The sequence below is a fragment of the Gouania willdenowi genome, unplaced genomic scaffold (assembly GCF_900634775.1).
Source record: "Gouania willdenowi unplaced genomic scaffold, fGouWil2.1 scaffold_7_arrow_ctg1, whole genome shotgun sequence".
NCBI classification, from domain to species: Eukaryota; Metazoa; Chordata; class Actinopteri; order Blenniiformes; family Gobiesocidae; genus Gouania; species Gouania willdenowi.
The window spans coordinates 383,515-449,703 of record NW_021145245.1 but is presented as its reverse complement, the minus strand read 5'-3'; the positions used below and the strand labels follow the sequence as shown (position 1 = coordinate 449,703).

The 66,189-nt window shown below is 38.8% G+C and overlaps 1 protein-coding gene and 1 long non-coding RNA gene across 6 annotated transcripts; both read left to right on the top strand.

Moving 5' to 3' along the window:
- The first annotated feature begins 6,930 nt into the window (after window positions 1-6,930).
- On the top strand, window positions 6,931-45,679 carry LOC114460827 (metal transporter CNNM4-like). 5 transcript variants are annotated; one of them, XM_028442704.1, is made up of 8 exons: window positions 6,931-6,955; window positions 7,042-7,061; window positions 15,380-16,720; window positions 19,291-19,434; window positions 20,088-20,222; window positions 22,700-22,869; window positions 36,735-36,831; window positions 39,513-39,821. In XM_028442704.1, the coding sequence occupies exons 2-8, from the start codon at window positions 7,052-7,054 to the stop codon at window positions 39,614-39,616; spliced, it is 2,001 nt and encodes a 666-aa protein (XP_028298505.1). In that variant the 5' UTR covers window positions 6,931-6,955; window positions 7,042-7,051; the 3' UTR covers window positions 39,617-39,821. The 5 variants fall into 5 exon arrangements, with proteins under 5 accessions (XP_028298505.1, XP_028298504.1, XP_028298506.1 ...); XM_028442703.1 differs by lacking the exon at window positions 6,931-6,955 and having other exon boundaries at window positions 7,007-7,061; XM_028442705.1 differs by lacking the exons at window positions 6,931-6,955; window positions 7,042-7,061; window positions 39,513-39,821 and adding an exon at window positions 45,530-45,679 and having other exon boundaries at window positions 15,298-16,720.
- Window positions 45,680-52,479: 6,800 nt separating this feature from the next.
- On the top strand, window positions 52,480-55,286 carry LOC114460829 (uncharacterized). Its single transcript, XR_003673757.1, has 4 exons — window positions 52,480-52,788; window positions 52,885-52,937; window positions 53,025-53,119; window positions 54,470-55,286. It is a non-coding gene; the product is annotated as an uncharacterized LOC114460829 (long non-coding RNA).
- The last annotated feature ends 10,903 nt before the right edge of the window (window positions 55,287-66,189 follow it).

Genomic DNA, 66,189 nt, shown 5'->3' with positions numbered 1-66,189 from the left:
TTGTTTAATCACGCAACATTTCTGGCTTGGAGGAAGATCGATGGTTGAACAGAATCGTTATGTGCGTGGTGTGTTGTGTTGAAATGATCGGTGCGCACACACACATTCACAGTACCATCAAAACTGTTCTATGCCTAATTTTTTTCATCTTCGTGTGGGGTCTGTAACAGATAAAACATCTATTCAGTCGGTCTGGGCAATATATCAAAATTCCAGATATATCGAGATTTCTATTTTGGCCATATATCAAAAATTACAGTATTGTTTATATTGACATTTTTATTTTCTATCAAAAACTGGTTTTAAGGAGTCGCTGCTTCCGCTACTTCATGAAAAAAAAGCCACACTACAAAACTCACTCACACATGCTGTCCGGTATAAGACAAAAAGCCAAAAGTTAAACATATTTTGGAGCTGTTTGCTGATAAATGTGTCTTTGTGCAGACTGAGTTAAAAAAAAATCCAGATTTATATTGAATATTGCCATATAGAGAAAAAAATATCGAGATATAAGTTTTGGTCCATATCACCCAGCCCTACTATTCGGATTTAGAAAATCCTTCTTGTGAATATCTGCTTAGGATTCAACATATGCCACTAAAAATACAAACACCTTACAGCATGCTGAGCTATATCCAAGCCAGCTAGAGAACCACTGCATACATACATAACAGTGAAATACCACTTCCTCTTCAGCATGGTCTCCAAAAACCAAACCACTTCAGCGAGAAAAGAAAGTCCTGTGACACAATGATGTTGTTCTGTAATTTGAGATAACGCAGACAAAATACAGTCCGTATTAAGTAGGGATGCACCGAAAATGAAAATTTGTGGCCAAAGCCGAAGCAAATATAAACGCTTGATCGAATACCGAATATCAAATGTGGTTGTTAAGTTTTTCACGATTTTTTTATTAGTGCATAAATAACCGAGAATACATTTATATTATATTCTGTATTTCAATTTATGCAGTGTTAGAATGTCAGTGCTAAATAAGTATTTTCTGATATTTTTTTAATTGATTTATTCTTTTGAAGCATTAATATTTGTGTAATTACAATGGCTCGATTTTAGTGAAGTTAGTATATATCTATACATCTATAGCCATAAATGTAATGGTACTAATAATTGGTATAATAAGCCTTTTCATACTCTCGGAAATCTCGCTCTCGTTAAGTTCTCGCACGTGAGTTCAATGAACGAGAAGAATAAACTCGTCTTAGCTGACAACGAGTCTGACAGAGATTTACATTATTTTTACCGTTAAAACATTGGTCCTTGAAAGATTTTTTGTGAAAACGTCATATCGGTCTCCAAGGCAGAAATGCCGAGTTAGCTGCTAACGCTAATGCTGCACATGAGCTGAATATGCAGGTTTTTCCTGGCTTTTTAAACAGTGACCAATCAGCTGATCAGTGCGGTTTCACTTACTGACCTGTTTAGTCTTGCATCTTGTGCACTTCCTTCAAATTTATAAATCTAATTAAAATAATAGCTTAATAAAGAAGTTCAGATGAACTATGGCCGGGTCCGTAGAACCTCTCCGCGCTGAATAGCATGTACCACGTTCCCGGGAATTGAGTCAAATGACTCAATTCCACCGAGTAAAACAAATCAAATTGTGCAACGTAAAATCGTAATCAATGTGCTCTCATCCCAGTGTGTGTGATAAAACGTATGTGCTGCAATAAAGGGAAACTGATCAGAGCGTTTATCATTCCATCCAATGGATTAATATCTTAAATAATTGAATCGGGGCTTACGTCTTTATTGGTCAAATATGTTATTACATATATGAAATTTGTCCTCTACATTTAACCCATCCCTGAGGAGCAGTGGGCAGCCATATTGCGGTGCCTGGGGAGCAGTTAGGGGTTAAGGAGCTTGTTCAACATCCCAAAGCGATGGCCCGGGTGAGATTCAAACCGGCAACCCTCCGATTACAAGCCCAGCGTCCTTAACCACCACTCCCCTCTCACGGTCTGAATTATGGATTTTAATTATTCATCATTTTAAACTTAAGCAACACCTAACCTGGTCCAAGTTATGAAGTGGATCAGATCTGAGTGAGTATAAAAGCTCTGTCTCCTGGTGCGCCTTGCACTAACAGTGTTGCTCTTTGCTGTCATCATGAATTTAAACTCATTTGTTTAGGATGATAAGCTGTTCCTCAAATTGTAAAGACGCTCGCTCTGCCAGTTTTCTCCATTGTAATGATTGGTCAGATGATGCTATCTCCTCCCCTTTTATGTGAACGCGCATGTACTGAGGCTAAATACACTTGGCTTAAATTAGCGTGTTGTTATCGACATTCGTAGGACAGCTCCTCCCTGACAGGGAATGTTTGGTTAGGTGAAGCCCGCTAACGGAGATTAATCCAGGATATAATTATCGAGCTTCGTACCAAAGGCCGTAAAGTTCTCTGGAATAAAATTACAAACGCTGTTAGGTTGGAATTATCAACAGAGGGAACGAGCTTGTTTGCGTTGTCGCGCATGCGCAGTTCCAGAGTGTGTAAAAAGGCTTATAATGTCTTCTTAAATTCCTTGTACTGTTTTTAAACTGCACTTGGCGAATAAAAAAAAACCCTTTCTGATTACCAAACCACGATAATATCAGTATCGTGAACCATGTAACGCATAGAGGTATCCTGTGATTCCCACCCCTAATAAAAAAGCATCGCCCACAAACAAAAACAAACAAGTGTTGAAATAGCTGTAGCGGACCACTTACGTGTTGGTTTGCGGCACATTTTGTAAAGGCAGCAACATGGACACACACAGCAGAAAATGATGAGCAGCAACAAGATAATAAAGGCAACGATCCCAACAATCATTGGCAACGGTGATGAATAGGATTACGTTGAGATATCACTGCTGTAAGGAGGAGGGGGAGGGGAGACATTATAGCACACACATTGCAGAATTACTGGGTTAAAAATCCAATAAGAGACAAAAAAAAAAGTATTACAGTAAGAATCGTCTTGTTTATCATCAGTTAATCTCCAAAAAGTGTCTGAGCAGCAGTAGCGACTGTACCACAGCAGAAGGATCTGCACCTCTTGGAATGGTGATATTTTCCATGGAGATCTGTGTAGGAGTGGCATTCCCTTTCTCCAGCTGAGGAACATGAATGTAATGAAAGCCCTGCTTCGGACAACAAATGTAATAAAGTGCAGAGAACAGGAGCTCATCACAGATCACACACTGGATTTATTTTATATAAACAATGGTTAACTTTGTATATATTGTATATAGCATTGAGTATGACTTCCTATTATTAATACTTATTGTTTTTATAACAATCAACTCTATGCTTTATGTTGAGTTTTCATTTATTTTTTAACTCTAATAAACAAGGGCTTTGAATAATTCAAAAATCCTGTTTTTGAGCTGCAGGAAAAAAGATAATCTGACTCATGATCATACATGATAATATGTCAAATATGGGCAAACCGAACAAAACATAACATCAATCTCTAGGGGTGGATCATTCAGACAAAGTAATCAATAATAGATGCATGTATTTCAAATAATTGTTTATCAAAATGGTAAATTACAAGAAACACTCTATGATAAGGATATTTTAACAGATTGACGGATACTTGAAAATCACCATGGTACTTTAGCTGCTGATTTTGTTTATTACATACAGTATGAATTATAAACCGTATATATATATATATATATCATTTCAAACAGCCCACGCAGTTCTAACTGAGCAGTTTACAGCTGGTTTAATAAAAGGTAAAGAGCTCAATGTGTCACTGTTACCTGTGATGTTTTTGATTTGTTTTTAAAACAGCAATTCGGCAAAAATATTTTGTCAAATGTGGGACTCGAACCCACGTTATGTAGAAAAGCTCCAGAAATGTATCAATAGTCCTGGGGGCTATGGCTACGTTAACGTACCTTTAGACACTTTCAACAAAGAAATGCTGTGAAAACAGTGTATCTAGATGCATCGATAGTCTATATAATCGTAATTGAATCGTGAGGTACCTAAAGATTCCCAGCCCTATTGATCTCTGTTGAAATACAGTAAAAAGGTTAAAAAAAAATCATAGGTTGATAATTTTAATGTCAAGTTTGTTTTTGAGTGTTTATTACACATCCAGGTTCATAATTGCAGAGATTTCACAAGTTTTTGTTTGTTTTTTTTGGCGAACCATTTTGTATTTAATCACCTAAAATGATGATGTTTGGTTTAGTTTATGAAAGATCAAACTAGTGTTTAAAATTCGTCAAGACAGTTTAGCATAAAAGCTGTGTATTATTCACTCAAACAGCCAAACTTAGGTCACAAAACAAAGTATCGGTCAAAAATACAAAACAAAAATATTCTTCGTAACACTTTCGCTAGAAAATGTACATTAGCAATGTTTTTACAATTACTGCATCCTAATAGAGAGAGTCAGTTTGTAATAATGCTGGCCTAAATCCTAAAAGTCTGGTGTTTTTGACTATGACACTTTCGGTTTACTGCAAATGACGTCACTGGCATCACCCTGAGCGTGTGGTGTCTCAACATGACCTCCGCCACGGAGCTCAGTCCACTCGCAGTTAGTCACAGAGAAATGTGGAAATGTCTGAATAACAGATTACACTTACTGGATATAGAGGGGAAATAAATAATGTAAAAAACCAGCACAGCAACACTGGACAGGCCTGACGCCATGGCGGCTCCCTGCGTCCTGGAATCAGACGGAGAAAAAAATCGGTGGATCCTCCAGCGGTGAGGAGGAAGTAGGGCTGAGTTACATTAAAGACAAAACTGTTCCACCAGAGTTGCGACAACGGAAGTCCAAAATGCTCGACCGTCACGTGATTCACGGAAGACAGAATTTGTTCCCGGAAGTTAGTGGCGGGCCATTCGAATCCATTGATTCCTCGTGACATAACTGGGATTTTCGGTCATTTGTCGTCAATAACTGCATTGATTGACAATATTTATACAGTACACCACCATATGTATGTGTAATGTATTCTCTTTGCAGATGACACTACTTTATTTTATTCTGGGGAAAATTTAACACAGGTGTTGGAAGTAGTTAAAAATTAATTTTAAAAAAGAAAAAATTGGTTTGACATTAAACAATTGTCACTAAATTTTGGAAAAACAAACTTTATGGTATTCAGTAACAGAAGGAAAGATATTGCATATTATACACGATATTGAAATAAATAGAGTAAGGGAAACCAATTTTTTGTGTGCTATGGTTGATGAGAATTTGATCTGGAAATCACATATAATTATACAAATATGAAAATATCAAAAACAATAGCTGTACTATATAAAGTAAATGATCTATTGGATAACAAAGCACTGTTCATGTTATATAACTGTCTGATTGTTCCTTATCTGACCTATTGTGTAGAAGTCTGGGAAAATGCCTGTAAGACAAACATCCAGTCAGTCTTTATATTACAGAAAAGAGCCAAACGAATAATAAGCAGAACACAATATAGACATCCAACAAACCCATTATTCCATCAGTTAAAAATGTTGAAGTTCAATGACATTGTAGATTATAGTATTTTGCAAATTATGCATAAAGCACATCAAAAAAATCTTACCTGTAAATCTCCAGGTCAGATTTGTAAAAAGAGTAAGTAAGTATAATTTAAAAGGAAAAGAGATCTTTATGAAACCAAAGTTTAGGACAAAGTTAAAGGAGCGTTGCATTTCTGTAATAGGGGTGTCTTTATGGAACAATCTGAGCAAGGATTTAAAAGAATGTAAAGCAAATATAAGATTTAAACATCTAATTAAGACAAGTATATTATTAAAATGTAATGAACTCCTCTGAAGTACCATAATGTGGTGATGTTGTTATTTACCCTTTATGTTTTTGTTCTATAGTGTTGTTTTCTGGTTTGGTTGTAATAAAAAGTTAAAGCATGTTCATTTTTCCAGGTACTTTAAATACCTTACCTTTTGGCCACACCAGCCTGTCATTGGCTGATCTCATTAGATCTCAGAAGCTAAGCAGGTCTGGTCCTGGTTAGTAGGTGGATGGAGACCACTGAGAATTCCAGGTGCCACAGTGGAGTGGCAGTCACCTCAGTGGTATCTGTCATTGTGTCCTTGGGCAAGGCACTTCACCCATATTGCCTAGTATGAATGTAGTATGTGAGTGAGAGTTGGTGGTGGTCAGAGGGGCCGATGCCCACTATGGCAGCCTCGCCTCCGTCAGTCTGCCCCAGGGCAGCTGTGGCTACAATAGTAGTTTACCACCACTAAGTGTGGAGTGAAAGAATAATCCCTTAATTCTGTAAAGTGACTTTGAGTGTCTATGATAAAGTATATAAAGTATATGAAATTGATGCATTGTTATAATTTTTTTACCGTTTTTTAATTTAAACATTTTTTTATATGTATGTTATTCTGTGCTTTGGCTTTTCCAAACTTGTGTTTTCTCTTGTCATTATTGCATTTGTCATTCATGTGTTCAGGATATGACTAGGTGGTTTCTGTTTCCATTAAAGGAGTTCCTGCTTGTTGCTGTTAATAAATGACCTTGTAATGACAAGTGGGACATATTGTTATAAATGAGCTTAGAATCAAATGCTGCGTCAGCGTTTAGCAAGTCTTTTAGTATGTGAAGCAATTATAGTTTAAGAATCAATAATTTCAGTAAAACAGATGATATTATCAGTTAAACATCTTGTAATAAGTGCAGGTAAATGTAGTATCTATATAGAGCCAGGAGGTGGTGGTAGAGCTACAGTATAGATGTGCTGTTCCACAGGTTGGACCATGTGAATAGATTGTAAACTTTCCATGTGACCAGCAGTGATTAGAACTCAGTGAAGGAGAACCAGCAGAACAACAAGGATGCTTTAAAAGCACAGAGTCAGTTAAACTCAGACACAGAGTAGCTCATCTGGAGGACTGGGACCATTCCTGGGGGACTGGGACCATTCCTGGAGGTGGACTGGGACCATTCCTGGAGGTGGACTGGGACCATTCCTGGAGGACTGGGACCATTCCTGGAGGTGGACTGGGACCATTCCTGGAGGACTGGGACCATTCCTGGAGGACTGGTCTGATGTCAGCTGGTTAGTGATGGAGGATGTGAGGGATTGAAGCACTAGAAATAGAAATAGATAAGTGTTTGTCAGCAATATATAATAACTCTCCTTATGATTGTAACTATATAATTATAACACATACACTTCTTTATGACTGTGTTTACAGTCTCTCTCTCTTTTTATTTACTTGATATTATATGCAGTGCAGAAGTGCTTGTCTTTTAATTCTCCTTTTGCCAAATGTCACAGTACTTTAAATGATTTTTAATGCAAAAACTGAATTTGTTTCAAATGTTTTGTGAAATTAATTTAAATCAGTGGTATGTGTCGTTCTTCACTAATAATATAGCATTAATAATAATAGTAATAACAGCAATACTAAGATAAAAGAATAATATAATCATGATATTGATCTCTGAAGGAAAATTAATTAATAATAATAATACAATGAGAATACCAGTAACTACAATATTAAAGGAGTGTACAAGGGTTCATTAGCATGTTAGCTCAGCTTCTGTAACATCTCACAGCTTCTCCATCAGCTGCTCTGCATTTCATTATGAGGTGCATTCACTTTCCCCAGGAGAGTGTGGGAAAATATAGTCTCTATAGGAAACCCTAACATATGATCCCTGATATCCAGGTTAGAAGAGTGCTTAGATTGATCAGAAAGAGCTGAACTAGTTTGATCTAAAACACTTCTTTATCAAAGTCTCCTCTTTACAGTAGAATATATTCAACCATTAGCAGGAGGCAGAAAAATCCCAGGTTGAGTGAAGGCAGCACAGGTGCAGGTGGTTAATTGTTCACCCTCTCCTCTCTGTGTGACCTGACTCACTTTGACTTTCACACGTCATTGAACACTAACTAAACCAGATACACAGACTCATTGTGACCCTGTATTGACTGTGTTTGGGGCCAATCAGCATCACTTCTAGATTGTGGATATCCATCAGATGGTACTATTGATATGTTCAACAGTGATAAACAGTGAATGAAAGCTGCTTCAACTGTTTACTGTTATTAATAATTAAACTTCACTTCCCTTATTAAGAGATTTTATTAACTCACCTGTTCACTGGTGTTGTGGATTATCCTGCAGCTGCTCCCAGGGTTTTCTCCAGTGCTGTTGAGCGTAGGGGACCCCAATGTTGTAGTGATGGCGCCCCCTACGCTCCGTTTTCAGCAACGTAGGGAGATTTTCTGTTGTTTTTTTAATTTTTTTAATCGGTACCATTGTTGCACACTTGGACACAAAGGGACTTACAGGCGTTCACGGATTGTTTAAACTCATTTTTTAATCTGAATAATCCAGAAAGACATACATCAGCCTCACCATCTATTTAATACAGGCGATCTGGACGGATGCTCCAGTCTTTACCTGAGGACCCCTGCAGCCCTTTACCTGCCCCTGATGCCAAGAGGGTCCAGCTGTAGAACCTCTACGCTCAGCTCATCCACGCTCATCTCCGGAAGTGACGTCAGGAAATGAAGAAAAAATTACAAAATAAAACCGATAGCATATCCATGTTAGCTAGGCACTTCCGGAAGGTTTCTCTGCATTTTAATACCTTTATTAACCAGATTCCTCAGCAGTGTTACATTGAAAAAACAAAATATAATATACCTCGTCAACAACATATAAACTGATCAGCATTTCCGTGAATGATGTTGATCGTCGAGAGACACAATAGTTTTATTTGTGCTGCAGTCCTATCACAACCTCTTTGTTTTAACCTTAAAACGGGGATAAATGTAGGATAAATTCAATGTTTACAAATTCATAGCATTGTTAATACCTTAAAACTTTAAGTGCAACACATGAAGGTAAAATATTTCATCAAGTCCGTTTTATAACTGGCAGTTATGTATAGTATCATATATATATATATAGTTGGGGACCTGTGTAAAAGCTATTCTCCTGTGAAATCTGTGTCCTGTTTATGTGCACAGTTCCACAATAGCGTGCTTGAACAAGCTAGAAAACACGCCTGGAGAGCGACAAATTAAATATTTTTATGTCCAATTGTGTCAATGGCATTTACAAAGCGCTTAAATGGAAGTTAATCTACAGAACTGGAGGAGGGTTTAATTTTATCCTCTAGTGTAGAGAAGTCTTCTAGGCACACAGGATTAAAAGAGGAGCACATTTGGGAGGGAGGTTCAGTTGGAGTTGGGCTTCACAAAGGAAGTGGTTGGATTTTATCTTTCATGTCCCGGGAAAGTCACTGCTGTCTTCCTTACAGAGCACAGGAATAGCCATAGTGGCTTCTTAAGGAACACTTTTATGTACCTTGGCACGGTTCTCTGACACACATTAGTAACATTACACACCACAGACGTACTCACATCATTACTAATGATGTGTTGCGTTAGGTTTGTTAATTTTTATTTTCCTAACGGTAGTTTTCTTTATAACATTGTGGATACAGAGCATTTAGTGAAAGTCACTGAGAGGTTGATCTACATTAAAACATCTACTGACGTCTGTAGTAAAGTTCACTGAATACAAACCTGTGGCAAATGTAAAGGGTAAAAAGTCAATTTAAAAGAATACACATTTATGGCTCAACATTGACTTTACGTTGTTTAATACTGTAATATAGGTGAATGTATAAAAGTAACTCAAGGTTTACATACTCAGGGTTGATTAACCCACTTCATACCAGCTGTAATAGAATCAGATAAACAGAGTTTCCCATCGTGGGGTATGTTGACCCAGAGTTTATGGATAAACTCAGAGTTTGTTAACCCTCCTTTATGGAACACAACCCTGGACATATTGTCAAAGGTTTTCTGAGGACCAATCAGGAGCTATTGGCTGCACCTGTGATGTTCTCCTTCAGCTGACTCCAATCAGTAGCTCAGAGTCTATATAAGGGGGGGCAGAGCCCTCGCTCAGTTTAGTGTGTGCTATCAGAGGGTCAACACATATTATTGCAAGTTACAACCAATTTTACAAGTAATGCCTCGTCAAATGATGTCACTATCAAACTATGACCCCGCCTACATTTTCTTACGGTGGCCAGGATAATTGGATTTACCATTTTAATGCAAACGCCGGAACTTTGAACGGCAGGAGAGGAGAGAAAACAATAGTCTGAACTTTATGTGGAAAAATACGAATACCTCTGGTGAATATGTCAATACAACATAGTAATGTTTAAGTAAAAACAATAAAAAAAAAAAAAACTAAAAAAATCAACATACATAGAAATTAAGGGTAAAAATCGGGGGAAAAAACAAAATTGGGGAACGTAAATGTATTCATGATTACCAACCACACAAGGGGTTACAATTTTTGTTCACATAAGACAGCAAAATTAATCAATTTAAGCTCTAATAAATAAAAATGATGAATGGTGGATCTTGCAATGCAGGGTTTATTTATACCAGGGGTCTGCAACCTGTGGCTCTGGAGCCTCATGTGGCTCAGCATTATCTTGTCTCCTTTGGTAAAGGATGCATCAGTGTTTCTTATGCTGCCTTTACACCAAACGCGCTTTTTGCGGGACCGTTCGCATGTATCGCGCGAAACCTTCCGCAGGATTCGCAGGATCAAAAATGTTTCCCTATTTGCTTCATATTCGGGTCTGAAGCGAAGCTCCGCCCACCAGACTCCCAAAAAGGCGGCAACCAAGCTCTGTTTCTTTTCACACCCAACTATGGAGGACCCCAGGAAAATCACTGCACTTTACCTCTTTTTGAAGAGGAACAGCCGTCAAAACGCACGATGCCGGCGTTCCTGGATTCACCAGGTGTTTCACTGCCTGCTCCAGGAGCTTCGCCTGGATGATGACCGCTTCTAGCGGTACCTGCGACTGACCGTTGCCCAATTCGACGACCTGCTGGGTCGGATTGGCCCACGGATCTCCCGGCAGGACACCAACTACCGGCGTTCTATCTCTGCATCCGCACGGCTGTCCATCTGTAAGTTTCATTAACCGAAGATGCCATTGCCATGATTCATCAGACATATCGCTCAAATACACAATAAAGATAGATACTTCATTAAAATGTTTGTCCTCTTTAGACACCTATTCTGGGAAATAAGGCCTGCCTCATTCATATTATTTATTGTTAGTAATTAATATATTATTTAAGTAATAATTCACAAATCATTATTTATTTACTATTGGTAATTATTTTCGTCTGAAGAAACCTATTCTGGGAGATTAGACCTGCTTCATGAATATTATGTGTTGTTTCTAATTTCTTTAATATGAAGCAATCATAAATCATTATGTACTAATAATTATTGTCCTCTGGCTACACCTATTCTGGGAGATTAGGCCTGCTTCATTAATATTATGTATTGTTTCTAATTTCTTTAATATGAAGCAATCATAAATCATTATGTACTAATAATTATTGTCCTCTGGCTACACCTATTCTGGGAAATAAGGCCTGCCTCATTAATATTGTTTATTGTTGATAATTAATATATTATTTAAGTAATAATTCACAAATCATTATTTATTTACTATTGGTAATTATTTTCCTCTGAAGAAACCTATTCTGGGAGATTAAGCCTGCTTCATTAATAATATTATGTATTGTTTATAATTTATTTAATATGAAGTAATCATAAATCATTATGTACTAATAATTATTGTCCTCTGGAGACACATTGTGGGAGATAAGGCGTGTTCTCTCTCTCTCTCATTTCTTCCTCTTTTATGCACACACCCACATTATGTATATTTGATCATCAATCAATCTAATCTTTTCTGTGTTGTTCACCGTGCAGGTACCTGGCCACAGGTGACTCCTTTAGGATCATAGCAAACAGCTTCCGCGTTGGGGTCTCCACCGTCTCCATCATTGTGCCTGAGGTTGCAGCTGCTATCTGGGACTGCCTAGTGGAGGAGTTCATGGCTGTTCCCACCACAGAGGAGTGGAAGTCCATTGCTGAGACCTTTGAGGCAAAGTGGAATTTCCCTCTCTGCTGTGGAGCACTTGATGGAAAACATGTTGTCCTTAAAGCCGCCCCCCCAAGTCAGGATCCATGTTCTACAACTACAAGGGAACATATTCTTTAGTTCTCCTTGCAGTTGTAGATGCAAATTATTGTTTCCGGGTGATTGATGTCGTGGGCTATGGAAGAACAAGTGATGGAGGGATCCTCGCCAACTCCACGTTTGGTCAGGCTCTCCGGGCCGGCACCCTCCCCTTGCCTGCAGACCAGACACTGCCAGGGGCAGACCACCATGGGCCACAGCCCCACACGTTTGTTGCCGATGAGGCATTTCCACTCAGGAAAAACCTCATGAGGCCATTTCCTGGGTGCAACATCCCAAGAGAGCAGAAAATTTTCAATTACCGTCTGTCCCGGGCTTGTATGGTGGTGGAAGACGCCTTTGGCATCCTCTCCTCTCAGTGGAGAATGTACAGGCGTGCCATGGAGGTGAGGGTAGATGTTGCAGAGAAATGTGTGAAGGCAACCTGTGTTCTGCACAACTTCCTGCGACACACATCTACCACAGCCAGGGTGAACAATCCAACTGCTGAGGTGGAGCCACTGCCAGGACTGGGAAGAGTTGCCGCCAACTACTCTGGACGGGAGGCCATCAGGGTGCGAGAGGTCTTCACGTCATACTTCTCTGCAGAGGGAGCTGTTCCGTGGCAAGACAGCAGGCTGTCATAGTGCACCAGCGCACACAAAACGGCTCTTTTAAGAGCCAACCACATACGTCTATAGAGCATACTTCCTACTGCATTAACATGTGTATAATAAATATGGATAATTGGGGGAGAGACATTTGCCATCTTCATTTTTAACCAGACATAAACAATCCATGAAACCTCACCTCAGAAATTCAGTTAAGGCATTAAAGGTCTCACAGAGACATAAGGAAACTCTAAATTCTTATATGAACATTATATATAACCTTGATGTGGAGTACACATATAGATGTTTAGATGCATTGGTAAAAAATACAAAGAAAGCGAATGTCAACTTGAAAATGTGATTTTACTCAACAATCCTTAAAGAACATTATTTACATGAGCTTTATAATACCTCGATTTTAAACAAACTATTATATTAACTTTATAATACCTCGATTTTAAACAAACTATTATATTAACTTTATAATACCTCAATTTTAAATAAACTATTCACATGAACTTTATAATACCTCAATTTTAAACAAACTATTCACATGAACTTTATAATACCTCAATTTTAAACAAACTATTTACATTAACTTTATAAAACTTCGAAATAAACTATTTACAATGTGATTCCTACCATGCAAAGAGTGCCCCCACCCCACCCCACCCAGCCAAATCTAAAACCTATTCAAAATTTTCTAAATTTAGAGTCACCGGAAGATTGTCAACAAGTACTTTGTACATTTGTAATTTTACAAACTCCCTGTTTTCTGGGGGCACTCTTTGCAGGGTAGGAAGCAGGCTTTTTAAAAACATTTCATCTGCCGACATAGGTGGTGGATGGAGAAGGAGGAGGTCTTCTGAGGGCCTCCATGATGACCAGGTCCATCTCACTTGGGCCTTGGCTGGGTCTCTTCTTTGCCCTCCTTCCTTTAAAGAAACATATATTAATAGCTTATCAAGTCACTGTTACTTAAATACGATCATAGATATATTTTAATTAATCGAGGTAATGATCAACATTGTCATCACTGATATACCAAGCATTTAAAGATACATTGTATTTATAACAGAATGCAAAACAACTTCTGTTATGATCATACCAGATGGTTTGGCTGCACTTGATCCTGCAGGAGATGCTGCTGCAGCATTAGCAGGAACCCTTGCAACAGCAGCAGCACCCCCATCAGCACCTCCAGCCTCCACATCAGCACCACCAGCCTCCACATCAGCACCACCAGCATCCTCTCCTTCGCCCTCACCTTCTGCTTCCTCTCCCTCATTGTTTACCTCTGAGTGACAACAAACATGAGATATGAAATATTACTATACATTTTAAATCATGATACTAGATTTTTATCCCCCCCCCCACCCACACTAGAAGAAGTCCTATTGTGCATAAAGGTCTGATTATGAAGCAGATACATTTTTCTATATGTATATATGTCTGCACTGATAAACAAACCTCCAGTCTCTGATGGATGACCATACTCTGCAGCCCTGTCTTCCTCAACCCCCTGCACCATGTTGCTGCTGGTGTCTCTCGGTGAAATGAAGGGGTCGAGGAAGGACATGACCGCAGAGTATTTCCACCTTTTTGATGGCCCTGCAGCTGACCCACTCCTTTTCTCCTGACACTTTCTTTTCTCCTTTAAGTAAGTGTCTCTCAGGCCCTTCCACCTTTTACGGCAGAGATCCGCTGTTATAAACAGCAGAAAAATAAACAATAATATGTATACAACGGTATAACATATATCAATCCTTACTAAATAAAATAAAATGTTTTTATTAATTTATATATTGCCACTCTAAATTTAATTGATGACGTTTGTTTTATAAATATGAAATAGTGTATCAATATTATGTAATATACATGTACAGACTGTATATATAAAAATTGTGCAGAATTTATATTGAGTGTGTATTGTAAAAATAGTAATATAAGTTAAATATTTTTTGTGTGTGATATTATGTAGATAACCTGGTTTTTTATGTTGTGATGGTGAAATAAGCTTTGCTTCAACCTATACCCTTTCGGCTGAAGAATTGAACTACTGGGTGTTGTTTGTTCTGTACTTGTTTATGAAGACTATAAAACGGCGGTAAAATAACACAGCGGCCATTAGCTGCAAATCCTAGCTCATTGCCGACTTTCAAAGATGAAAACTACAGAGAAAGAAGATTTACCTGCTAGTCCCACCGCTTCGCCGATCGTCCTCCACGCCAGGTCCTTCTTGGTCCGGTCCCGGTACCAATAACTGGCTGTGTTGAACAGCTCAGGGTGGTCACACACCGCTACGATTAGCTTGTCATCCATGTTTGAATAGGTGGGTGGACTGGTTTCCGCGTTGACGGCATGACGTCTTTGCCATCAAGGACTCTGATTGGCGTTCGCGCCTGCGCGTCACGCGAAACTGCCGCTGGAGTTCAATATTTTCAACTCAAGCGAACGGCGAATAACGCGAAATCATCATCTTTTCAGTCCATCTTAAAAGAGAAACAGCTGGTCGACCTTAAATATTACCAGTAGAGGCGCTTGATCCCTCTTTGAAGGTGACGCCAAAGCTTCCCATTGGTCAAAACTCTGCATTTAAACGAGGGGTGTGCTCATGAAAAGCCGTTAATAACGTCAGTTCACCTGTTGGCAGAAAGCGACACAAACATGGCGATAGACTGGAGTGGAGCAGGGTTCACGCTAACTTTATTCATGTTTTCTTGTATTTTTGCGGGCATACGGACCGAAGCGGCGGTTTCAGACACTAGAAATGTCACTCAAATACTCGGCATGAGGCTGGAGAAGAGCGAAAAACCCGCGGAGACCACCGTGAAGGGAGTTATTCAGGTGACCGAGGGAAGCCCCATCCTCGTCAGGTTCTACGGGCTCCACCTGTTCCCTAACAGCTCGGAAATCATCACCTTCGCCGAGCTGTATTCAAGCGAGGAAGAGGACGATGATCTTGGCGCCATAGAAGTGTCACTGAACAGAACCTGTCCCGAACACACTAAGGATATAGTGGTGAATGGCCCCATGGAAGTGAGTAACCAGAAAACAGCCGGAGTAGTCAGTCTCAACGTCAAACAGCTCCGAAAAAGCGAGGCGGTTAAAGTGTTCGGGCTGTGTGTGCTGGACCGGGCCGAGCAGAAGTGGCTGCTGCTGGATGAGAAGGACGGTAGACTGCGGGTGGTGGAGGTGAAGAAGTCCCTGTTGCCCATCTGGCTGCAAGTGATCCTCATCGCCTTCCTGTTGGTGCTGTCCGGGATGTTTAGTGGACTCAACCTGGGTCTGATGGCTCTGGACCCTATGGAGCTCCGTATTGTGCAGAGCTGTGGAACTGAGAAGGAGAAGAAGTATGCTAGAAAGATAGAACCCATCCGCAGGAAAGGGAATTATCTTCTCTGTTCACTACTTCTAGGCAACGTCCTGGTTAACACCACCCTCACCATCCTCCTGGATGACCTGATTGGCTCTGGGTTAGAGGCGGCGGTCGCGTCCACCTGTGGGATCGTCATCTTTGGGGAGATCATCCCCCAGGCCCTGTGCTCTCGGAACGGCCTGGCTATTGGAGCCAACACAATCCTGGTCACCAAGTTACTCATGTTGCTTACCTTCCCTCTGTCCTGGCCCATAAGCAAGATCCTGGACTGCGTGCTGGGCCAGGAGATCGGCACCGTGTACAACCGAGAGAAGCTGGTGGAGATGCTGAAAATCACCGAGCCCTACAACGACCTGATCAAGGAGGAGCTCAACATGATCCAAGGGGCCCTGGAGCTGAGGACCAAAACGGTGGAGGACGTGATGACACCAGTCAGCAACTGCTTCATGATCCACAGCGACGCAGTGCTGGACTTCAACACCATGTCAGAGATCATGAAGAGTGGATACACCAGGATACCCGTGTATGAAGATGAACGCTCCAACATCGTGAACGTCCTCTTTGCCGTGGATCTAACCTTCGTGGACCCAAATGACTGCATCCCCCTGAAGACCATCACCCAGTTCTACAACCACCCAGTCCACTTTGTCTTCCATAACACAAAGCTGGACTCCATGCTGGAGGAGTTCAAGAAAGGTTTGTGGTAATCTTTTCTGCATTGATTGTGACTTTCTCTGCTGATGATGTGAGGAGGTCTCTCTGGTTGCTAGGTAACAGAGGATTGGGATGTGCTTGTTGGAAGCCTCAGGATCAACAATGGAAGATTCAACTTCATTCTCGTGTTTGTTCTTTTGTCGTCCATTTCTCTCTTTCATTTCCCACAAAGGGTCATCACATACATCAATAGAAATAATTTTATAAATTTAGAGAATTTCAACCAATTTATCTCTCAAAAACTCATGACTTCATTGCACAGTATTCAGTGTCAGACTCTGGCTTCAATTTTATAAAGTCATGTTTTTTTTACAGCAAGTCAGCATAGCTCAAAGTGCCGTTACTATAAAAAAATTTAAAAAAAACTTGCTCTAACATGTAATTGCTGTGGTAGCTGTCTTGTTTCTGAGTTAACAACATCTGTCCATGTATTAAAGACATGGGTCCTGAATTTATTTATTTATTTTTTAAAGTGAACATGTTTTAGTGACGTCACAAAAATATCATTAGTTGTGAGATTATTTTTGGTTAAGATTTGAGAAAAACTTAAGTGAGTCCCTGAAAAGCAAAGTTGGAGGTCTTTGTCAAAACAGATGTTATCTATTCACGGAAAACGTAATTACCTCAGTTGTAATTTGAATAATACAAATAATTGTATTTCTAACTCTGCTTTTAAAACATCCTCATGCACCATCGTACTTGGTTATTTATTACCATACTGGTGCGCATTGCTCATTGTCACAGCTCACTGAGCTCAGTGATTATATCAAGAAAAATACCGAGGAAAATGTGTTTTCCTTCTCAACAATTTTATACAGACCCCATCATTCCCGGGCCGTGCTTCAGTTTATTTTCACTCTTTAATAAAAGGTATTTCGTAAAGTTAGAAGCTGTATTTAGTGACCCCATCTTGATGATATCACACAGTAATCTTATTTATTGCTCAACATATCTAGCAAACAACAGTAGATTGCTGCTGCAGTGTGTGTGCAGTGTGCACAGACTTTAACGTGTCAGGATTTCACCAGTGCATCAAACTTAATGTGAATGTGTGCAACCCTTGCTCAAGATCAAGAATTTGCATTATAACAGCAAAGATAGGCCTTTGATATTTCTCCTTTGCTTAACGTCCTCCTCAAAGTGAATGGTTCTACAAATCAACATATCTCTAGGAATTTTAAAACAGAAAAAGTGTGAAATGGTTACAAAGCCACCTGTAAGGGTTTACGATTAAAATAAACCATCTTATAGGCTACAATTAAAGAACCTAGAGTATTTAGGGTTAGAATGAAATCATTTTCATTTTTTAACCTCGGTAATTAAAATCTTTATTCAAAAAGTAAAATTTTCTATGTTTATCACTTCCAAACATCCATAGAGGCGAGTGACGATAATACGCATAAGGGGATGATCTTAAGGTATGTCAACAATGCTACAGTTTTTGGTGACTCTTTTTTTAGCACTTTATAGCTGTGCCCGTCAGGGAGCCCATGCACTTTGCCTCACTTTTCTGTCAGCATTGTTAATAATTCAAAACCATCAAGTCCAGACAGCGTTCATCAGCACTCGTGAAGGCCTAAACAGGGTGTGTTATGTGCACGTGTCTCTTTGTGTCGTACAGTGCAACTCGTGACCAAAGTCCGGACCCAACCTTGGCTATAATGACTTGTACACATTAACAATCTATTTGTGGTGCAAGCAAAGGGTGGGGGCGGATGGGTTCATGTTAGTAGGGAGTTTTTATTATAGTTGCTCATTATGATTGAAGGCTTTGGGGATTGTCTCTAGTTTCTGACGTGTTTACCTGACAATGCCTGCGTATCATAATCAGTGTCCATCATAATGTATGTGATCAAAAACAAGGTAAAAGACGGCTTTTGTTCCAGAGTCGTGATGTAGCAACTGAAAAAGCTTAGTCGCCTTAATGCTTGTACCGTAATCTTGGTACATATGGCAATTATTGGCTTAAGGAATGAAGGGTTTATGATGAGCAGATAACTAGACAAACAAGCTCACAATGCTGTGGTGTAGGTGTTGTAGCCTTACCATCGAAGTTCACGTTACGATACTATAGACGACCGAGCTCGCAATAACGATAACGTGATATTTTTGTGAAGAAAAAAAGTGAGAAATAAACTACTGTTAGAAATAATAAGTGTTGTTATTTGACATTAACTCTGGACAGACATGCATATTTACTCTGGGTATGACCTTTTCAACTCTCGCAATACCACTCATACCCTTAACTATACATCTTGGGATGTATAGTTACCATTCTTCTACTTGTAAGTTGGAAATCCCCCTTCAATTAAACTTTTTTTTGCTTTGCTACTGTGTTTTATACTCTATTTTGGTGCATCTCAGTCTTCCCTTAGTCGTATCCAACTTGTGCAGAATACTGTAGCCTTAGTACTGCCTAAACAAGTAACCCTTCTTGATGTAAACACACAACTCAAATCTCTCGTTTTCTCTACAAGTGTACATCTACTGAATGCAAATCTTTGAATAATAACTGCTATTCCAACTAGTTATCCTTTTGTTTTCCACTTTAGGAAAGTCTCACCTGGCTATTGTCCAAAAGCTGAACAACGAGGGGGAGGGGGATCCTTTCTACAAAGTGTTGGGATTGATCACCTTGATGGATGTTATTGAGAAGATTATCAAGTCGGAGATCTTGGATGAATTCGATCTTTACAGTAAGTTTTTCTGCTGTCTTTTTGGCTTCTCACTCAGTGTGTTTTTAAAGGCACGAAGCTATCGAGCTATGCTAACAAATTATTAAGGAGCTTTCTCGTCTTGTCTGAGAGTACATAAAGGATTAAAAACAAACTTTTGACCAATTTTATCCGACTCTGTCTTTATAATTGCCTCTTTTGCAAAATGATGCCTATTGATGTAGTTCATTTGACTCAACAAGGACAATTACATTGGATCAGAAAATATTTTCAGCGTTTTTCTAAGATGTTCAGCTAATTTACCTCGTGCGTCTCCTGCTTTTCACCCACTGTCAATCTCCTTTTTCTGGGGGACAGTTGCTGGAAAAAACGTTGCGCATGGACAGAATACTTTGTTGGATTTTTATCTAGTTAATGTGCCTACATGCTATATTAGCTCAATTGTCAATCAGATTATCTGGGTTCTGTATTAAAGCTGCGGAAAGTCGAATTCCAGCAGAGCTAACCTGTTTACATGCATATAGGGCAATAGTTCTTTGAAGTCGTAGTTAAAAATTCAATGTTAATGTTAGCACTGTGGGAAACGAAAAGAAACTGGTTCAGATATAAATACCAATAGTCTTTATTCATAGATATTTGATTGTAATCTAAGTTACCTTTGGTGTGTCACTCAGCTGACAACCGCACCAGGAAAAAGGTGGCACCCAATAAGAACAAGAGAGACTTCTCCGCCTTCAAGCACAAGAGTGAATCCAAAGTGAAGATCTCTCCTCAGCTTTTGTTGGCCACCCATCGCTTCCTGGCAACAGGTGAGGAACAAAGCAACACAAACGGAAAATAAAAACACACCTTATGGCCAAGTGATTGTTTTTAAACTGTAGGTCCACGAGGAAACGCACATTAAAAGGCATCACAATTTAGTCCTCTAAGCAATGTAATGTATCATACAGCGAATCAGCTGTTCTGTTGGGAAGAAAAAGAAAAAAAAATGGACGTAGTTCATTTTTGTGTTTATCCTAATTTTGCTAGCATTTGGTAGCATAAATTACCCTAATGCAGCATAGCATAATAAAGTAGAAAGGCATTTGCTATAACATTAGGTTTGTGTAAAATAATGCTGAAGAACACAAAGTGGCAATGTATAGCATGACAAAACATGAGCTAGCTAAAATTAGCACAACCTAATTAATTTGAGATTTGTTTGTAACATAAAGCATGCTAACATTAGCCCAGTGGACCTTTAAATGTAAATGGAAACACTCCTTGATTTGAGTGACTCATATGAACTTGCATGTTTTAGATTTGAACATCCTGTGTCTGCCTCTCCCAACCTCTGCACACAAACACATGCTGGACAAGATGCTGACACTACTTAAATTCATGGTGCAAGTTGTTGAGTTAGCACGCGTTGGCCGGCCTTCCCCTGCCAAAAGCGGTAATGTAAGCTAGCATGATGTAGCACTTCCTCTCCCACATAGTGTGGTATGTACTGTGGGAGTATCGCATCACCGTCTGCTCACTTGATTTGGGTTTGCTTTTTCATAATTTTTCCATCTTGATTCATTATGCAGGAATTGGACTATTTTAGTTTTCCAGAAGGTTTGTTTTCTCTAGATCATGTGTGACGAATCCCATATTTGTTTGCCCTCATTTTAAGTGTCCAAGAATGCATATTTATATTTCCTAGCCAATATTTCACATTAGACAGTTGGCCTCTCAAACTAATTTTGCACAGGGAATGTATTTTTACATCACTTTGGGAACAGACCATCAAGCTTTGCCAGTTTGTTGAGTTTCTGTTTTTGTTTTTTCTTTCTGCTAAAACAACAATGGAAAACAAAGGAAATACTGCAGAAAATCATTTGGTAAAGGTTGTGGAAAGTTTATTATTCTAGTGCAGAGGTTGAACTTGTGACCTAATATGTAAACATGAGTGAATGGACTTTGTTTGTCTTGTGGATGATGATTACCATCGTTGGTTGTATATGCTCACCACTCTCTGTGTGTGCTGCGGTTTAGTTTGCAGGGTGCACCGCTTCTTTGTTTTTAGTTTGGGTGGGGTCCGGGCATTCATAACTGAGCTCTGATTGCAAAAACCAGGCTTAACTTAGTTGAGTAATGAATGTAAAGCCAATATGCCTCAGGACTTCATTTATATACATACGACAAGTCGAATACATCAACTTCTCTCTGTACATGTGCTGATACTCAACTCAAGCAATAGAAGACAACTCAACTGAACGACTCTTATTTGTATCCTTTATTAGTAGGAATGAGAGGCGATTTGGAAGCTGCATGTGCAATAAAAAGCACTTTAAACGCATGCTTTTTTAAGGCTGTTAGTAACTTCTTGCACAACAACGTGAATATGCGGTATAAACAAAATGATGTGTAACCATTACCATTAGGCCTGGGAAATATATTGAACTTAAAGATATATCGAGATTTCTATATTGGCGATATGGAAAATTCCAATATCGCTTAAAATGTTGTATTATAATACTCATTTTAGGAGTTGCTTATTTGACTACTTCTCTGAATAGCTTGAAAAACACAGTTTGATGGATTGCTGAGTGTGTCCTAAACCAGACCTACCCCTAAACAAGCCACACTATAGAACTCACTCACACATGCTGTCCCTTATAGGAGAAAAAGCCAAAAGTGGCACATTATGTACACCTGTTTGTCAATAAATGTCACTGTATGGCATTTTGCATCAACCAAGAATTATCTTTCTGGTAAGACTTTATTGAGTTAAAAATATTGAGATTTATATTGTGTATTGCCATTTTGAAAAAAAAAATATTGAGATATAGATTTTGGTCATTATCGCCCAGCCCTAGCTCCAACACACAGAACTAATCTATGACGTATTTGAGGGATTTCAGAGTAAATTTATCTCTTAAACAGCTCTCAGCAATTTGGCCAGCAGTACTTGAAAATTGTATAAACTATATCATCTTAACTAGCCTTCATGGGTAGAGGTTAGACTAGTTTACAGTGCTACTCAGGAATTGGAGAATCTTGGACTCATCAGACCTTCAACACACACTGAATGTAATGGGTTCTGATTCACACTTTACAATATGTGAGCAACACATTTTGTTTTTAAAGCCCTTGTAAGGTGTGAGGCTGGAGTGTGAAAAGTGTTCTCACCTGCAGTGTGAATGTTTCTGCTGAGAACATTATGTAATCGTCCACATGTTTTCATACAAACAGCCGAGTGAATAGGCAGATCCATTTGTAACATTGGTAAATGATTGTGTATCTTTTCCATGTCCTGCAGAGGTGAGCTTGTTCAACCCTTCATTGATCTCAGAAAAGGCGCTTTTACGAATTCTTCGCCACCCCAACGTGATCCACGAGATCAAGTTCAACAAAAAAGAGAAACACTCTTCCCACCACTACATCTACCAAAGAGGAAAGGCTGTGGACTACTTCATTCTCATCCTGCAGGTATGCAATGAACTGGGGGAGGAGGGCATGGGATGAATGGCTATTAGTGAGACTTACTGGCAGTGTGATAAACTTTTACATTCAATTTTGTTTTTATGTGAGTTTGTCAGCCTATATATATTATATACCCACATATAAGTAAGTCATTTGATTAGGGGCATATTGGGTACAGTACATTTTTTAACCTTCAAACTAACAGCCACACATTACGTCAGGGTATTTCCAACCTTGGGGTCGTGACTCCATGTGGGGTTGCCTGAAATATCTAGTAATTGATTAAAAGAAATTACTGATTAAAATGATATTTTTCACATTTTCTAGATTATTCTTTTTCAAATTAAAACACCAAACAAAATCTCAAACAACTGTATTCTATATTTTCACTTCCTCAAATATGAATCCAGTTAAAACATTATCAAAATATTTGAGCTGCTGCATCTCAAAACTAGTGCTACGAACACTATCACAAACATGATCAAAAATTAATTAAAAAAAGACTTTGTGATATCAAAGTGGGGTCACGACCTAAAAAAGGTTAGGAACCACTGTATTTAGTAGTTGTCGTGCTGTTATGTGATGAAGAGTTTTCTTCTGCTGTATGCTCTTGGCCCAAGTTGACGAGACCTAAAGTAAACCATGTCATTCTTTTTTATTTCTAAGTTGAGTCTATCTATAAGAGCTGTCCAAGCTGTGTCCTAGAGGGCTGCAATCCTGAAGGTTTCAAATGATTCTCTGTACAATCTGACTCTCTTGCACGGCTGTGACCAAGTTTAAACAACTTAAACTTAGACTGTCGCTGTCCATCAGTTTGCATGAACTGTTATAATCTACAAATTTTTCCAGTAATTCAATGATTTTTTTTTTTTCCTCCCTGGTTGATAAAAACGGAATGAAATGGTGAATTTCAGCTGTGCGTGCGGACATATTGAGGATTATAAAAATTCATAAACACAAACTGCTGTAGCTGTTTACTCAGCTTGATCCATACTTGGCTTTCAAAATGTCGGATTCCCGCTGCTTCATCCCAGAATAAAAGATGAGCAACTTGGATAATGAGATCAACCTTTAGGAGAGTGCTCCTCTCCATTCCTTTGACCTTCTACCTTCTGTTGATTCATCAAGGCTCACCTAACAGCACAGCTTGAAAGTTAGGCAGCATCCGTTCATCCCTCTGTCAACCAGTCAATGGTGCCCATATGTTTAATCAACGCAAAGCTCAACAACCTTCAATAAAAGAAACTCTCCTATTTTTTTCCACCTGTAACATAAATAGAACTGCTGTGTTTTTAGCTGCTTTATATTTAACTGTATCTTCTATGCCTCCCACTGAATGGGAAAGTTGCAGCTCCATTGATTTAAACTTGTATTTACTTCACACACTTCATACCCATTTAGTCCACAAACAATCATTTGCCAAGTCCAGTAATCCTGGGAGCTCTAAAAGCTTTTTGTTGTTCTGTGAGGGAGGCTGAACTCAGGTTTCTGTGGACCTCACACGTGGTCGGTGCCTTTTTAATATCATTATTGTCATGTTTTACTCTGAACACCATTAGTTTTTATTATTAACTTGGATGAAGAGAAATCCTGTAATGACACTAAAACACCAAAGACGAGCAATTTGGGGTTTCTTGCCGCGCATTTGCAAAAGTTTGTTGGAAACATCAGAGAATAGTAACTCTATCAATTATATTCTTTGCCTGTAAATATTTAATTCAAACAAGTGCAGAGTCTAGACACAATTATTTATTTTTCAGGCTTGAGGAAGTTTGCCTATGTTTGACACATTGTGGGAAAACGTTTCTAGGCTCATGTCTTTAGTGTTATTTTATTATGCTGTTTAAAATGACAGCTTTGTTGATGATAAATGAGTTGATTTTTTTACTAACATTTTATTAACTTGTTCTTGTTTTCTTATCTCTGTAGTGCGCTAGTATGTTCACATTTCAAAGATGCCTCACAATGCATTTAAAAACAGAGCAAGGAAAATGGTGACGTTTCAACAAATATGAGTTATTGCGCATCTACACACCCTCAGATTAAAATGCTAATAAAGACATCTTAGTATTAGTAGAAAATTAATGTAGTTAAATATGGCAACAATTTAATTGTACATCAAAAGTGGGTAGCAAAATGTAGAATAAAAATCTGGTTTAAATATGTCTTAAGGTCAGGTTATCTATTTGTCTGGGGTATTGAAATATCAAGGGGAGAGCACGGAGATTGAAAATGCAGTCATCCAAGAACAATGTGTTCCTGGTTTTAGATCAACTTTAAAGATGGCGGCACACTCAGTCGCAGTGGCTCAGAGTTCTCCCCTCATCACCAACTACAAAGTACAAACCCACATTCATTGCTGCGGAATGGCGATGCTGCACTTGTGGAGATCTTTATGTAAAAAGGCAGCTCTCTACGCTGCCTTTGGACGTAACCGTGCTATGCTAAATGCTATACGTACGTTCACAGTGCATTAGTAAATTGATACTGCGTGCTACGTTCTCTTGCGAGTGGGCGGGATAACACTACAGGCAGGATGACAGCGCTAGAGACAATAAAGAAACATTCTTTTGAGGAAAAATGACAGCTTTTAAAAGATGGGAAACTAACACCTGAGCTACCAGACCTTCAACAAAGGTAAGGTCAGAAAATTGTTCATACTTTCCACAGTGAATGGTACAAAAGGAAGGATTGGCTTCTGAGTTGTTGTTGTCATTTTCTTCCTGTTTCTGAGTTTCCAACAACATAGGATGTGCTGCCGTGTCATGAGATATATCTTGTTGGGAGAGTATGCAGTCTATATTGAATAATTGTTTGTTTCTTTAATGGTGTTTACGATGTTGATTTTGTTTGATTAACACTTGCCAGCCGAAACATATGAAATTGTCATTGATGTCGACATTGGTGGTCTCGATTTGCAACACCCTGCCTACCCAAACCTAGTGCTCACGGCACGTCACTAATCCTTGAGTACTCATCCCACCCTGCACATCACCTGTTCCAGCTGTTAGCCTCAGGAAGGCAGTATAGGACAAAAAAGCCAAAAACAAATTGACTGAAAAATACCACATACCCCAGGGCCGTTGCAATACTGCACTGTGCAATACTGCACTGTGCATTACTGCTATGAAATACAATCTTTTTTTTTCTACTATCAACTGCACAGCACATCAAATGCTGCTACATTAACAATTTTTATTTATGTTGTCTATATAGCAGATTTCATGATTTATGTATGTAGTAATTAAGATCATCTTTGTCACTCTTTTTCTTAAACTTTCTTTTCTTGTTGAGTTTTTAATTGGGTCACAGGCTATAATATCTCGCTGCTGTTAGACAGAACTGTGTGATGTTACAGTGTAACACATGAGCAGTGATCAACATTTTCTTGTCTTGTGCCAAAGTGTAAATGTTATTAGGCAATGGCAAGAGGTGTGACGGTGAAACATCATAACACGTGCAAATGAACACATACACACATTTAAGACCTAAATAACTTCTGTCTTCTGAAGCAAAGGTTGGGGGTTTAGCTCCAAGATTCCATCTGTTGATGTGACAAAGTGTTTGTGGGCAAGATGCTGAACCCTAAATTGCTCCTAATGACAGATTAACACTTGACATTACAGTTCTGTCATTGTATTTGAGTGAATGGTTGAATGTAGCTATTATTATAAAGCTTGGAATTACTTCAGTAATCATTCTAGCTTTATATCGATCAAGTTTGATAGGTTGTATCTCTAGCAGACTAAATAAGAGGGTAAAGAATTTAAATCAACCTGTCGATCAACTGGCCTATTTCATAGGGCCATTCATTCTGGGTGATGAGTCATAGAACAATATTTTGAATTAAAAAATCAGTTTTCTGCAAAGAAGTTAGCCTTGGAGACAGGTTGAAGAATAAAAGTCAAAACAAAGACATCTCTATGATGTGGATAATCACAGCCGTCACAAGGCTTATATTTCTGTGTTCCCGTGTTTGAGCTTTTCATAAGATCTACAATAAATCTTCAGTCCCACTGCTCTGCTTTTAGAATGAACCTCTTGTACACATCTTATCTGTTGGCAAACAAAAAATTCTAAAACACTTTAGCCCTTTTTTAAAGATTTCAAAACTATTTACTGACTTCCCTTCATTCCATAATCCTACGTCTGCATTTAATGACCTTTTGTTTTGTCACTTGATTTCAAAACTTGCCGTAACCAGTCTTAATCTTTAGTGGTCACACCTACGGTATATATAATAGGACCGCGTCACTTTGCTTTCAAACCTGTTGGAAGGCATCATTCATCAACGCCTTGTGCGACACAAGTTGATGGATTGTTGCCTCAGAGGGGACACAGAGTTCTTTCTCACGTTGATGAGTTGCAGTGCTCTGGTTTGAACTTTGGCCAAGACTTAGTGTAGGTCTCGTGCTCCAAAGCAACAAGTAAAACTCACACACATACACATAGAACCAGTAATGACACATGTTTAAAATTAAGCTGAATCATTCATGAATGTTTGCTACAATATCTTAGCCTTAACTGGTAATTACAAAGTGGCAAGACAAACGCACAAGCTCAGACATCTCATTATCCATTAATCCATTCATTTATTCATTCATCTTCTACACCTGCTTTTCTTGTAACGTAGCAGCAATTACACGTTTCCAACAACTGGGGGCTTATAGTGACTTCCCCCCCTCCATTAACTTCATTTATTGCTTTGTTCATGAAGTGAGTATTGTGCTCTCTGGTTCTAAAAACATGTTTTATTATGTTAAATTAAAAATTACATAAAGGTGTTGTTATGGTCATTTTTATATTCATCATCATATCGTCAAATGTATGTTCATGTGTACAATTTGTCATGTTTTAATACAATCCATTACTCTTTACACTTTTGAACAGCTGAATCATGATTAAACAGTACAGAGCGTACTCAGTGCACAGAGCCAAGGCCAGAGTCTCTGCTCGCATGCAGCACACACTATCAAGGAGATAAGAGTGGCGCACATCTTCTTCATAACATATACGTCTTCATCATCCTCAAATCTTTCCACTATTGGGCATCTGACTCTCCCCTCCTCCTTACCCCAGAGTGGAACTTTGCTCTTATCTGTATAAAAAGCTTAAGCTTTGAAACTGTTAGGGGGCGCGGCACTTCCTTCGGACGTCCGCCTGGACGGACGCTAATTTTGTTTCACTTTGTTCCATCTTGTACCTTTTTTCTTAGTTTTAGAATAAACCCTTTTTTATAAAACCATCAATGCTTCTCCTCGACTCCATCATTCAACCAGAGCAATAAATCATGTCTCCAAATGAGGTCAACCGTAAATTCAGCCGTAACAGTGTCCAAAGCATCGTTTTTTAGGTAAATTTTTTTACCAAGAAGTCCCTCACCCACTTTTTTATCATGATACGCACTGCAGTGATTCCTGCAGAGCCTTCACAAACCATTATGAGGCAACAGAGTTTCTGTGAACAAATTGGTTTGAATGCACAAAACCCTAACCCGGTGTCAATGACTTAGTTTACCTCTGTACTGAGATTGTAACCTGACCCTAACCTAATCCAATAAACAAAAAAATGCCTGTTCACTTTGAAACAAAAAAAAAACAAAACTGAATTTAAAAAAAAAATAAAAAATTTTAGCAAAAATTCATTTTCCGGTAGTGTGCATGCTCATATATGCTCATCATCGATCTCAGTATGAGGTAAACTCAGTCCGTGACACCGGAAAACTTTTTCATGAAAGGGAAAGGCTAAATCCAGTGATGTTCATTGTATGGTGTGGACTTTAAGCTACTAGAAACCAGCGGTGGACTAGCCATCTGGCATACTGGGCATCGTCTCGGTGAGCCGTTGACCTAAAGTGGGCCGGTGTGGTCCGCTAAGTTTTTATTTTTTTGTTTTTTTTTAAATGATTTTTTTCTTACATGACCCGTCTGACGGCTTATGTGGGGCGGTGCAAGTTTCTTCATTTTCTACACTTTCTCCAATGCGAGTCACAAGAATTTATTAACGGGTGGCAAAAACATTGCAAGAAAATTGTGAAAAGTGACTAAATTGGCAAAAACAGGTCAAGAGTGACAAATAATTAGGCAAAAAAAGAGGAAACGGGTGATATGTAATGGCAAAAGGTGGCTTAAATGGGCAAAATGTGACAAACAATAGTGAAAAAGGGCAAAAATATTAAACAAAAAGAGGCAAAGTATTGTGAAAAAGGAAACAAGTGGGATTTATTGGGCAAAAGTTAGTATTTTTGGATGAAAAGTTACAAAAGTATTAAAGAAAGGATCAAAAGTGTCAAAAGGCAATGAAAATGGACAAAAAATAGAAGAAAAAAAGGGGGGGGGATATCTATTTGCAAAAGGTTGCTGAAATCTTGAAAAAAGTTTCAGAAGTTTTTGAAAAGGGGCAAAAATGGGACAAAGGAAGTTGCAAAGTAGCCAAAGAAAATGAAAAAGGGTTAAAAAGTTTGTGTGTGCGTGTCCAAACTGGCCTGGAGGTAATGTGAGCTTCATCTGGGTTTTACGTTGTATGTTTATGTTTGAAATTAGAAACTCGTACTGGTGTTAGGTGTCGGCCTGTACCAGTAAAAAATGATTTCTTGACATAGAGTTAATTTCATATTACCATAATTAAAACAAATACATTTATTTGTATATATGTCATAAAAATATAGCCCACAGTCAGAGCCGTACTGGTGTCTTGTTAACTGTCAACGTAGCGTGCACAGATCTGGGAGAACAAGTCTGACTAGCTGTCCTCCACCTTTCTCAGCGTCTACCCTTTGTCTCCCTGTTTTCCACCCCTCCTTTTAAATTTAACTCCAAACATGCTACTGGGTAGTGTGTGTGCAGCGGGCCAAATATTTGACCTCAGCAGACTCTCTCAGGGTGGACCATGTGTCGAGAGGAGATTAGAATATCCACTCATTTTAATTTGAAGGGAACGACTCTTCATTAAGGATCAAAGTCAAACTGATGGCTTTGAATTCCAGAAAGTTTTTTGCGCCTTTGTTCTAAATGATATGATAAAGTTTCATTTATTCAGACATTCTCATCAAAGCGATTGGCAGACGCTTCTGAAGAAGACTGGCAGTTGAAACATTTCAGGAGATTAAAAGTAAATTTCCTGAAAAACAGTCCCATTAAATGAAGGCAGTGCCTATCCGTACGGTTGCCGCATCAATATACCGACATTCTATCCGTACGCAGAGGCCCATTGGTCAGTTTAGGTCACGTGACTAAGGCTAAACCTTGCCCTAACCCTAAAAATTGTTGCGATATTGGGTTCTAACCTAAACTTGACCCTAAGACGCTACGTACATGTACTTCGGTAACCGTACCAATAGCACCGGGTGTTGTCCATACAGCAACCGTACAAATAGACACTTTCATGAATGAAACCATAACATATGATGGGTTCTGGTTCCTCACTGTGAAATCAACAATGTTTCGGAGTATTTGGTAAACTTTACAAAAGTGAAAGAACACCCCTATCCTAAAAGATCTCTAAAGTGATTATCTCATTTGTGCACCAATGCCCTGCATCAATTTCTTCCTTTGATCAAAAATGCACCATCCATTTTCAGACCCGCTTGTTATTGTTTTTCAGGGTTGCGGGGTCAGAAATACACAATGGATAAATTAGAAAATGTATTAATTAATTAAGTGGGACAAGCCTTGTACGGCGCTATAGGAATCTGTTAATGATAATCTCGTGCAATGCCATCTGTTTTGCATTTTGATAATTTTTCGAGAAGACCATTCATTTGATAAACTGATTACTTGTGTCATGGGTTGTTTAAAAATTCTATTTTGTTGTTGGGGTTTTTTCTGATTAAAATTAATAACAAATGATTAAAGAAAGCTAAGGGTTATTGGACTTAAACAAATAGATTCATAGGTAATTTTTCACTTCTGCAGATAATAGATATAGAAATGCATAATATATAGGAATTGTGAGAATGCTGTATTTGAATTTGTCTGATTATAGAAATTAGGGTATCAAAATGTTTGGAAGAATTGAGGAGATTTGTCTGCTTTGTGTCTTTCCAAGCTTTACACTTTAGATTTTTGTCTCCAAAATCTTTCTATTAATTTTTATTATGCTGAAAGATTCGCTTGATTATTTCAGCCGAGCATTTGGGCTTCTAGCATTTTCACTCAGGTCAGTCATGATGCTGATTAAGAAGAGCAAGGAAATGGCACTGGGCTTTTGACATTGCATTATTGCCCCTTTCTTCTCCTTCACCTCTCCTTGTGGCCAAAAATAGCGTGAGTGATTTCTGATTATATTGTTTGTCTGAAGTCTGAACCACAGAACTGTCTGAGATCTTAAAGAAAAATCGACAGCAACAAAGGGAAAACAAAGATATTTGTCTTGAGCTTGAGTTGAAGGCCGCTGTCTGTTACTAATCTGTGAAAAATAGAAATATTAACCCCTGCTTGCCTGCTGGTTTTACACATCACAAGGCTTTTATCACTTTCTTACTCTATATTTCAGTCCTGTTCCTCACTGGGTTTTTGTTTTGTTGAAGCTTAATGCCTGCTGTTAGGTTATTTCTACATTTTTAAATAGTACATTATCTTTAAAATACTGTGATACTAGTACAGAGCTACCAAATGAGGAGGATAACTATTTCTTTCAGTAAAATAAAGGTTTAATAACTTTTGGTCATCTGCTCAAGGAACTCACTGTCCTGGTCAGAATGGTTTGGTATGCTGGTTCTGACTAGTTTTAGTATTTTATTATTTAAATTTTCTTATAAGTATTTATTTGCTTTTCTTTTTAGGATAACATTTACATTTTTCACAAAGACCCAAATAAAATGTCCAGGAAGCAATTTCTTGACCTAATTCTATGCACTATTCAGCGATATGCAATGTTGACTTGAAATGAAATACACTTGCCTTGCATATTGGCTGATGACATTGAGCACAGCATGAATCAAATCTACTTTAATGACTTATTTTTTAGTGTGGAACGATCAAATGATATTACTCAAATGGAAAACAATAGTCGGCAGCAGTAGGTATGAGAAAAAAACTGGCTCATTTATTGTCAACCAATGAGTTATATAAATTTGAACCTAAACATAAGAATGTTCTGCATATAAATACAATAACAACAAAATAAACAAGACAGTCATCAACATCCCCCGCCAGATTGGTTCTCATTATAACTCACAACCTTTTCCTAAATGTAGCTTAGATGTATACATAAGAAAAAATTATCACATCAGAATATAAAATTACTCACTATCTTAAATGTTTTCTAAGAAAAGCTGTTTCTTTTGAAGAAACCACAGAGTAAAAAAAAAAAAATTACACAAGGGCAATAACTGCGGAAGAAAGAATTGTGCACTTCTCATTTTTGAACTCCATCAAGGTATTGATACCCTGAAGCCACACAGCAAATTTGGTTATCCTATCTCAAATGGTTTCTGAGAAAAGCTGTCCCCTTTGAAGATACCTCGAACAGAGTAAAAAAATAATGGAACTCGAGCAAAAACTCCAGAAAAATTATTGCACGCTTCTCATTTTTGAACTCCATCAAGGTATTGATACCCTGAAGCCACGTACTGAATTTGGTTATCTTATCTTAAACTGTTTTTGAGTAAAGCTGTCCCCTTTGAAGATACCTTGAACAGAGTTAAAAAAAAAATTGAACAAGGGCAATAACTCCGGAAAAAATAAGTGCGCACTTCTCACTTTCGAACTCCATCAAGGTATTGATACCCTGAAGCCACACACCGAATTCAGTTATCCTATCTTAAACGATATCTGAGAAAAGCTGTTCCCTTTAACTCGGATGGATGGAACTCAAACCCCCTTCCACATTTGTGGCGGGGGATAATTAGAAAATGTTCTCAATAAATCCAGTAAAAACAATATACTCTATATCATATTGCGGTGGCAGGCCGATATATTTCGATACTAGTTTTTTGCTCCTTTGGATCTGGACATCTTCTCTAGATTGGTTATGAGAGTAACTGTGACTTTTGTCTGTGTGTAGGTGTTCTATAACAGACTGGCATCATGTCCAGGGTAAAGCAAATCCATATGACATAGCATTGATTAAATAATTATATATTCAAGTATTGTTATTTTTGTGTTTTGTGATGAAAATATATAGAAATATGTTTTTTGTAATACGTGAACAATGAGCTTGGTCATGTTTTTGTTCTAGTTTTTTGACACATTGTATCCAAGAGTGAGCAGTGAACCACAGAGTATTTTATACACAACAGTCCAGTTGTCTTTGTTACCTCAGCATGTGCTAAGCCAGGGGTCTCCAACACGTCGCTCGCGAGCTACCAGTAGCTCGCAAGGACCTATCCAGTGGCTCTTCAACAGCATCACAAGTTTTGATTCGTCACTTGGAAAACTGTCTCGAGATTAAATAAATTATTTGTCAATGAGCTGCCAATCAAAGATCTGCTTGCGCTGCTGCACCTATGTTATTCGAACGGGGTGAGGGGGAGGGATGAAGTGTAGCCAGACCGGGTCAAGTGCCAGGCGGTTGGCAAAAATGGCAGCTGCAGAGTTCAGTCATGCCAGTAAGAGACAAAAAACGTATTATTTCCACGAGGAATGGGAAACGGACTTCTGTTTCACAAACGTGAACGACAAGTGTGTATGTCTGATCTGTGGCGCAAGCTTGGCAGTTGGTAAAAAATGTAACGTGGAGCGGCATTTCACCAAAGTTCACAGCAACTTTTCACGTGATTTTCCAGTGGGAAGCAACCTCCGGAAAGAGAAGGTAAAAGAACTAAAAAACGCACTCCAAAAACAACAATCTCTGTTCAAAAAACCGACGAAAAAGGCTGGCACATCAACCGAGGCATCATTTAAAGTGGCGCACATCCTGACCAAGCACAAAAAGGCCTTCACTGATGGCGGGGTCATTAAAGAGGCTATGACCGCGGCGGCAGAGTCTTTATTCCAGGACTATAAAAATAAGACGGAGATTCTGTCTGCTATTGCCAGCGTTCAACTTGGCGCAAATACTGTGGCACGCAGAGTGTGTGCGCTGTCCGTGGATGCGGTGAAACAGCTTGAGTCGGACCTCAACAGGTGTTCCTGGTTTTCCCTCCAGTGTGACGAGTCCGTGGATACCAGTGACACAGCACAGCTGGCTGTTTTCATACGGATGGTTTTTGGTGATTTTACCACAAAAGAGGAGTTTTTGACATTAATTCCACTGAAAACCACCACCAAGGGAGTGGACATTTACATCGCCGTCAAGGAGTACTTGGTGGAAAAAAAGGTTCCCATTGAAAAACTGGTCTCGATAACAACTGATGGAGCACCAGCTATGATGGGATTTATTGCTCATTGCAAAGCAGACCCGGACTTTCCTAGATTTCTGAACTATCATTGCATCATACACCAGCAGGCTATTTGTGGAAAGGTTCTGGGGTTTGATCATGTCATGATGCCTGTTGTTAAAATCATCAACTCCATTCGTGCAAAGGCCAAGCAACACCGGTGCTTCAAGCTTTTCCTGGAGGAATGTTCTGCGGAATATGGAGACCTCCTTCTTCACACCGAAGTCAGATGGCTGAGCAGAGGTAAGATACTACAACGCTTTGTTTCCTTGCTCAGTGACATCAAGGCTTTCATGGAAATGAGAGGAGAGGATACCACATTACTAAGTGATCCTGAGTGGCTGTTGGATCTGGCCTTCCTGGCAGATATAACTGACAAAATGAACCAACTAAATCAGCAGTTGCAAGGTAAAGACAAAAATGTATGTGACATGATCAGTGCTGTGTAGGCATTCAGTGCAAAACTCTCCTTTTACATCCAGCAAATAAAAAACAAAAGATATCAACACTTTCCATCTTTTGTGAAAATGCTGGAAAGCAACTTGGGGGCAGAAAAAGTGTTTAAGGTTCACAGATACTGTGATCTGTTGTCCAGGCTGGGACAGGAATTTACAGATAGATTCTCTGACTTTGAGAAACTGGAACCCTGTGTCACCTTTATTGCAAATCCTTTCCTGGATGTTGACATTAGTGAGTTGTCAGGACAGATGGCTGAGCTTTTCAGTGTTGATCCTGTGGAGATGGAGATGGAGGTCTTGAACCTCCAAAATAATGTCCAGCTAAAATCCCAGCAGCATTCCCAGCATCTCTGGAGTTTGGTGGAGCCAGAGGATTACAAAAATCTTCACCAGGTTGCTCTGAAAATAAGTGCTTTGTTTGGGTCAACATATCTTTGTGAATCTGCCTTTTCTGACATGAACATCATAAAATCGAAGTACAGAAACAGACTGACTGATGAGCATTTAAATGACTCCATCAGAGTGAATCTCAGTGGATACACTCCTGCATACAGCTCTCTGGTTGAATCCATGCAATGCCAGTCTTCTCACTGATGTAAACCATTCAACATGTAGAAGTGATGAGATGATGGTGGATTTGTGTGCACAAAGTTCTACCATATAAAAATGTTATGTTTTGACTTCTTATCTGAATCAGGAAGATTTATTTATCCACAAATACAGCCTGCAAAGCTAGTGAATGTCTATTTATTTTTTGTTATCCACATTTTAAGTAATAGAATTCTTGCATTGTTGAAAATGTGGTAAAACATTCAAGAACACAGCATGTATGCTGGGGACTTTCATTTTTCAGAAGTTTTTATACAGGAATGTTCCTGGTACCAACTTGAAAAGTAATAAAATACAACAAATGCAACTGGACATTTTTGAATGCATTATGTACAAAACAATGTATTCATTTGGTCTGTATGGAAATTGGCAATGTAAATAAATGTTGCTGAACATGAGTAGCTCGGCGGCGCTTTCATTGGGTAAAAGTAGCTCACAGAAGATAAAAGGTTGGAGACCCCTGTGCTAAGCTGTCACTGGTCAGGTCCTTGTCTGTTAGTGTGTTGTGGGCATGGAAGGATGAAGGGAAGGCAGGATGACAGTGTGGATTAACTGTACCATGTTGTTGCTGCAGTTCACACATTCCAGCAGGCCCGTTCTCGACAGCTCTGTCCACCAACGCTGAGGCCTTCCCAACCCCCTTCTTTCCCTCTTTCTCTCCTTCCCTTTGTGCCGGTTCCAATTTGTGAATCTCTACGATTAAACTTTCTTTTTTTAGTTGCATCACATCGTTCCTTCGTAGACAGTAGCTTGGCCAGATGTATAGTCTGGTTTCCAAAAGCTGACTCTAGTCCTAGACAAGGAGCCATAGACTGTATGTTTACCCTTACTAATGATGTACTTTAGAATGCAAAAATGCAGTTCCTCATCTCTTGTATCCTGGTGTTATACTGCCCTCTAGAGACTAGCATGAGTAACTTAAGAAACTTCTGTTTGACATTACACATAAATAATTTAAAGGAAATATCAAGATAACATCAAAAACAGATAACAGACAAACTAAAAACAAAGTTTATCACATAAATTAAAATTCTAGAATTCGAATATTATGATAAAGTCAGAAGTATATCATATTATACCCACAGGAAGTAATATCTTTCATTTATTTATTCAGTTGTTTGTCCGTGAGGAGGATTATGTCAAAAATATTAAAAGGATTTTGACAAAATTTTAACCAAAGGCAGAACTTAAAAATTGAAAAATCCCATTTTCTTGTCATATTTCTGTTCATAATTTGTTTATTTGTTCATTGGATTCCCATTAGCTTTCACCATGGTGGTTGCTAATCTTCATACATTTTTTTTTTTTTTTTTTAAATCATTATGTCATGTTGGTTCCTCTAGTAGCCCAGTGAGTTTCAAAAGCTATTTAAAGTGTGAATTTAAATCAATTTATTGTCTATATTTTTATCTTTTTATTTTATTGGTTGTACTGATTAAATTGAGCTGATTATTGAATGTCTCAGTTTGTGTTTATTTCCTCAGGGTCAAGTAGAGGTCGAGGCCGGCAATGAGAACATGAAGTTTGAGACCGGACCTTTCTCGTTCTACGGCGTCATGGCGCTTAGTGCTCCCACGCTGGGTGAGTTGCAACCTTTTCCCACTCCACTCCTCTAGCAGTGAAATTACGTTGTAGTGAACAGTGTATTTATTGAGAGGCATATATTATCAACCCTAAGCACTATTCCATGTTTTTGTTCATCCTGATTTAAAGGATTGGAGTAATGTTTAGTATTGTTGTGGTCAAATGTATTTCATTTTGTGCTTGAGATGATCAGAGAATCCTTATTGTTCACTTTATCACTATTAGTTCACGTTAGTACAATCATTTTTTTATCAAGGCATTTGTTTGACTCATACCTCATTGATGAAAATTGAGGATAAACTTTTGTGTTAGTTTTGTTGGAATGATTTTAATGTAATTCCACATGTACTTTTCTAGAGTTGTATTTCCATATTTATTATTTGTTTCACTCTGTACAGTTAAAGATTTTAAGTTTATAAATTTCAAACCAAGTTTGAAATGAAACAATTAGTTTTTTCTTTTGGTAAACTTACAGTGAAATTTGGTTAGGGCTGCTCGATTATAGAAATATTGTTTTAGTCATAATTGAAATCACTACCCTTTGTCAACTTGTTATTTGTCAACCAAATAGCTATTTATTTTTTGTACAATAAAAGCATAAAATATATTCTTTAAACATAATAAATAAATAAAATCCTTAAAGGAGACATATCATGCATTTAAGTCCTTCCTTTTTAGATAGAAATCATACAGTTATGGTCTATATAAAGCGGAACTGCAATGCTTGGGTCTGAATTCCTCATTATTATAGCTCCACAGACCCCTTTTCTGATGTGCTTCTGAGAGCAACTCGTTTTGGTGCTGTCTCTTTAAATGCAAATGAAACACTTCATACCCCGCCCCCACTCCAGGTTGCAGAGGTGACACTCGGTTCAACTCCACCCTATTCGTCCTTTTTGTAGTTTGATAGAAAAGATACAATTATTTAGCGGCGAAGAAAATGTTTATTCACACGTTATTTACAAAATATTTAACTCAATCAGACAAAGTCTTTCAGCAAATCCTTCTTTATACTGGCGGAGGTTGCTGAAGAAGTCATCCTTGAAGTGCTTTGCGCACACAAAAATGATCTTACCCACAGATGTGGTACATTTCTGTGAAAAATAAAACTCAACCAGACACTTCGAAAAGGTTCTGATGCTGGGAGACGGTGTAATGAAGCGTGTGGGTTACTACATCCAACAACCAAACATTTTGACTTATCCTCTCGTAACTTCGGCATCCTGGAGCTTGGACTACAAAATAAAAGTGAGAAATAAAAATGGCGGATTGCTCGAAGTGTTGGGCCTGGAGTTGATGAACTAATTTGGCAGTTCTGCTGCAAATACTGTGACGTTATTGTTCAAAAAACATAATAGAGAATAGAAAAATCAAAACAGATTGAAAAATATGACCAAAACAGAATCTAAAGATATCAACAGAGCACCTGAAGAGATTAATTTGAACTTTTGTGTACTTCTAAACACTCTAAATATACAGCAAAATGCATTTAAGGGCTAAAAAATTGGATTTAGCATGATATGTCCCCTTTAAACACACTAAAATAATGAATGTTCACTATTGCACAAAACTAAACACAGTGTTCCCATAGAAGTTTACCAAGCATTTTTGATGCATTTCTCCTGCCTTGTTTCAAGACCACGAGCAACAACTTTCCTCGTGTTGGCCTGCAGGCTAGCTTTGGCTTTGAGGGGGCGGGGCGGAGGGGAGGAGTTTGCATGTGCATGAATTAAACAACTCAAAGTTAGTATTAATAACATGTGTGTGCCGAGCTTCATTATTTGCAGATGAACGAAATAGTGGGTTTGTTTTATTTAGCAAATAAAACATGTGCAAAAAATATTTATATATTTTTTAATCATTTTTCTCGATTGTTATTTTTGTGATCTATGGGTGTAATAAGCGAAATCGTAATCAAATTTCGATTAATTGAGCTGCCCTAACTTTGGTAAATTTTTTGAAAAATGAAGAGTTCTTCGAGAGCACAAGTAGGGACTTGTGTTCATTATGGGGAAGTGAAACAATACTGTGACTTCTGTCTTTCACTTATGGAATCATTTCTCCTTTTACACACACACACACACACACACACACTGTACTTGTTTATTGCATTAAGTGCTGATTTACATTGCAAAAAATTGAGAATAATGCAAAGGGTTAATGAAGTCCAAGTTTTTGTCTTTGGATGATACTTTTTTGTGTTGGTCTCAACCTTTTCATGGCTATTTATAACTTTAACAACAATAAACTACGACAGATTAAAATGCAGCTTTCAGAACATAACAGCCATTGATTCCTGGCCTTTTTTCCTCAGCTCATGTCATACTTTAGTCTTTTAGGTGTCGAGGAGACTTTTGTGAAGCATGCTTTTATATTTGCTTGACCTTCTGTTCTTCATGAGCCACATTTATTCACTTTGTCAATCGTTTGACCCAGTCAACGTCCAGAAAAGGCTCCGTAACAGTCAGTGGTCCCATTTCCACTTCATCTCCAAACAGCGTGTAACCTGATGTGATGTTCTTTCAGCGGAGCAGCATCTCATCATGGTGGTGCATGTCCTGGTCCTTTCTGGAAACAGATCTGTCTCCCTTTGCTCTCATTGACTGTCCTCCCTCTCCCTCCCCTGTGTCCCATCATTCATCTCCTCCCTCCCTCCCCACCTCCCTCTCTCCTCTCAGTGGCTGTACCTCGTCCTCGCCTCCTCTCCTTTAAGAGGTTTTCTCTGTTCTCTCGGTTGCCAGGTAAAACGCCGGCATGTCTGGGTGCTGTAAGGCAGGGTTAATGAACATCTGATAACAGAGGGGGTACGAGATTCCTGAAAGGTTTAATAGTAGGTCATGGGTAAGGTTTCTTCACTCATGCTCAAGGACTTTAAGGAGACTTGTTTCTCCAAAGGGATTTGTGTAGACTCATTTGCGCGTATCATCTTTTTTTTCTTCTTCTTACTGCAGTTATTTATATCTAATATTACCATTGAATGCATACATTATTAAGATAAGTCTAAGGTACACTGGATTTAATTTAAAAACAAACACGTGCAGCCTAAACTATTGTTTAACTTCCCCACACTTACTCAAAAACACTAGGTGTTGTTGTCCTTGAGCTATTCCTTATTGCTGTTACACTACCTCATGTCTGCCAACTGCTGTACATGCAGATTATTGCACTATATTTTAAGAAGGTAGATATTTTTGCAAAATTGGAGAGAGCTTGTAGAATCAGATGCGAGAACTTGAAGGAAAAACATGTGTACATGCATGTTAACATTTTAACTTGTATAAAAATATTATTTATTTATATGATGGGAAGAAATGTGAACCGGTAAAGTTAAAATTAAACCCAAAGAAAATATTCACATGTGCGTGATCTGAATATGAAGTCACAGAAAAAAATATTTACAAAAGTATATACTGATATTTACAGTCATAGCAAAACTAATTTGTACCTGATAGGGCTGGGGGATTTTCGCTAAAAAAAAAATCTCAGATTTTTTAAAGAAAAATTCTAGATTCGATTTTCAATGCACTTAAAAATGACTGCGAACATCAGATATGATATCAAAAGTGCAACTTTATTGCTGTGATTGTCCTCAGGAGGTAAAATGTATAGAACAATCCCAAAATAAAAAGTAAATAAGGCTCTGTCATTCAACAATTTCAAGCTTTAACCCAGGTTTAAGCAAAAGTGCAACAGCAACTTCACAATAGCTTCAATTTTGATTACGAAATCAGATAACTACATATTTTATAACATATAACATTACAATTAAAAGGGTAAACAAAGAGGGGGCTGGCTCACATTGCACCACAGGAACTCACAAGGACGGAACAAAAATGGGAAAAAAAATAATATATATATATATATATATATATATATATATATATTTATTTTTTAAACTCGAATTTGCAAAATAAAAATGGTTTTTTTCCTACAAATTCAATAAATCGATTAAATTGATTTTTTTTTTTGCCCAGCCCTAGTACCTGTTGAAATGTTTCCTTCAACTTCTCACATCACATTCTATTTTCCTATTTTCCCAATATATATTTACCTTCATGAATTTTGTTCAAATTGAGTTATTATGAGAGAATTACTAAAAACTTAGTGTTTTTAGTGCAAAACTGGCTTTAAACTGGAGGAATAGGAAATGATTGTCTGAGCTTTTAAAGAAGAGGGTGGGATGTGAATCCCCTGCAAGGATCAAGTTGCCTCATCTTTAAATGACCAAAGCTACAGAAGATGCTTCCGCGTAGCGTCAAGTTATTTCTCTCGTTTCTTTACGTCACCATTTTTATGTCGGCTAAAAAAAAAACGTAACGCTTTGGGGTGAGTATTTATTCCAACCTAATTTTAGTAATTATGTTCCTCTTTCTTACATCAATACTGTTTAATCCAGTGGTTCTCTACTTGTGGGTCAGAACACCAAAGTGGGACACAGACATATTTACAGTAGGTCGCAGGTCTTTCCTTGGTCAAGAAAAGAGAACTGTCCTCTTATTTTGAAGGATATTTTTGTATCCTTTAAAATAAAATCATTATATCAGAAATTAACATCTCTAACAATTGGTGGTGAATCTCATTGTGTTGGTAAAAGGTCCAATAAATTACACTTTTTCAGTGATTAAGTAGTAACGCATTTTTATTTTTTTGTTGCACTTTCTGTTTATTATTGTCTAAATAATGGGGTAGTAGTTTAGTACTCAAGGAAATATTTGTGCTCCATAGAAAATAATTAGATTTTAAATGTTTTACTGTGTACATTACATTTTTTTTCTAATGTTGCTCTATTATAATCTTGATTATTTCACGTTCACATTTGAACAGTTTTCTAGGTTTAGGCCATGGCTTGTTATTTTTAGGAGGAGTTGCGTCCCGATCCAAGAGCAGTTGAGAACCAGTGGTTTAATAATTAAAAATCATTAGCTTTCCCATTAGATCATAGACTAATAATTTCACTGCCCAGCTCCAAAAAGCACCACTTTACTCCTTTAGTGTTGTGAAGATCTCACAGGTTTGTAGTGAAAGTTGTTGTTTTGGAACTGGGTCACTTCATTCATCCATAATAACTTTATTCACACTAACTCATCACAGGTAGGCTAACCATAAACCTCTCACACCTACAATGCTTAAAGATCCAGTGGGGGAATTCATTACAGGGCAGAGGTTCTCAACTTGTGGGTTGGGACCTAAAATAAGGTTCAAGTGTTTGCCAAGGTGAGAAAAGAAGTTTTGTTTTAAAAAAAAAAAAAGATTTATTCAAGTAGCCATTTTTTTTTTTTTAGACGTATCATACTTCTGGCACTTGTTGGTAGAAATGTGGTAGTTATCAAATAGTTTATTTGGTTATGTAACAACGACCCAAAATGTCACAAGTCCTGAATTATTATTAAAAAATTGTAATAAAACCAGAAATGTAATAGCTGTTCAATATTGTAACAAAAAAGCTGAGCCCGAAATGTAAAAAAAATAAATAAAAAAAAAAAATAAGGTAATAAAACACAAAATGTTAAATTTAGTCAGTAATTTAGCAAGACGCTCTATAAACTTTATATTTATACATATTTATTTGAAGGTAAGTGTCAATTCCCCATAAGGCTTTAATATATGTAATAACGCTTAAAGTTTTTACATTTTGGGCTCTGCATCTTGTTACATCATTGAGCAGTTGTAAAAATTTTAGGTTTTTATCACATTTTTTTTTTTGTTTTTTACATTTTGGCCTCAGCACTTTTGTCACATTATTGCCCAGTTATTACATTTTGGGTTTTATTAAATCTTTTTTTTTTTTTAACTCTGTAACTCTGTGACGGACTGGTGCTCTGTCAGCGTCCTGTGACCCTGTGAACTGGTTTTCAAGTCGAGGTAGTTTTATCCTGAATAATCTGATCTTTATTGGAATTTTCTGACTTGTTTTGACTCATCAGTGTGCATCCAAATACAACACCTCATCCTCTTTTTTTTAAACTGTACACGCATGTATTCCAAGTCAGCCACTCAGCCCACAAACCTTCAGACAAATTTCAACTTGCGCTTCTTCCTCTGTATCGCTTCCAGTCCAAGGACCTCCAGTCAGAGACTCAGGGAGACTCCGCCCTCTTCCCCACACTCCTGTCCTTTTATGATGTACATACATGCAAGTGTGGTTTTAAAACTGACCTGCCGTCACCTCCACCCCCTCCCACTGCATCCATACAGCTAGAAGACAAAGACGAGCCCAGCATGTCGACAGAAGCGAAAGAACGTAACCTATGACCTGTAGAAACTCCTAGTGATGTGTTTATTGATGTATTCTGAGAAGGAGGGACACAGAACCCCCAGGGACTGTATTTATACAAATGGAGCTGAAGTTGGGGGTTGAACTCTGTACATAGATAAATATATATGTAAATATATATATACAGACGTGCGTCCAGGGGAGACTCTTCGACTTGGAATTACACCCAATGACCACGATGAGATTATCCAGATTAGAATCGGAGGTTTGCACATGTGACATCCCAGCAAATTCTACTGCGTGAGATCCAAAAATCTGTAACGAAATCCCTCTCTTTTTTTTGCCCGATGTTGCCCACTTATACCAGGTATTTGTTCGAATAAAATGCGTGCTGCACTAGTGCAGAGATGACATTGGTGTCCTCAGGGTTATTCTTCCTCTTGCACATGCCTGTATATAGAGCCTTGAAACCCGAGTTGTAAAGAGATTTCCTGCTGATAATAGACAGCCAGTCTGTTATTGTGATTTGTTTTAAATTTTTATTTTAGTTTTTTGACAATCATCAACATTCTTGAATGTGTAGGTACGTTATTCGTGACGCCCTTTTTTTGAACTGCTGAAAGGGAAAAAAAAGGTGCACAAAGACTTTTTTTTTTTTTTTTTTTTTAGGTCCAATTTTAGTGTGTGTGGATGTTTACTGTCACTTAAAAGCTTTAAGGCTGAGGCAGAACAACGCTGTTTGTAGTCTGTGAGGGTCTAGATTCCTCTCCACATGTCTGAGCTGTTGTTTCCCTGGAAATTATCCTCAACTATTTCTTTATACTGCCTCTTTTTGCAGTTTTGATGCCCCTGGTTAGTGCAGCCCTGGCCTGCCTGTAGGTGTCCCGGTCCCCGGATCTGTCTGAGTGCAGCATTGCGGGCCCCAACGTTAACGTTCCTCACTGTGTTCTTGAACCAGGGCTTCTGGTTTGAGAACACTTTTTAACACTGTGGAGGAGTCATCAAAGCAGTTTTGGAGTGATGAAGTGTCCTCCTTCCTCTATATCTGTACGGTTTTTATCTTAGGCTTTGTTGTGGCAATGATTGGACTGTAGGCTGGTGTTAAAAACATGGAGAAATTATAAGACTGTCCCAGGTGGGGGCACACTGGTTTTGTATGCTCCAGATATGTTTGTGTGTCAAGAGTTTTATTTTTCCCTTAAAGTTTTTGTAAAACCTGGGTAACACGTCTTTCAGATTGGTGTGGTTAAAAACCTCCGTCACAACAAAAGTGCTCTAAGGATACCTATTCTATTCCCTGGCGATGACGTTACACAAAGTTCCCATGGCAACCCTAGCGTTGGCCCGAGGGTGCACGTATACAGCCATGATATAGATGGCACTGAATTTGACACACCACTCATTCATCAACATCCCACAGAAACCTGCTAATGTGCCTAACGCTGTGTTACAATTAGCTACATTAACTCTTGAAATCCTTAATTTGCTTTGTGTGTGGTTGGCCGCTGCTGTCAGACCGGGTTACCCTTGGAAATGCGCAAAATCGAAAAAGCTCTCAAATATCGCAAAAATGTGTTTACTCTTTCATGAGGAGGACCACCTAGGTGTAACACTGCTCTTCCTTTTTATATCTTCCCTATAATAAAATGTTTCTTACCCTTTCTTAGGGAGGGCTGGTGATGGTCATAATTAAGCAATAAAATAAATCAATTTATTTTATTGCAATAACAAAACATGCATTACTGTCTCATAATGATTGCACTTCTTGTAGTGTTGACCTTTTGACAGCATGTGCAGACAAGGAAAAAATTTTTTTATAAAAAATGAATAAATAAATAAAACACATGTTGAGCTTGATGTCCACTTTAATATGTTCCCACACTTAACACTTTCAGTTTTTCCTAGCTCCCCGATGCTTCGGTGTTATTTACAAAGAGTATTTTAAGTAGCAAGTACTCTTGAAGACTAAATTGCTTTAATTGACAAAATGTCATTGAGAGAGTTTTGAACAACTACTTTGTAGTTGACCTTTATTTAAATAGCTTTAAAAAAAACATTAAAAATACATTAGATTCTTTTTTGGTGACACAAGTAAGTAATCTATAAGTAATGTACTGTAATGTACTGCTTCCAGTAGTTACCTTCTGGAAGCAGTAACTAAGTAATGTTAAGTAAAAAAGTAAGTTGCTTTTTTGAAAAGTAATGAGTAATTTGTAACTTACTCAACACAACGCACGAAAGGACAACAGAAACACAAAACGAGAAAATAAAATATACAAAATGACATCCAAAATACATCAAAAAATATTTAACACAAACATACAAAGCCTTCCTGTGTTAATGCTCAGGTTGCTTGTTATTCTAATGCTGATATGAATGGTGATCATGTGACCCTCCGATCAGATACAATCACATGTTTGTGGCCTCCCTGTGATTAGTTGCCCATGTATGACTGCCTTTTCCTGATGTTCCTTTTCCCAGGTGAACCTGGTGTCTGAACACATCTGGTGTAACGACTTCCTGGTTCGCAGCTTCTACCTGAAGAACGTGCAGACGCAGGAAACCAGGACCCTCACTCAGTTCCACTTCCTCAGCTGGCCAGCTAAAGGAATCCCCACCTCCACACGCCCTCTGCTGGACTTCCGCAGGTACTGTTAGCACAGGTCAGAGGTCACGACAGTCAAACCCTCAAAAGAGGAATCAAAACTTTCAGTTTAAATGAAATAGCACCTTAAAATGTTTTAATCTTGTAAAATGAAATAATAAAACAAATCACAACCCTTTACCCTTTGATTCTGCTCAGACATTGCTGCTACGTGCTAAGCTATTTTTTTTTTTTTACCTTGTCTGCACATGCTGTCAAAGGTCAACACTACAAGAAGTGCAATCATTATGAGACAGTAATGCATGTTTTGTTATTGCAATAAAATAAATTGATTTATTTTATTGCTTAATTAACCTAAGGAAGGGTAAAAAATATTTTCTTATAGGGAGAAAAGGGATAAAAAGGGAGAGCAGTGTTAACACCTAGGTGGATGTGACCATCAGATCAGATACAATCACATGCTGTGATGAAAGTTGCCTGTCTCTGCTCTAGATCTAAAAGGGTCCAGGAGAGCCTGCAGATGTTTGCTAATTCATGTTTTGCTCTTTAGGAAGGTGAATAAGTGTTACCGAGGACGCTCGTGCCCGATCATCGTGCACTGCAGGTAAAGCTGCTTTGACTCGCTGCTTGTTAAGCTCGGACTCATCCCTCTCTCTTTCTCTGCAGCGATGGCACCGGACGTACTGGAACGTACATTCTGATCGACATGGTTCTCAACCGCATGGCCAAAGGTGAATACAAATATCACAGGAAGTGTCAGTCCTCCTTTCAAAATAAAGTTCCAGTTTTTTTTTACACTTCTCTGTCAATCATCTTGTGCTTTTAGGTAAAATACTACATAATAATACTGATATTTGATGTAGCCTGTTTTGATTACATCAGAAATAAGGAATGATAACACACATGTCAGTCAGTTATTCCGTCTTTTTTGTTGTTCCTCTTTGTCATTTTATGTGTTTAGTTAGTAATTTTGTGTGTTTTTGGAGTCATTTTTGTGTATTTTTCATCCTTTTGTCTATTTTTCTGTTTTTTGTTTCTTTTCTATCATTTTGTGTATTTCTGTTGTTGTTTCATGTACTTTTCTGTCATTTGTGTATTTTCATTTTGGTGTATTATTATTGTCTTTGTTTATTCTTCTGTATTTTGTTAAGGGAGTCATTTTGTGCATTTTTTTTAAATTCTGTTTTGTGTTTTTGGAGTTGTTTTATGTGTATTTTTCATATGTTGTGTTTTTAACCCCTGCTATTTTGTGCATTCTTTATGTTTTGTGTTTTTTTCCCCCATCATTTAGTTCATTTTTGGTGTACTTTTGTATATTTTTCTCTCATTTTGTGTAATTTTGTTTTCCTTTCTTGTATTTTTTTCTCATTTTGTGTAATTTTGTTTGTGTATTTTTCTGTCATTTCATGAGTTTGTGAAGTCATTTTTGAGTATTTTTGTTGCTGTTTTGTGTACTTTTGTGTCATTTTGTGGATTTACTTTGGGGGCAACCGCTGCCACTGGCCCATTTCTGCTCTAAATGATGTTTCATGATTTTGATGTTTCTATTAGTAGTTTTTAATTTTAATTCTATTGATTTTCATGATTTTTTCTTTGTGGAAATCCCACAGATTGGTTACGTTATGAGCTTTTTGTCCATGATCTTTACACATCACACAGTGTTTCTGTTGTTGTTGCAGGAGTGAAAGAGATTGACATCGCTGCTACACTGGAGCACATCAGAGATCAGAGACTTGGGATGGTTAACACCAAGGTCAGTCCAGAGGAATCAATGCTTTGACACCAGGAGGGTCAAACTCAAAGCCTGCAGACAATCTTTCTATGCTGAACGCACATTTTTTCAAATTATTGTGCATTTTTTTAGGAAAGCAAGAAAATACTGATACCATATTTTGCACCGTATAGGCCGTATTTTTTGCCTTTAAAGTTTAGGGTGCGGCCAAGGTGGAAACTCATTGGTTGAAACAGATCAGAATACGTGGTAATACTCCGTTAACAGGAGTACAGCAGCCTGTTGTTTGAAGGTCACCCTCATCAGCCAATTGGGTGCGACCTATGTCACATAGCGGCCTTTACGTGGATTTTTCTTGGAGAATTGCTAGATTATTAAATTGCGACTAATACAACGGTGCGTTCAATAACCTGTGCAATAACTAAGGTGTCGGAATTGCTCCTTTTACCGCCCCAAAAAAATTGGATTTGTATGATCGGGTTTGTTTTTGTATATTTTGTGTGTTTCTGTTGTTTTGTGTATTGTTTGGAGTCATTTTTTTGTGTTTACTTTGGGTGCTGCACAAAACCACTTGAGTGTTCTCTAATAAAAAACCATATTACTATGATGTGATGATTGCAGAGGATGGATGGTCACACCTTGTTGTGCTTCTTTGGCGTTTCCAGGACCAGCTTGAGTTTGCACTGACGGCCGTGGCCGAGGAGGTGAACGCCATCCTCAAAGCTCTCCCCCAGTGAAAAGCATGGGAAACCAGCCTCTACACATGATTCCTGCTTTAGCTCAAAACAAAATACAGCTCTGTGTTTGTTGCCTTTAACAGTCCGCCATGATGTCAAGCTCAAAGGAAATATTTCATTACTTATCTTCCTGAGAACCAGGATTCCTTTAGATTTCTGCCTTTGGAAGCTCACTTATCAAATGTCTGTATTTGTCTTCGTCAGCAGACAACGCAACAACTTCAACAAATAAATCAATAAATATCATCTTAAATAATATGTTCATTAAAGTTCAGATTCATAAAAAGGTTCTAAATTCTAGATTCTAAATTTAAGCTCCTGAAGATGGTTTTGTGTGTTTAGGGAGTAAATTTGTGTGTCTTTGCAGTTATTTTGTGCGTTTTTTCCCCTGCCATTTTGTGCATTCTTTGTGGGTTTTTTTTCATCATTTAGTTCATTTTTGCTGTCATTTTGTGTATTTTTCTCTAATTTTGGGTATTTTTTGCATCTATGTTGTTGGACAGTTCCTTCAACAAATAAATCGCTAAATATAATCTTAAATAATATGTTCATTAAAGTTCACATTCATAAAAAGGCTTTTGTTTTTTCCTAAATTCTAAATTTACTCTGACGTTTACAATATGTCCGTTCAATCTCTGCAGTAAATGAAAGGATATGTATCACAAAATAATAATAATATCAATGTGATAGAGAAAATAAGTTAAAGCAGACATGGGCAGAGGGCGGCCCGCGGACCAGATCTGGCCCTCGGTCTAATTCTGTGTGGCCCCCGAAGTAAACTCACAAAATGAGAGAAAAATCCCCCAAACGACCACAAAAAAAATTCACAAATTGACGACAAAACAGACTCCAAAAACAGAACTAAACGAGCTGATTCTCAGAGGATATGAATGAATGAGGGCTGGACTGTGACTGACGCTTCACTCTGTTCAAAGTGAAACCATTCAATCTCCATTTGTGTGGCTCCAGCTGTGGAAAATGTGTTTCCTGTTGCAGAAAAAAAAAACAGCGTGGTCCTCTTTGTGTGCCATTCAGATCACGTGACCTCGCTGATTGTGTTGTTTACCTCAAGCAAATGAAAACTATAGCTAAAAAAAAAAAATGATATATATATATTCTAACTCTGTTGTTCAAATGCTATTTTGTATATGTGAGATCTTCAATAAATCTATTTGTGTTCAACTGCTGCAGGTGCCACACGTGTGACTTCTTCTGGTTACATATATGAATAACAAGAAAACTAAAAATAATAGTGCGTAGCGATGAGAATATCTACAGAAATGTAGTGATGTAAAAAGAACAATATTTGTCTTTCATATGTACACTCTAAAAAAAATCTGTAAATTTTACAGTGATATACTGTTAAACAACGACAGTATTTGCCTGTAAAAGTAGAAATTGTATATTACTGTAAAAAATACAGCTCTTTTCTGTCAATATTGCAACGGTATAATACTTTAAAATTTACGGTTAAAATTGGATAAAAACACAGAAAATTACTGATAAAAAAACTAAATTCTGTTAATTCAACATACTTTCATTGTAATTATTTTTACGATTATTTTCCATATAAATAACAGTCGAAAGCTGGCAAATTTTACGGAAAAAAACGTATAAAAAGAAATGTTATTTGCCTGGAAAAATAGAAAATGTATATTACTGTAAAAAAATACAGCTTTTTTCTGTCAATATTGCAACAGTATAATACTTTAAAACTTACAGTTAGAATTTGATAAAAACACAGAAAATTACTGATAAAAAAAAATAAATTCTGTGAATTCAACATACTTTCATTGTAATTAATTTTACGATTATTTTCCATATAAATAACAGTAGAAAGCTTGAAAATTTTATGGAAAAAAACTTATAAAAAGAAACTTTATTTGCCTGTAAAAGTAGAAAATGTATATTACTGTAAGAAATACAGCTCTTTTCTGTCAATATTGTAACAGTATAATACTTTACGGCCGTGATGACCAAAATACCCATTTCGTCACATTTGGACAAAAAGGTTAAAATTAGGTGTAAGACACAGCTGGTCTGAGGAGAGATGTCGAGTGTTTGATGACCAGTGACTGACCTCTCTACAAATAACCCACTATCACTGTTGACATTCATGATAATGAATGATATCAAACAATGATAACAATTATCATTGTTTGAATTTATATGTAGTATTTTACAACTACAGATGTTTAATAGATATCATAAATATATATAAATATAACCCTCACAGCACCCTAAGGACTTTTTGTGTACTTTGACATTTTCATTTTTATGGCATTTTTTCTGTTTTTATTGGATGTTCCTCAAATTTGTCTAAGGATAATCATTTTTGGAGAAGTTCATTTTGGCTATTTCAGTAGTTTTCCATAGCCTCCCAGAGCTGGGACTGGAAAAAAAAAAAATCACGCTCAACACCCATAAGGCCCGGAAAGTGGCCTCTACTTTTAGCAGCTATAAAATCACTATATTTTAATATTTTTTTATACTTTAAAAACTCAAGACTTGTAGAACCACTTCTGCTCGACACAAACATACCAAATATGTGTCATAACTTATATGTAGTTAACCCTTTATTGACCCGTATGCATTCTAAATGCATTTTTGCTCTTGAAGAGTCAGTAATACTTGCATAACCTTCATAAATGGGATCCAAACTGAATGAGCTTTCTTTGTTCATTTGCCCTAAGGGTTGGTCATACAATGATAGTAACCTTGTTTTGAACAGTTTTAAAATTTTTCTGTTGTGGCACACTAAAATGAACAAAATGCTGTCATCCCATTGAAAATCAATACAAATGTTCCATAGAAATTTTGTCTTCTGGGGGATTATCTCAGGAGCAGTTTACAAATGTGGGTATATTTTTATACAAGTTGGGATGACTGTGCATAAGATAAAAGTTCGGAGGGTGTGGGTGTGGTGTAGTGAGGGGGGATTTATTTGGGGGCGTGTGTGGCATCAAAAGACTTTCCTCTTTGAAGAAACAACTAAAAACAACAGCAATAACGTCAGTAAGAAAAGGTCAACTAAAGCGTGCAGTGTTATGATTTTCCCACAGTGCTTTCACAGGTGCACTGGTCACTATCCCAAAGAAGTTCATTTGGACTATAGCAGGACTAAATCAGGAACCTGGACTAAACCAGAACTAAGCAGGGCCCATTCACTGTTTCATTAAACTATACCAAGCAATCATGTAATGCACAAAGAAGAAAATAAATACTAGCATTTTCAAATCTCTCATCACACTTTCAGTGGTGATTCCATAAAGTTGCAAGTCTTTTTATTTTATTTGCCCATCTTTTCTTTCAAATGTGTCAATGTTATATTGTGTGTGTTGCAGTCAGAGACTCAGACAGGGGTGCAGGTGCAGGTGCAGGTCACTGAACTCTTCACCTCGCTTCTCGGCCTCTGATTGGATAATTGGTTAACAAGCCGTCTATGGCAAGCCTTTTAACATTTAAAAAGTCTGGCTGACATGTAGCAATTTTGTTTTCACTAGTGGAAATTACATTTGAACATGTTGAAATGTAATTTTGACATGTTGAAATGTTAATTCAAGATATCTGTAAAGCCATTTTCACACGTAACAAATATATTTCTACATGTCAAAATGTCATTTCGACATGTAGAAACTGAATTACAGATATCTGCAATTACATTTTTACATGTAACAATTATATTACAGATATCTACAATTACATTTTTACATGTAACAATTATATTAAACATATCTGCAATTGAATTTCCACGTGTGGAAATGCAGTTTCGGATATGTGGGCGAGACAATGATGTCATTTCGGATATGTACTCCAAATTACCATATTCATTTCGGATATGTGGGCGGGATAATGACGTCGTTTCGGATATATGGGCGGGATAATGACGATGTTTCGGATATGTAGTCCAAATTACCATATTATTTATAGATATCTACAATGTTATTTCAACATGTGGTAATTCAATTGTAGATATCTGTAATATAATTTACATGTAAAAATGTAATTGTAGATACAACTGCACATCTCATTCTCACTTGAAAACATTCAAGTGAGAATTTTGAAGGTGGATGAAGTGAAGTGTCCCTTTCCATTTCCCTCCTCCCTGTTCCCTTCCCCCCCCCCACCCCCTCACTTTGGTGTAACACTACCCTCTCTTTTTTACATCCTCCCTTTAATAAAGTATTTCTTACCCTTCCTTAGAGAGGGCTAGTGATGGTCACAATTATGCAATGAAATAAATTCATTTATTTAATTGCGAAAACAAAAAATAAAGTAGAATATGTAGTTGTTTGATCTATTAATTAATTTCTTTATTTCTCTTTTCTTTTTTCCCCCTGTTTTATAAAACAAGCGTGACCGTGCGCAAAACCGACGCAAAAGAGTGACGTACAAATGAGCGGGAAACGGAAGTGCCCGGGATGGGCGTGTGCACACAGTCGAGGCACAGCTCAGCTCAGAGTTAGGTGTGCAGTCAAACGCGAGAGCATCGTCCGACTCGGCAGCAGGTTGAGCAGAGATTTTGAGAGCATTTTCTCTGAGATAAGGCAAGTCTCCAGATAGTCTCTAAAAAAAAAAAAAAAAAAAAATGAACTCAGAAGTCAGAGACCCTCGATTGATGACCCAAACACAAGATGGGTATTTGTCATCAGGAGCAGCGAGTATTGTGAGTTCTTTTTTGTGTGATTAAAAACATTCTAGTAAGAATTCTGACCATGTTTGATAGTTAATTGTGCTTTTCTTTATCTTTGCCTTTTCCCAGCCATCCTTCAAAAATCCAATAAGATAACGGTCTTCCCCTTCAAGATGGATTTGGTGAGTACAAACTGTTCAAAACGTCTAATATTTCATAACCCTATTTTATAATGTACTTTATTCAGGGTTTATCTTGTGTTTTCGTAGAGTTACGTTCCTCCTGAGTTCTTCAGCGTCGACCCACCACCTCTGCATCAGAACGTGCTAATAGATCAATGGCTGTGCAGAACCTGCTCTGACTGGTGAGAGTGAGTTTTACCATAAGTTGAATTTTTGTATGACGTCAAAACATAATTTGCTATTAGTTGTTCAATATAAAGAATTAGGGCTTAACGATTTTGGAAAATAATCTAATTACGATCTTTTTCTTCAATATTGCGATTGCGATTAGATATGCGATTATTGTTGCAAGGTCCTCTTCTCATGTATTTTTCATCTAACACAAGCAATAAATCAGTCTTTTTCATAATAAACAATATTAGATTAATTTGAAGCGAAAATTGCAACAATAAAGCAAACAAAATTGTTGCTTGACCTATTCAAAGTTTGTGAACCACACTTCATAAAAACTGTCTGAACTTAACAGTACAGTCTATAAAAAAAAAATATATACATATCAAATCCCTGTATGTGCTGCGACTCGTGGTTGCTTCAGATGCGCGTTATTGATTGATACGGAGAGGCCAGATGGAGCACACGCAAAAACACAGTTGAGTTAGGAGCAGCATTTTGATTTTGGGATGTAATTTTGGACAATATGAAGAAAGAGAAGAACATTGACGCAAGGAGACGGCGACATGAGGTTCCAAACACAGACATGTTTCACTTTCTCTTTGACTCGCAGCCATTTCAGCACTAAACTGCACATTTCCTCAGCAAAATAAGACATGACATGGACTCCTGCCTCGGATCGTAGTTTCAAACCCTTTTCATACAGCAGTTTAGTGTTTATATCTAGCGTCTGTACTACCTACGGGAACGCATATGCGGTAGATGCAAAGGTAAATAAAGGCACATGGCACATCGCCTTGGAGAATACTTTATGGTCATGAACCGTAATTATGCTTTTGAGATAAGTTCTTTATCCACGACATTCCCAAATATAAGCCTCCTAAACTGAGCCACAAACGATTCTTTACTCTTTACAAGCAACACAGGCTCACCTATATCTTTGTGGAGGCAGAGATGTGTGAATCCGCAGGTGAGACAGGAGTTTCTGTGATCATCAGAGAGTGTAGTAGCAGCGAGAGAATGGCGTGACGAGCGTTGCGGCTAACGCAATGCTAACGGAGAAGAAAGCAATAGTCCTTCGCGGTGGCTGCATGATAAACGCTGATATTTTCACTGTACATCCACAATCTACCACACACCTTAAGAGACGTAAACAAAAGCACACGGCGGAGCGGACTTTGCTGCCATATGTCGCACCTCCATTCACTTTCAAAATCGCGTACCCTGCGATTACGAAATCGCTTTGTGTAATATTGCGATAAAATTGCAAATGCAATTAATCGTTCAGCCCTATAAAGAATAAATTGTCATTTGTTAATCTCATAAGTATTCAAAGGTTTATGTATTCTGTTGTTTCTCAGACTGGAAAAGCATCCCCAGCACTTTTGGAAGAATACCCAGAGGCAACAAACCAGCAGCGTAGTCCAGGACATCCCAGCACCACTGAGCTACACTAAAAGCGCAGATCAACAATTGTTACCCAAACTAGTGATGAGTACCAGAGACATTTGCAATTTGCAACCTGAACCATTCAAGTGCAGTGTAAATTTATTATGTATATGAGCTCCCTGTCATGTGGAAAGTTAGAGCTTGTCATTAACACTCGCTAACTAGCCTCTATGGATAACGGCCTGTCAATCAAAGTCCGGCCCCGATTAGTTTACGAGATTTTCTAAAATGTTCCTTAGGAAAACCAGCCTGGTCCCAGTAATTGTGCCCAACCCAGCATTATCACAGGAGGAATATTTAACTGTAGAAAGTTTTGGAAAATTGGCACCAGGCTTTAAAGTTAAAGCTTTCTAATGGGAGACTAGCGGCTGGCTATACTGTATGCAGGTACTACAGCAATGGGGGACAAATGGCGGCCTCTAGTGCCGTGGTCACGAAGCTGAGCAGCCAGCGGCCATTGGTTGTAAAGCATAACATCTAAATGCATACCAGGGTTATCATCCATGTTATACATTTTTTGCCATATTGCCCTGTATTTTCAACTTGTTCGTTGTAAATATTTTTACAGTGAAAGTTTGGCAGCTAAGCTACAGGTATTTTTCTGTTGAACTTAATAAAATTCCCTGTATTGTTAAATACAATTGTAATGTGTTTATTACAGGAAAATACATTAATCCAGACAGAAGATATGTAGTTTTAAAGGCAATTATCTGTAAATAAGATGGCATTTGTTACCGTCATTTTTATGGTGACTCACTGGCAGCTGCAGTTGCCATTTTTTCACCGTTATAAATACGGTATGGTATTCTGTAAAATTTACGGTAATTCACTGGCAGCTGCAGTTGCCATTTTTTCACCGTTATAAATACGGTATGGTATTCTGTAAAATTTACGGTAATTCACTGGCAGCTGTAGTTGCCATTTTTTCACCGTTATAAATACGGTATGGTATTCTGTAAAATTTACGGTAATTCACTGGCAGCTGTAGTTGCCATTTTTTCACCGTTAAAAATACGGTAAGGTATTCTGTAAAAATTTTAACAGATCATATTACTGTATTTTTAACGGTGAAAAAATGGCAACTGTGGCTGCCAGTGAATTACCGTAATTTTGACAGAATTTTTTTTACAGTGTACAGTATAATTTAAATGTTTGGGGTCTAAAACTTCAAACTTGTGAAATATTAAATTTGCACAGTTTATTTATGATAAACTAATGTCAAATGTTTCAATTTTCTAAATAAATGTTGCTGGTCTCTCTTTAAAACAGATGAACATGATGTGTTAGAGCAGATATGAACAACTTTCATCAGAAATAAGGGTTAAAAAAAGAAAAATCTATTTAGTTTATTTAGTTACTATTATGTTTAAAATGTAAATAATGTATATATAATAATTGCTCCACTATTTTTGAATCTGTCAAACACCTTTAATGGTTGGTTTTCTTTAAGTCTATGACAAAGTTGTTTATGATGTATATGCAAACACTCATCTCACGTCATATATTTAAATCCAGCTTCAGGTAGTCCAGTTTGTTTTCCAGGGAAAAGACATTAGAACACAGGATCGAAGGAAGCGGCGTTTTTTGAGGATTAGCTTTTAGCTTGGTTGCTAGCCCCGCTCAGCATCCCTGCTCCTGCTTCTGATCACACCGCTTATGTCTCCTCTGCTGGTACGAGACTCCACTGCTTCACAGGCTGCTGGTTGTAGCTGGCTCCGTAGGAGGTCCAGATCTTCACATCTACCGGACTATAACTCTTTGTTTTGCCTAAATCTAAGATTTCCTGGTGGTCGTATTCTATTTTATAGTAACTACGCTGCAGGTTCACTGAGAAATGATTAGAGGTGACTGAGTTATCTGCTGATATATATCTGTTGCTAACGCGAGCCTCTACAGATGCAGCCTGTAGAGATTTTATAGGATACATGGGGTGAAGCTGCCCCGTGTAGTTAGTACCACCTAACTCTACAGGTCTTCTGCTGTGTGTGGGCTTGGTGAAATCCAGGTAGTTGATGATATATACCTGAGACGGTGTTGTTCAGGGACGACTTCTTCTTCCTGTGTTTTATGGCAGGTGGCACTCTCAGGGATGGCTCTGCTGTAAATAGACTTATACTCAAAAAGGTACTACAGGTTGGCCAGGCCAGCAATATTTATTGTTTATATAATTATATCATCTAAAAATAACAAAATAAAACAACTCATATGGCATGTGTAGGAAACAAAACCCCCAAGCGTAAAGCCTCCCCCTTTGCTAGCAGGAATTAACCAAGGAGCCTGTTTTTGTGTTATCATCGAACTGTTTACACACAACTGCCCCCGTAACTCTGGGATGCAGGACTAACCCCACTATGTGGTCTTTGAACTCGATACCGGAGCCGCTAAGACTGAACCAGCTATGTGAAGTACTCAGTATGAACCCGTCTTTTACGACTCCCCTTCCGGCCAAACAAAATGACCGGAGAATCCAAGGACAGTTTTCCCTTATATTACCTCCCTGCGACATTTATGATCAAAAGAAGAACATCCCTCTTCTCCCCCTTATCAAACAGATACCTCTGGATGCTGTAACATCAAAGAACGGTCCCAATGACCCCTTTGACCCCCTGCAGATGTTGTCACCTCCCGAACCCAAACCAATGGTTACACAGGACGATGGAATAACCCCAGTTCTCCCGAAGAAAGGAGAACAAAGAAATTGTATTATGTTTGAAAGTTACAAATGAAAACATTTTGGGAATGATTTCTACAGAAATTGAAATTGCAAATATTGTCTGTTCGATCACACTCGTTTCATGTAATGCAATAACCAACAGAATGCTATTTTAAAGTGTTTATCATTTAAAAGTGCTTAAAAATACCAGAAAACATCACAAAAGTTAGTTTGAGGTATCTACGGCAACCATATAGTTAAGAGGAGGCATAACATGATTTTTGATATTTATGTCTATGAGTAATTACAGGTAAAATGCATTAATTAATTCCTAAAGTGATTCTAGGATATTTTCCAGTCATGTTTGGTATCAAACCCTTTCGTAATACATGATATTTCAGGATATGATGTTGAAAAGATGTTTTGAAATATGTGGAATTAATTATTAGGCATTCTTTTATGTTTAGAATCATCCCTTGTCGTCTGTCTCTGTCTTACACTTACACACACTCAAGACACACCCACAAGCTGAAAGCAGAGACATTGACCAATCACCGACATGATCACAGAAGGATCCACCCAGACGCCTCCTCCAAAAGGCGTCGCCAAACGTCCTTTAAAAAAAACCAGAAACTATAGTTTTTGGACGCGGGCGTTCATGCTCACCCGTGTTCCCTCATGTTCCAGCTTTCATTTATTTCATGGTAGAAACAGTTAGATTTTTGAGACAACAGCTGCTTGGTTCGGACGAATCCGGCACCGAGGGACGTGCGTAACAGCCGAAAGGAAGCCCGGCCCGCGACCCGTTGTGGTTAGCCAAGAGCCATTATCGAAGCCAGCTGCGAAGGCCTAACCGCCCGGATCGGCTGAAGGGGCTAAATTCTGTGGAACCGAAACAGAACCAACGGTGGCACGTCCTGTTACATTGCTTCAACAGCACCTCCAGGTCCAGCCTGACCTCACCTCCAAGGTACCAGAATGAACTTTCATCAGCAACTTCATCTACAATAGATCACATACATATTTCCATAACTACAAACTTACACGCATTAACAACTTGCTACACACACAGTACATCTCATTCATGTTTGTTCGTCTCCCCTTGTCCGTCCTCCTCTCTTTGTTATGAGCTCTCTTTATTTTATTCTTTGATTTTATGATTTTATTATTGAATATGTATCCTGCATTTTTATTCAATATTTAGTAGATTAGCATCCTCCTAGATTAGTGATTTCACTTTATTACATATAATCCTCACTTTTATTAGCCTAGAAATGCATTTTATCATGATTTAATTATCCCATTTCAATTGATATTTTGACTGTGTTAATTGTTGACTTTTGAATAAAAGGGTAAACATAATATTTGATTCCTCTGATTCATTAAAGCTGTGGGTATGGTGTAGATGTCTGGTAGAATTCACTTTTCCCTGGTTTCACATTGATGAGTTTAGTCTAAAAACTTAGACATATTTCTCCTGTTAAAAGGAGTGGCACCCCGCAAATTTGAAGTAATATTAATAATCATAATTAATATTCTCAGTTATATAACCCATTGATAATAACTCATCTCATCTTCCTACATAATTTCTGGCATCCCAGATGGGACTAGCTGAAGCCATAAACACAGCGTTAATGAATAATCATTGGAATCAAAAGCCGGTCTAAAAACTGAACACTCGTGTTGCCAGATTGGTTCGGAAGCCGCCGAGCCCCGACCAATGTTGTATTCTAAGCAAAGCCGCAGCGCTAATGCTTAGAAACTGAATAAATAAGACCGCCGTGTCTCTGTGTTTAAAGCGCTAATGTTATGAAAGGCCGCCGCGCCAAAAGAAAAAGTTAAAAATTAATCACTGCGCCGTCAGTGACTGTGACGTCAGAGGTAAACAGTAAGTTGCCAGAACCGGGAAAATCCCGTATAAAGGGAAAAGATACGCAGACAGTGCAAACTAGGACTTTGCTTCCCCGAAGAGCTCTGAAACTCTGGTATCTGCCGACGCAAACAAAGAGTAAGTCGTCTGAATCTTCCGTTCCTTAAAACGGACGAGCTATCGTTGTATTAGCTCATGTTAGCTCATTGTGGTTGGAACACGTGGGTAACGCTCCGGAAACCGGAAGCAAGTGTGTCAAGCCACCGCTCATACACAAAGACAGGCCTTCCTGTCCCTTTTTGAGACGCGACTGCCCCTCGTGGCGAGCTCCCGAATAACAGGCTAACGAGAGCCTCAGCCTAGCAGCAGCAGCCTGCTACTAAGCGGTTAGCATCAAGCTAACCTATCGTGCCCAGTGAGACTTTAAACACATCTAAGTTACAGCGTGTCTTTAGACACGTTTTGCTTGACAACTGTGCATCGATACAGCTGACTTTACCGTCACTTTGCTGAAATCGTGTGGTTTTAAATGTGCTAGATTTGATTTTGTCATCTCTCAGAAACGCACGCACGCGCACGCACACACAAGGCCCATAACTAAACGGAAGTTAAGCCATTAAAAGGGCAATCTTATTAAAACTAAGGTAACTCATTTAAATACAAGTGACGCACTAAAATCAAGGTTTAACAAGATTTAAACCAATTTGGAAAAAATAATTAAACTAAAACAGTTTAAATAAATAAAGTAATGATTAAAGTAAAATACACATTTTACTAAATGATTAATCCAGTGTGATTAAAATTAAATCAATTTGATTAAAAACAATTAAATTGAATAGGAAGTTAATTAAATGAAAGCAACTAATTTAAGAGGGATTTATTAATTAAAATAAGTTTAATAAAAGTTAAACCAGTTTTAATTAAGGTAATTAAATTCAACACAACCGAATTTAAACACAAACCATTCTTAAAAATCAACCTAAAAGAAATTACAACTGAAATAAAAACTGATAAATTAAAACAGAATTTAATTAATTAAAATTAACATTTATTGATTACAATAAATTCAATAGGATTTGAATTTAATTTAAAAAAAAAAAAAATAATAATAATTTTTTTTTTTTTTTTTTTTTTCTTTCTTTTTCAATTGATTAAAAACACCTGATTAATCTAAGGAAACTGAATCAAGGTAAAGCTAATTTAAACGAAAGTTTAAATTAATTGAGGAAAAACATTTATTGATTAAAATAAATTCAATAAGATTTGAATTTAATTTCAATAAAAACATTTTTTTAATCGATTAAAAATACCTGTTGATTAATTCAACGAAGTTGAATTAAAGTAAAGTTAATTTAAACAAAAGTCTTAAATCAGTAAGAACAAATCTTGAATGAGTAAGAACAATTGTTTAAATTAAACAAACCACACCAAACTTTTCAAGTTTACCACTCAGTTTTTATTTACCAAACAGTGAATTGCTAAGAACAAACGAAATAAGATAAAACAATTTACTACCATTGTAATTTTTAAACTTTGTTTGAAAAATTATTTGAAATTTTGAAATTCTTTAGAGTTCTTCGTACGATTTTGACCCACAACAAATCAACATGTCTATCTCCTCAGAAGACCATCCAGCCGAGAACTTAGAATTCCTCCTCACAGAAATTTTAGGGGACGGAAAATCCACAATTGATGCCAAAATCCGAGAATCTCCCCCTCAAGAATTAGGAGACCTTGTGGCCGATTGCGTCACTGCAGCCGTTTCAAAAAAGCTGAAAGATAAGGAGCTGGTTAAACAGCTCGGCTTTGTAATATCAGCATTCTCCGCCCAGTTAAAATACGAACAGGATCGGGTTAAAACCCTCGAGCGCGAACGAGACGCTCAACTCGAAGCCATCGAGGAACGCGAAGCCCGCTGCGCGAACCTCACGGTCCAGTATGAAGAAACACGTGAAGAAAATGGACTGCTCCAAATGCGTGTGACTTACCTAGAAGAAGCGGAAGATCAAGTGAATCAATTAATCACCGAGAATAAAGAATTAGAAAAATCCAAAGTGCTACTCGGTGATAAAATACGCGTTCTCGAACATGATTTCGACACCACCACCCGGGAATTAGACGCACAACTACACGAGTCAAATGATGGGAAGAAACTCCTCCTTGAAGCAGAAGGGGCGATCAAAGCCTCAAAAGCCAAAACTAAACTGCTTTCTAAAGAATTAGACGCAGAACGAGAGAGGGTTAATGACTTATTACAACAAGTAGCTGACGGTAAAGTAGCTACTGCTAAGGTTCAACGACAATTGAACCTCACCAGGAGAGAGCTCCTAGACGCAAGACGTGAGCTCGGCCAGGCTCTCTCATCATTGTCAATGTCGGAGGCCGATGGCGATCCCGACTTCGACGGTGAAGACGCAACTTGACAAGTCCTGCGCACCACCAACCCACCGGTACGTCCGCGTCGCTTAAGGAGACCCCGGGATGCCTCCGCGGACCCTCCTATTGACGGCGAACCGACGCCCGCCAGGCCCCCTAATAGCAATCGACCGTCCAACCGCGACCTGGATAAAATCGCCAGAAACATTCCGAGATTCGAACCAAAGTTCGACGAACCCCAAAATGCTAGAGCATTTTTGAGAGACATTGATTTTTATCTAAAAAGTTATCCAATGGCTAATGTTGAAGATAAAATCTACCTAATCAAAGCAACCTCGAGCAGGCTTGTCAATGATTTCATTGAACGTCAACTACCTCAGATCAGAAATGATTACACAACACTGTGCCGCCTCCTGGTGGATGAATTTTCTGACGCACTTCACCAAACAGGTTTCGACTATGCCCACACCGTTAAACAGGGGAAGAACGAATCACCCCAACAATATTACCACACCTTGCTACAGGCATACTTTGGTAATCGCAACGACCCAGGTATGGAGGAAGAACAGCAGTTAAAAAAACTGTTCCTCAGAAACCTTCACCACAGCACGAGCACCCATCTCGGCGTCGCGGCAGATCCCTCTACCATGTCCAGTAAGAAACTTCGCGATCTTGCAATCAGAGGCTTCCTCTTGTACAAACAAAATTCGACAAAATCCACATCTCACGAAATGTTCCCGGTAAAGAATAACTCTCACTCGCTACAATTGGAAGGCACAAAAAGAACACCCGACAGTCCTCCAATGCCTCCACCGCAAGCGCCACAACCTCCTCCACCACACACCCAGCAAACGTACCATGGTACGAGACCAAAACGTTACCAAAATAGAGCCAATAACCGCGACTACGCTCCAAGGCAAAACTTTCGACACCAAAATTCTCGCCCCGACCAACACCATCCGGATCGCCGATCGCGACCACCGTGGTATGATTACGACCGTTCTGAAGAGTGGAAAAGACATGACAACGACCGCCGAACACCTCCGCCCAGAAACCAACACTCAAAACCTCGGTACCACAAGATTCAGAAACGGTCCTACAGCCAATCACCGAACAGGTCAAAATCAGACGATGAATCTAATAAAACAGGAAATTTAAAAACAAAGTTGTCTAACAAAATGGCTAACGATATGGTATCTATTGTGAAACAGATGTTTGCACAAATGATAGATGACAAAACCAATGAAAAACCAAAACAATCAAAACGAAAAGATGACGATGATCCGCCTAGTGCTGTCTTGTTGGTGCAAACACATTCACCAGACCGCCTCCTTTCCGGAGGACATCAGTCCATTGAGGGTGAACCACCAATTCACCAATTCTTGTGCGACCTCTACGAAAGAGGAATCGCCCGAAAGTTTTATATTTCAGCCACTTTTGAAGGTGTGCTTACCAATGAAGCCTTACTCGACACTGGAGCAGACATATCCCTCATGTCCGCCCAACTGTTCAATGAGCTGCGCAGCCTAGCCAAGGAGGCCAACCTAAGGTTGATACTCCAAGACTGCCACATTGACATTGAACCTTATGGCGACAACGCCACCGTTATCACGAAGAAGGCTCTCGTACAAGTCACCATAGGTCAGCTGACTCTGGTGCACCCGTTTTACATCTCAGACCACAACCAGATTCCTCTTCTCATAGGTATCGATCTGCTCAACCGATTTGAGCCCCTGATCGACTTTCGGAATCTGAAAATCTGGGCCCAAGTCAGGCAGCCACTGCCGCTGCAGCATGACTCACCCGACGGAGTTCAGTGCTATCAACTGGACCACCCTCAGGCTCTAAAGGAGACCCCCAGCCAGTCTCCGGCCCTATTGTGTCCGGCTACTGAAACAGTAGACCGCACTTTAACGACCAGAAGTACATTCCTGTGTTCGCTAACCAACACAGAAGCTGTGCCATACTGCCCCATCATTAGTGGTGGACTCGAACTTCAGAACCAACACATCAGCGATGTAACCTTGGCTCTGTGGTCCGACAGGTCTGCTATCAGGCAAGACCTATTCGACCTCATGGTTGGGCTCACCCCCACCATGCAATGGGAAAAACACTCTGACCGATTCCCTGTCGCACCCACCGACCGCAATACCCTTAAGTCAACGGGCACCTGCGTCCTCAAGGTGTCGTGGAATGGTAGAGAATTCTTCCACCACTTCCTGATCGTACCGAAGCTGCCCCACGCAGCATGTATCGGAAGTGAAATGTTAGTCCGTCTTGGTGTCCAGTTAGACACCGTGAACAGTGTCTTATGGTCACTAACGGCGCCGGCTCTACCGCATGGCCAGTCCATGCCACCGAAACTAAAATCCGATCAAACTATCCCGGAAGTGTGCCAAGTCATGACCGAATCTAACATCACCGTGCCACCACTGGCTTCCAATGTGCGCATCCGGTTGGTTATCATACCGGGACAAAGCCTTGACTGCTCCCAGGTCTTCTTCCAACCCTCTGCCGCATTATCGAAACTAGGTCTCGCCCTTACGGCAACACCCCTGCTGGAGGTACACAATCGGACCACCAACCTACTTTGTCAAAATCCATCTAATGAGACTGTTGTGATTTCCAAATCCACCTCTCTGGGCTGGCTAATCGACACTAACTTTCATGACTTTGAGTTAAACGTGCCCGTCATAGGAAAAATCCCTGCCTCACTTATCGCAGAAAGCGACAACACTGCTATCATGTCGACAAAACCTGCCGGTGCCGTAATGTTGTTCGCCACAACCACTCTGGGTGACGACACACCAGCCCGAATTGAATTAACTCGAGATGATGTAATGGTGATTCATACGTTGACCCCTGAAACCACTGAGTCTGACTCGAATCGCGGGGCAGCAACGACACAAGTCCTCACCGCACATGTGAGTGATAGGGCCACAACCAATGCAAAACCAGACCCCCAGGTCGAACTGATTAAGCAGATTGATCAGGTGGTTCTGGATGCCGACGCAATCCATACAGAACCCGAAAGGACCAAACTCAGAGCAATTCTGCTAAAGCACAAAGACGCTCTGGTTACCGACTCGTTGGATTGCGGCTTAACCGACATCCACTCGGTCCGCATCCCGACACCGCCAAACGCTCCACCGACGTTTGTGCGACAATACAAAATCCCATTAGCCTCATACGAACCAGTCCAAACTATCGTAAACGATCGTTTGGACAGAGGCATAATTCGCCCGTGCAATAGCACCTACTCGGCACCAGTCTGGCCTGTTCTGAAACCTAACGGCAAATGGCGCCTCACTATTGACTATAGGCGCCTGAACCAACAGATCCCTCTGTCACGATGGCCTATGACACAGTTACAACAAGAACTGCCCAAAGTCAGAAACGCGAAGTACTTCACGTCCATTGATGTGGCCTCAGGGTTCTGGACCATCCCAGTAGACCCGGAGGACCAGCACAAACTCGCGTTCACCTTTGCAAACCGACAATACACCTTCACCAGGTGTCCCTTTGGTTATGCTAACGCTCAGGCCGCATCAGCTGGCTCTCAGCCCCATAGCACAAACCTGCCTCCGATCCCAGCCTGTCCGCTGTCTGATGTCCCCTCAAACCATCATTTCTTTGACCCAAGCGTATGTACAGACATGGCGACAGCTTTTGTTGATGGATGCTCTTTCCACCAAAACCCCCAGGTGCTCGCTGGGGCTGGTCTAGTCTGGGTCGACAACGTCCCCAGCGAACCAATGATGTTCAAATTAGGCGAACAAACGTCTCAGTTTGCAGAGGTAGCCAGCATCCTCATTACCCTGCAACATGCCGCCAACCATGGCCTCAGAAACTTGGTAATCTGCACTGATTCTAATTATGTGCGACTCAGCTTTGTGTGTCATCTACCTGTGTGGAAGGCCAATGGTTTTGTGACCTCTGGTCACAAACCCGTTAAACACAAAGACCTTTTCATTGCATGCAACAACTTGGTGTTAAAACACGACATACAGGTGTACTGGAAAAAGGTCAAGGGTCATTCCAAGGTCTTCGGCTTAGACCGAGACCTGAACGAAAAAGCTGATGCCCTCGCCAAACAGGGGGCGCTGTCAGGAGTACCCTGGTCCTTTGACACCACCCAGCTCGCTGTACACCACCCGTTGTCAGTAAATGCTATTACGCGCTCTCGCGCGGCTGCCGAGACCATCGCCCCATCGTCGTCGCAGGTCACCGCATCAGTAAAACCCGCTTTCACCAACACTGACCTAATAACGTTACAGGGCCAAGATCCGGCAATCTCCTTCATGATTCGCCTCATGGGAGACACTACACCTGATAAACCCTCCTCCTCTGACTTTGCCTCCACACCCAACCTCGGCCATCTGTTCGCTGTCCGTCGCTCATTACGGATAGTCAAGGGCATCTTGGTCCATGTTTCCGCGGACTCACAAACGCATGCGTTCGTCGTCCCACAGAACCAAAGGGGGGTGATACTGGCACATGCCCATGACGCACCCTGCGCCAGACACAGAGGAGTCATGGCCACAATGACAGCCCTGCAACAGATTGCATACTGGCCACACATGAAAAAAGACGTAACAGACTACATAAAAGGATGTCTAGTCTGTTGTCAGTTTCAACCATCAAACCCAATACACCGAGCGCCTCTACAAAAGAGAGGAATCACTTTTCCTTGGTCTGACCTCCAAATCGACTGGGTCGGACCCCTAACCAAG

What these genes read in the sequence shown, in the direction of transcription:
- LOC114460827 (XM_028442701.1), top strand. Translation starts at nt 15,313, where the DNA reads ATGGCGATAGACTGGAGTGGAGCAGGGTTCACGCTAACTTTATTCATG. An exon ending in GCTGGAGGAGTTCAAGAAAG is followed by an intron (nt 16,721 to 19,290) that starts GTTTGTGGTAAT and finishes TTTCCACTTTAG; the next exon opens with GAAAGTCTCACCTGGCTATT. An exon ending in GCTTAGTGCTCCCACGCTGG is followed by an intron (nt 36,832 to 39,512) that starts GTGAGTTGCAAC and finishes CTCTCCTCTCAG; the next exon opens with TGGCTGTACCTCGTCCTCGC.